General features: G+C 36.4%; 5 protein-coding genes across 12 annotated transcripts in view; 3 read left to right on the top strand and 2 right to left on the bottom strand.

Moving 5' to 3' along the window:
• Window positions 1-7,826, top strand: part of LOC125248766 (rho guanine nucleotide exchange factor 28) — a 26,152-nt gene extending 18,326 nt beyond the window's left edge. For 3 of the 4 annotated variants that reach the window (XM_048160875.1, XM_048160872.1, XM_048160873.1), the window contains exons 23-33: window positions 628-745; window positions 907-1,161; window positions 1,985-2,061; window positions 2,246-2,427; window positions 2,714-2,781; window positions 2,860-3,027; window positions 3,105-3,197; window positions 3,369-3,478; window positions 5,381-5,428; window positions 5,515-5,619; window positions 5,780-7,826. In XM_048160875.1, the coding sequence (XP_048016832.1) occupies window positions 628-745; window positions 907-1,161; window positions 1,985-2,061; window positions 2,246-2,427; window positions 2,714-2,781; window positions 2,860-3,027; window positions 3,105-3,197; window positions 3,369-3,478; window positions 5,381-5,428; window positions 5,515-5,619; window positions 5,780-6,055 (1,500 nt within the window). In that variant the 3' untranslated portion in view covers window positions 6,056-7,826. The remainder of the gene's footprint in view (window positions 1-627; window positions 746-906; window positions 1,162-1,984; window positions 2,062-2,245; window positions 2,428-2,713; window positions 2,782-2,859; window positions 3,028-3,104; window positions 3,198-3,368; window positions 3,479-5,380; window positions 5,429-5,514; window positions 5,620-5,779) is intronic. The other variant, XM_048160874.1, reaches the window with a different exon arrangement.
• On the bottom strand, window positions 7,740-15,238 carry ccdc105 (coiled-coil domain containing 105). 2 transcript variants are annotated; one of them, XM_048160878.1, is made up of 8 exons: window positions 14,852-15,229; window positions 12,102-12,377; window positions 11,866-11,970; window positions 10,607-10,763; window positions 10,314-10,480; window positions 8,638-8,733; window positions 8,301-8,414; window positions 7,740-7,986 (listed from the first exon to the last, which is right to left on the bottom strand). In XM_048160878.1, exons 1-8 carry the CDS (start codon window positions 15,140-15,142, stop codon window positions 7,801-7,803), a joined length of 1,392 nt encoding a protein of 463 aa, XP_048016835.1. In that variant the 5' UTR covers window positions 15,143-15,229; the 3' UTR covers window positions 7,740-7,800. The 2 variants fall into 2 exon arrangements, with proteins under 2 accessions (XP_048016835.1, XP_048016836.1); XM_048160879.1 differs by lacking the exon at window positions 8,301-8,414 and having other exon boundaries at window positions 14,852-15,238.
• A 1,576-nt stretch (window positions 15,239-16,814) lies between these two features.
• Window positions 16,815-36,658, bottom strand: si:ch73-95l15.5. Of its 3 annotated transcripts, XM_048160847.1 has the most exons (13): window positions 28,170-28,293; window positions 27,582-27,618; window positions 27,300-27,439; window positions 25,598-25,788; window positions 24,359-25,377; window positions 24,127-24,279; window positions 22,544-22,618; window positions 22,327-22,443; window positions 19,893-20,042; window positions 19,519-19,686; window positions 19,181-19,372; window positions 18,019-18,210; window positions 16,815-17,913 (listed from the first exon to the last, which is right to left on the bottom strand). In XM_048160847.1, exons 4-13 carry the CDS (start codon window positions 25,770-25,772, stop codon window positions 17,809-17,811), a joined length of 2,346 nt encoding a protein of 781 aa, XP_048016804.1. In that variant the 5' UTR covers window positions 25,773-25,788; window positions 27,300-27,439; window positions 27,582-27,618; window positions 28,170-28,293; the 3' UTR covers window positions 16,815-17,808. The 3 variants fall into 3 exon arrangements, 2 of the variants coding, with proteins under 2 accessions (XP_048016804.1, XP_048016805.1); XM_048160848.1 differs by lacking the exon at window positions 27,582-27,618 and having other exon boundaries at window positions 28,170-28,326; XR_007180359.1 differs by lacking the exons at window positions 16,815-17,913; window positions 18,019-18,210; window positions 19,181-19,372; ... (5 more) ...; window positions 24,359-25,377; window positions 25,598-25,788 and adding exons at window positions 28,998-29,052; window positions 31,909-31,993; window positions 32,116-32,199; ... (2 more) ...; window positions 33,012-33,165; window positions 36,319-36,658 and having other exon boundaries at window positions 27,302-27,439; window positions 28,170-28,876.
• A 1,744-nt stretch (window positions 36,659-38,402) lies between these two features.
• On the top strand, window positions 38,403-60,662 carry dhx16 (DEAH (Asp-Glu-Ala-His) box polypeptide 16). Of its 2 annotated transcripts, none has more exons than XM_048160954.1 (21): window positions 38,403-38,560; window positions 39,014-39,216; window positions 39,307-39,545; window positions 39,695-39,860; window positions 39,985-40,041; window positions 40,184-40,438; window positions 41,099-41,338; window positions 42,431-42,619; window positions 43,433-43,543; window positions 43,696-43,811; window positions 43,927-44,137; window positions 45,255-45,353; window positions 46,678-46,830; window positions 47,155-47,295; window positions 48,273-48,435; window positions 49,509-49,627; window positions 49,887-49,954; window positions 50,110-50,272; window positions 54,760-54,921; window positions 58,989-59,162; window positions 60,299-60,662. In XM_048160954.1, exons 2-21 carry the CDS (start codon window positions 39,019-39,021, stop codon window positions 60,425-60,427), a joined length of 3,153 nt encoding a protein of 1,050 aa, XP_048016911.1. In that variant the 5' UTR covers window positions 38,403-38,560; window positions 39,014-39,018; the 3' UTR covers window positions 60,428-60,662. The 2 variants fall into 2 exon arrangements, with proteins under 2 accessions (XP_048016911.1, XP_048016912.1); XM_048160955.1 differs by lacking the exon at window positions 38,403-38,560 and adding an exon at window positions 38,625-38,643.
• Window positions 60,663-66,664: 6,002 nt separating this feature from the next.
• Window positions 66,665-70,983, top strand: rnf183 (ring finger protein 183). Its single transcript, XM_048161855.1, is given in 4 exon segments — window positions 66,665-66,831; window positions 69,312-69,475; window positions 69,477-70,172; window positions 70,174-70,983. Coding segments are annotated over 3 exon segments (921 nt in total). The 5' UTR covers window positions 66,665-66,831; window positions 69,312-69,355; the 3' UTR covers window positions 70,279-70,983.
• The last annotated feature ends 648 nt before the right edge of the window (window positions 70,984-71,631 follow it).

Genomic DNA, 71,631 nt, shown 5'->3' with positions numbered 1-71,631 from the left:
GATTTATAAAGAATGAAGTTGTGTTTATGAATTATACAGACTGCAAGTGTTTAAAAATGAAAATAGCGACGGCTCTTGTCTCCGTGAATACAGTAAGAAACGATGGTAACTTTAACCACATTTAACAGTACATTAGCAACATGCTAACGAAACATTTAGATAGACAATTTACAAATATCAGTAAAAATATCATGCATCATGTCAGTTATTATTGCTCCATCTGCCATTTTCGCTGTTGTTCTTGCTTGCTTATCTAGTCTGTTGATTCACCTGTGCAGATCCAGACATTACTGGCTGCCCTTGTCTAATGCCTTTCATAATGTTGGGAACATGGGCTGGCATATGCAAATATTGGGGCGTACACCCCGACTGTTACGTAACGTAACGTTATGTTGAGATCCGCGTGTTTTCCGGAAGTCTTTTAAACAAATGAGATTTACATAAGAAAGAGAAAGCAATGGAGTTTGAAACTCACTGTATGTCTTTTCCATGTACTGAACTCTTGTTATTCAACTATGCCAAGGTAAATTCAAATTTTGAATCTAGGGCACCTTTAAACACACACCAACACACTCATATGAAACAATTTGGGTTTTATGTTAATGACCATATGTGTTGCCTCTACAGCAGCTGAGTACCAACTCTGTCATCAAACGTCGTGAAATCCCAGAATTCCTTTTGCTTGTTACCCAGAGAATCACAAAGTACCCTGTTCTGGTAGAGAGACTCCTTCAACACACTGATGGTAAATTTATCTTTGTAGAAGTTCATAAATTGCAATAAATAATCATTGTAAAATCTAAGATACATATGAATAGCCTTATTACATTATACAATAGATTAAAAAAAAACAGTTTGTGTAACCTAATACATGATATCTGAATGCTCACCTTTGCACTTCTGTAGATGGGAGTGCCGAGCGCTATGATGTTGCAGTGTCACTGGAGGGTCTGCGGGGGTTGATAGAGGAGGTGGAGCGGCGTGTGGGAGATTATGAACGTGCAAAGAAACTACAGGACATTATAAGTCGCCTAGACAACAAGAGCTGCACTCGCCTGAAGAATGGAGAGATTTTCGGCAAGCAAGACCTGCAGAAAACACACCGAACTCTCACACACTCTTCAGTGCTGACTTGTAGGACCACCTCTGGCAGACTAAGAGGTCCTACTGCATGTGTGTTTGTATTAGAGATGCACCAATACTAAATTCCTCCGCCGATACCGATAGTTTGATTTTCTTAAGGAAAAAAATCTCACAGCTAATGCAGTAAACTATACAGGGAACCTTCTTATTTGATACATGACTGTAATATTAGAGGTTAAAATGAACTATTTTAACTATTATAATTATATTCAACTGCTGTTTATTTTCAGATATAATAATTACACACACAAAAAACCTGTTGCACATAAGGTAGTTTTCTTAAACACTTGTCTTCATGACAAATATATTCAAGCATACATATATAATTAACAGTAAAAAAGCTCCTCCCTAGTGTTAACATTATTGCTCACAAGTTATTTTATTTGTTTTATATGTTTTATTGACGTATTTCCACGGTTGAAACACTGCTTCGGCGTTTACATGAGAAATTATACATTTCACTAAGGTGTACTGTATGTTTCAACATACCTTTTGATGTTCATGCATGTTTTTTCATGCTAAAACCTTTTTTTTAAGTGGAAGGAAAGACGCTACCGCTTGAAGGCGTTACAGCGATCTGTCATGTCACATTTAAGAGCGTCAAAACGGCATATTATTTCATGATAAAATGGACAGAATTTAAAAGCTGAGACTTCTTATCAAAAATAACAAAGCTCTTTATGATTATTGGATTAGAGGCGCACTACAAATACATTTTTTGCTTCTATTGGTTGATACTAATTATTGGCCGACAACGGTGCATCCCTAGTTTATATATATATTTTTTTTCACTAATATTTAATTTAATTATATTTCCAGTGACTCTTTCTCTCTTTTACAGATGTTCTTGCGCTGCTCCTCACAGACGTTCTGGCTTTCCTACAGGAGAAAGAGCAGAAGTTTGTCTTTGCCGCACTGGTACAGAAATATACACATTATATTGTGTTTTTCTGTGTTTGTGCACTTAGGATCATACATTTAGACCCTATAAGCAATTATATTGCCATTAATATTACATTAAAATCAAAAAGTTTTAAATATAATACTAAAATATGCTTTAAATATAATAGTAAAATCAGTTCTAAATGTATTGTATCTTCAGGAGCAGAAGCCATCTGTGATGCCCTTGCGAAGGCTCATTGTGAGAGAAATAGCCAATCAGGAGAAAGGATTATTTCTCATCAGTGGCGATTGCTCTGTGGGGCCGGAGATGTATGAGATACACACACAGTCTCGTGAGGAGCGTAACACGTGGATGACACTGCTGAGGCAGGCCACTGAGAGGTGTGTTAGACCTCTTTAATTGTCTTCAATGACATTTTTGAAGTCTGTACACTATAGATTTTCATATTAGAATGATTTTATAGAGTAAGTAATGCCTGCTGAAAATTCAGCTTTGCCATCACAGGAATAAATTACATTTCAAAATAAATTAAAATTGGAAATTGTAATAATATTTCACAATTTTACTGTTTTTACTGCATTTTTTATCAAAATTAAATACAAGACTTCCTTCCAATAATTATACCGATCCTAAACTTTGAATGGTATATATTTATATTTGTTTCAGCCTTCCTGATGATCAGACCAAGAAGAATGAGGGGGAAATCAAAGTCAAGAAGATACAGAAATTACAAGGTAAATATCCAAGCATCCATCATTCATCTGCGCATGACTTTATTGTTCCTAATGTCGTGTGTATGTCTGTGCATGTAGAGGCGCTGTTCTCTCTGGATCTGCAGCTGTGCTCTGTTATTGAGGAGAAGTTAAGGATCTGTAGAGGGACTGGTAAATGGAGTCTGGCTACTTGCCGTCTTCTCGTTCAACCCCACCCTGAAAACACTCCTCAGGGTGTCACATTACTGTCTGATGCACAGGAAGAGGGTAATGAATCTGTCTTTTTCTCTAAAGACACACAATCAGGTGCTGCTGATCTTCACCAAAGTCTCTTTCTTTCCCAGTGGTGAAGCTGGCTATCACTTTGCTATCTTGGCTTTTTCCTTGCATATGGGCACCAAGTAACCATGACAGTTTTGACCAGGAAAGAGCAAACTGTGAGTAATCACTTTACCAACACCCAGATTGTTAAATACCAGAAAACAATTTTATTAATGTCAAAATTACTGTAACTATAAGGAACACTGTCAAATGAATCTAAAATTGCGTTATTTACTCATATCCATCCATCCATCCATCCATCCATCCAAATATATATTTCTGTCCAGATAAAGAATGTAATTTGCCAGTTAGGAGCAGGAGGAGTGCTCTGGTAGGAACAGGGGTGGGGCCTCTTGCAATAGCCCCGATAAGCCCTGCCCACCAGACTTTTTTAAAGGTAAACACATTTGCAAGTGTATATATATATATATATATATATATATATATATATATATATATATATATATATATATATATATATATATATATATATATATATATATATATATATATATATATATATATATATATATATATATATATATATGTATGTATTTGACCATATTGCATATAACAGTTTCTGACATTCTATAATATTCTAAAACATTCTTATGCATATCATCCAATTCATGACAACCCTAATCTATAACCGGACTGACACCTGCACATTTTCAGGATTCACAACCGCATTCTCGACAAACCCTCACTGAATAAATGTAACCGCACTGGACAACTTTGTCTGCCACGTCATATGATGTGAGAGCCACAGTGAACTGTATATCATGACGGATTTAGTTTACACACAGAGATGGGGAAATGATTTACGTTCATCAAACATACTCTCTACACTACTTACTAAGCATTTAAAGTCGTCACAAAATCAAAATTGACCCTATTTACTTTGTTAGCGCACATTACTAGTCTTGTGGTGAACAATTAATCTGTGCAAGTTAAAGGGTTAGTTCACCCAAAAATGAAAATAATGTAATTTATTACTCACCCTCATGGTGTTCCACACCCGTAAGACCTTCGTTGATCTTCAGAACGCAAATTAAGATATTTTTGTTGAAATCCGATGACTCAGTGAGGCCTACATAGCCAGCAATGACATTTCCTCTCTCAAGATCCATTAATGTACTAAAAACATATTTAAATCAGTTCATGTGAGTACAGTGGTTCAATATTAATATTATAAAGAGACAAGAATATTTTTGGTGCGGCAAAAAAACAAAATAATGACTTATTTAGTGATGGCCGATTTCAAAACACTGCTTCAGGAAGATTCGGAGCACAAATGAATCAGCGTGTCGAATCATGATTCGGATTGCGTGTCAAACTGCTGAAATCACGTGACTTTGGCACCCCAAACCGCTGATTCGGCACGCTGATTTTTGGGTGAACTAACCCTTTAAGTAGAGCGGTTTAGATAAAGGGGTTTGTTGAGTGATTTAATAATCAGTATCTAACCTAATGAAAAGATATTTATTCAATGTTATCCACATTATAATTCATCTGCAACAGCATTGTGAACTTTTGTAAAGATACATTTGGTCATTATAACTTTTAAATGCATCATTATGCAAATTGCAAACACATGAGGAGAGTTCTCTGCATTAAAGACACATGACACATTTCTCACTGAAATGGTAGAAAATTTAATTAAATTGAATATGGAGGATTTTAACTGTGACAAGATGATTGACAGGGCAGTTTAAACTGTGACAGGATGCACATGATTAAGCAACAGAGCTGTCTGTTAAAGATGCAATTATGATGAAGTAGTATGTCCCAAAGCTTGCATACTCTTCTGCTACACACTCAAAAGTATATACTTTTTCTTCACAAAAACAGTGCATACTTTTAGGGAATAGTATAAGTAGGTGAATTAGGACGCAACACAAAACTCGCAATCGCGAGACAAAAAAAGTGTGTTATAACTTTATAACACACAATTGCGACTTTAAATCACGCAATTCTGTCTTTATTACTCGCAATTATTCAGTGGTGGACACAAGATTACATCATGGTTGTGAGTCCTAAAAGTGTGATGGCTCATATTAAGCGGCGCTGTCATACTAGCCACTAACATCTGCTCTAGAGTTTTGTTTTGTGTGAAACATGACAGGGGATTAGAGATGAACATAAACAGTTGATGTAATCGGTGCTTCGTTCCAGCCCTAAATCATGCATTTAACAGTTATTTATGTAGAAATTCTGCTTGAGGTCCATTTTGTCTGTTTAGTATATATGATTATAATAAATGGCATAATTAGATTTTTTTTTTTTTCTTTGAGTCTAGGTAGCAGAGGGTGTTCACAACTTAATCCATATACTCTACAGTCTGCAGGTGGGAGTTATTGATTAACTTATAATTAATACCAGCAAAATATTTGTGTTTGTATAATGTATAAATATCATACTCTTATTTTGAAGGCTGCTATAATAATCCAAGACAGCTGCTTTGAAGTTCAAAATGTCCTCCTCCTGGAGGGAGAAGCTCCGCCCCCTAGTCGTACTAGTGATTATGATGTCAAAAGGGTTGGTGTGGCTTTTTCTCACAGCATGTTTGTCTAAGATCTTTATCTATAATGTTGATATTATACATTGTAGTAGTAGAAGTATTATTTGAAGCATGTTTTTCCAGTCATTCTGCAGACAATGATTATTTACTCTTTTGCACTTATTACTGTCTCAACAGCAGAGTTTGGATGGCGGGACTGTGGCTGTGCAGCAGAAAGAACTGGAGCAGAGAGAGAGAGAGCATGCTGAACTGATGGACAGACTGGTGAAAGAAGAAGAGCAGTTTGAGGAGGAACTGTGGCTGTTTGAGGAGAATATGAGGAAGCTGAGAGAGGAGGAGAAGAGAGTGAAGGAAGAGAGAGAGAGATTAAAAGAAGAGGGGAAGAAACTGGTGAAAGAGAGGAAGAGTCTGGAGACACAGATAAGACTCATTCAACATGATTCAAATCACTGACAAGGCATTCTGCCTTTTAACATATCACAGGAGAAATGAAGTGCATTTATGTGTCTGTATTAAAGGATTAGTTCACTTTCAAATGAAAATACCCAAGCTTTACTCACCCTCAAGCCATCCTAGGTGTATATGACTTTCTTCTTTCTGATGAACACAATCGGAGAAATATTAATAAATATCCTGACGCATCCAAGCTTTAAAATGGCATTGAGCGGGATCAATGAGAATGAGCTGAAGAAAGTGCCTCCATTCATCCATCATAAACGTACTCCACACAGCTCCGAGGGGTTAATAAAGGCCTTCTGAAGTGAAGCGATGCGTTTGTGTAAAAAGATATCCATATTTAACAAGTTATAAAGTAAAATATATAGCTCCATATAAACTTCCCTCATCCACTTAACGAAGTGGAATGCACTTAAAAATGGTGGCAGGGATTCCCCAAGGGGAAGTGCTTAGGGAAGTTCGCGAGTGCGTCTAAAATTGTGGAACGCAGCCCTGGTTAGTCTTATGGTGTTTTTCGGGAAATGCAGCCCTCTTCCAAAAAGAGTAATATGCTCTGATTGGTCGGCTGTGTTGTGATTGGTCAACCGCTTTTGGAAATGTCACAGCCCTTTTCATAATCATGAGTTTCAACAAACTACTAATGAAACTCAACCAGGCTTCACCCCCTTTTTGTTCCTCTTTACACCTGGGATTAATATGCATTTTGGTCGATCAGATCACAAGAGGATGAGACACATTCCCGTTTACACCTACTGTTTAAATCCATCTCTTTTGTCTACTTTCAACCACTTCTGTCCTGATTTCTTTGAGGGGAGGGTCTATGAGCAGGTAAATGTATGTTTTTTTTTTTTTTTCAGATCTTTTGATCTAATGGATGAATAAGCTTGAGCAGTTTACATACAAACACGACCGGAGAAAACAGAAAAACAGCAGCAGAGCATCAGCTTTCGTTTCTGCTCTGAAAGCCGCAAAACCACGGTGAACACTGTGTTAGAAATCTGGTATGGTGGGAGAACATTGTGCTTGGTAAGTTTTTCTTCTTTAAACCAAACTTGGGTCTACAGCCAAAGTTTAAATCCTGTCTGGCTAGTACGCTTCCCATAATGTTTACACATTAGGTCAGTAGGCGGAGAGTAGGCGCTCTTTTGTGGCTGTTTAAACACATTCGACCACATGATGAGCGTCTACACTACAAAAGCAATCCGGCCGAATGCGTTTGACTACCTCTGGAAGTGGTCGAAAGTGGACAAGCTCCAAACGTTGTAGACCCTATTTACACCTGTATTTAGCGTCGTCCACTTGTGATCCAATCGACCAAAACACATCTTAAAGACCAAGATCCTGAGTCCAATTCTGCTTGGTGGTGAACTGTATCAGAATTGTACCAGACTATAAATCTTTATTTAAGGCTTTGGTGGTGACACAGCAAATCATGAGTCAAAAGGAAATATTATGGCTCCATAAACTCCAGTGTGAAATTAATAGGGTAAGTTTCTAGCGTCATTCTGTTTGTTGACAAAATCTTTAACATTTTCACATGTCTGTGACACATTTTTTCCTTATATTTCCTAACTATAATGATCAAAAAAAAAAATTTAAATGACACAAAAATCACCATACACTCATTTTCAAACAAAAAACACCACATGGTAACTTTGTAAAATATTTAGAAAGACCCCAGATTTCTACCTTTTTATAAAGTGAAGAACCATCTTTATGTTAAAATTGCTGTCAATAGAGTTTTAACTGGTTACAGGCCGGACAGACTGTGGCCGTACGAGTCTTCGTCGCAGCCTGACAACAGCAGAGTCCACACTGGCTGCGGCACGCTTTCCATACATGTCATACTCCAGCTGCTGATGGGCAAACTGCAGCTCTGCAATCTCTTTCCCTGAGGATTCCAGATGTTTCTGGAGCATAGTACTGCCCTGAGAGTACAAGGGAGATGTTTGTGTTAACAGAGCACATGTATTTTTTTGACAAATAAATGCAGTCTTGGTGAGACTGACCCCAAATCTTTATATATTTACATTTAAAAATATGTACTATTTGTGTTCTACATTATCAATAAATTGAATTATAATCAATCATACTGTCATAAAAATTTTATGTATTTTTAACTGCATATACAAAAATATATCTTGAAAATCATTTCAAAATAACTACAATCCATGCAATCAGGTCAGAAACCAAAGATTAGACAGGTCGTAAAGGAATGTCAGATTAGATTCAATGCTCTGACCTGTGTTATGAGGTCGGATTCTGGCAGCCCAGCACTTGAATGCCGCCCATACAGTTGAGTCATAGGCCTGCTTAATCTCTCACGACAGAAAAGATCAGCACTGCAAACTGGGCCCTGCAGGGAGGCAAGGAATTCATCTTCATCAATCAGTGAGTGAAAAAGTCATGAAAAGGATGTTAGGATAGGATAGTTAGGATATTTAGTGGCACTTTTAGGTTCATTTTAGTGAACTATACATGGCTAAGTGTTAAAATAGTTTTCACAACCTCAATATGTGACTTGAAAGTCACTTTGGTAATAAATTAGCTCCAAAGTGACTCTGTGAATAAAGACATACCATAGCTCTGCCAAGACTGTAGCCAGCACACTGCATCTGTCTCTGTTTGCGGTAAATGGCCTGTCTCGTGGCAGCTGAGCTCAGTGTCAGATGTTGCTGATGAGGAAAAAAAGAAGTATGTATACCTGAATACAGTAAGCTACTTAGATCAAAAGTTACATTTAACTCCCCAAAATAGAAGCAGGGCAAATGAATTATGTTGTAATGTCTGCACAACACTTTAGGATGGGTATTTATTTCCAGAGAAAGTTTTGCAGATTTCAATGGGATTTCAATGCCTGTCATTTGGAAAGTTCTACATACACCCCCCCCCCCCCCCCCCCATTTTCAGTAAAATTAATAAAAAAAGCATAGAAATGGAAATGTAATATAAATATCTTTACTGTCACTTTTGATCAATTTAATGCATCAAAGTATTAAAGGGTTAATTCACCCAAAAATGAAAATTCTGTCATTAATTACTCTCCCTCATGCCGTTCCACACCCATAAGACCTTTGTTAATCTTCGGAACACAAATTAAGATATTTTTGTTGAAATCCGATGGCTCAGTGAGGCCTCAATTGCCAGCAATGACATTTTCTCTCTCAAGATTCATTAATGTACTAAAAACATATTTAAATCAGTTCATGTGAGTACAGTGGTTCAATATTAATATTATAAAGCGACGAGAATATTTTTGGTGCGCCAAAAAACAAAATAACGACTTATATAGTGATGGCCGATTTCAAAACACTGCTTCAGGAAGCTTCGGAGCGTTATGAATCTTTTGTGTCGAATCATGATTCGGATCGCGTGTCAAACCTCCAAACTGCCGAAATCATGTGACTTTGGTGCTTCAAACCTCTGATTCGACACAAAAGATTCATAGCGCTCCGAAGCTTCCTGAAGCAGTGTTTTGAAATCGGCCATCACTATATAAGTCGTTATTTTGTTTTTTGGCGCACCAAAAATATTCTCGTCGCTTTATAATATTAATATTGAACCACTGTACTCACATGAACTGATTTAAATACGTTTTAGTACAATAATGGATCTTGAGAGAGGAAATCGGATTCAACAAAAATATCTTAATTTGTGTTCTGAAGATGAATGAAGGTCTTACAGGTGTGGAACGCCATGAGGGTGAGTAATTAATGACAGAATTTTTATTTTTGGGTGAACTAACCCTTTAATTACTTTGTACAAAGTAAAAAATTCTTACTGACCTTAAACTTTTGAACAGTAGTGTAAAAATTATTATTTATTAAGCTTTTTGGGGGGTAACGCATTACAAGTAACTTGAGTTACGTAATCAGATTACTTTTTCAAGTAACTAGTAAAGTAACGCATTACTTTTTCAATTTACAACAAAATACCTAAGTTACTTTTTCAAATAAGTAAAGTTACTTTTTCACATTTATTGACTGACAGCTCTCCTGTCTCCATGTTTGGAGAAATAAAGTGCATGTGTGCTTTTCATAAAATGTAACGCAATTACTTAGTTTTTTAGGGAGTAACGCAATATTGTAATGTATTACTTTTAAAAGTAACTTTTTGTAAATAGTATAGTAAATATCGCCATTAAACACATTTTACCTTATTCAAATTCATTCTACAGAATTCCATTTGGGAATACATAGAATTAGTAAACAATAATCCTAATTATTCCTTTCCACTCTCTACTTTAATCACACACCTCCAGGTTGATAGTTTCAGTGATTTTCTTCTGCAGGGCTTTGCTTGCTGAAAGGTGCATATCTGTTTGCTTTTTGATGACGTCCTTCATGACCTGTGAAATGTTCTCTCTGAGCTGCTGAGATTCACGTAGTACTGCTGATGAAGAATCCAAAGCCTGTTTGCACTCTTAATGATGACGGTAAGAGACAGAGAAAGATTACATACCAACAGTTGCTTTCTGTCTTCAGGCTAGCTTCAATTTGGATAAAAAGGAAGGGTGAGAGACTTTAATATAAAAGTGGCCTGGTGTACCTGGAGTAAATGGTCCAGTGGGGTCAGGCTTCAGTGAGAGAGGTGAAGGATAGGTTTTCACACCTGCTGAGAGTGAGCCATGCTGGGGAAGCAGATCTGTTGCCCTGGATCTCTCAAAGGCACAATCCAACAACTGCTTACTGCTCTCAGCCAAAACCTCAAAGTAAAAAAAAATTAAAGAACACACCATGTTCTTTTTTTCAGTCCTGATGAAACAATTTAAGTTCAACTTGAGACTGTTCATTTGCTAATGCAAATTTATAATTATAGGATTATCATACGCTACCGCTCTGTTATTACAAACTAAAATAACTGTTTTCTATATTATAATCTCATTTATTCCTGTGATGCAAAGCTGAATTTTCAGCATCATTACTCCAGTCTTCAGTGTCATATGATCCTTCAGAAATCATTCTAATATGATGATTTGATGTTCAAGAAACATTATCAGCGTTGAAAACAGTTGCGCTGCTTAACATTTATGCGGAAATCATTTACATTTCATTGTAGTTTCTGTACTGTGATGAATAAAAAGTTCAAAGAAAAGCATTTATTTGCATTAATGCATATTTGATAAATAAAAGTATTAATTTCTAAAAAAAAAAAAAAATTACAAACCCCAAATGTTTGAATGGTAGTGCACATAAAAGAAACCTTATTAGATGGTATCTTATAAATTAAACTGTCAAAACCAGTGTTGGGGAAAGTTACTTTTAAAAGTAATGTGTTACTCCCTAAAAAGTAACTAATTGCATTACATAGTTACTTTTTTATGGAAAGTAATGTGTTATGTTACTTTTTCTCATCTGGGCTGGGCTTGCTTGTTTGTTTTTTAATAACAAAAAATTATTCTATTTTTGACAAATGTAAAGGCCCTTTCACACCAAAAGTGAAATGAATAAACCTCAGGCTGAAGAAAATGCTAATTCACACCTGTACAGTAGAGGGTGCAACTCAGACAAACTTCAGCACTCCTGAAGTAAGTTACTCCTGATTTCTCTCAACATGGAGACAGGAAAGCTGTCAGTCAATACATGGGAAATCAAAGTAACTTGAAAACTTTGAAAACTCAGATATTTTGTTGTAAATTTAAACGTAATGTGTTACTTTACCAGTTACTTGAAAAAAGTAATCTGATTACTGATTACTTGTAATGCATTACACCCGACACTGGTTAAAACAGTGGTGTTTTGTGTGAAAACATTTGTAGGCATCAGACATATCAACATCTTAAATATCCAGCAAGGCCTATTTTTCACCTGTTGTTGAGTTAAAGTCTTTCTCAACATGCTCTCCAGTTCTTGTTTTAGCACATTCAGGCCTCTTCGTTCATTTTGTAGAAGATCATCGGCTCCATCCCTTATCTTGACAAAAACATTTAGTGGAAGCTAAATTTAGTGAATATTGGTGATTTTGCACTCTTTATTTTTCTCTCTTCAAAACAATGATATTTAAGATTTTTTGTAGATTCATTATATATACTATAGCCACTCACTGTCTCTGTCGTGGCTGGTCGAAATGTCCTGCCATCAGCACTTTGCTGATTGACCAGCAATGCTTTCCTCAGACTGCGGAGTAATTTCTCCAGTCGTTCCCTTTGATGCTCCACCCTGGTGTCCTCCTGTGTGACCCTGCCTGCTTGTCTGCGCAGGTGAGCCTCCACCTCTCTCACAGCCCGCATATATTCGCCCACCATACCTGTGCTGACCACTGCACTCTGATCACGCAGGACCGGCGGGGGAAAGGGGCCACTAATGATTCCAGAAGTGAGCTGAATGAATAACAAAGCAGTTATCACATGCAATATTAGAATTTGTAATACAATTCTACTGAAAATGTACAGTAAATTTACCTTGAGACAATTCTAGTGTTTTCATGTACTACCTTTAAGTATGGGGTCAGTTTTTTTTTTCCTCTCTCTCTCTTATGTTCACCAAGGCTGCATTTATTTGATTAATAATGCAGTGAAAACAGTAATATTGTGAAATATTATTACAATTTAAAATAACTTTTCTATTGTAATAGGCCTATAGGCTATTTTAAAATATACTAGTGGTTGATTGAAATAGTTTCTAGGTCAGTCTAGAGTATGGAGGCTAATAGTGCTGTAGTACTCGAGTCCGGTCTCGAGACATGTTTCTGTTGTCTCAGACCTGGTCATTGGTCTCTCGCCAAAAGTTCTAGTTGGTCTCGACCGAGTCCAGCATGTCAGTCTCACCAAAGTCCCTTTAAGACAAGTCATTTTACTCGGCGGCCATCTTTGAAACGCCTCTCGGGCATTCATTGATTTAAGTGCAGCTCCTGTCTCTTTGAATGGGGAAACATCAAATTCTCCAAAGCTGTATGCCAAGCTTTCGATTAAATTTCATATTTGTAATCACCAAAGAAATCTGACAACAACTGTCTCATAATTTTTTTCCCAAACGCTCGAATCATGACAGAAAAACTGCATTTTTTTTTAGGCTGGATCAAGCTAATGCGCATGCGCAGTCCTAAATGCACGTCTCTTGTGCCTCATTTCGGAGGCGCGCTTCTGACCGTTTAGAAACCGGTAATTCTAACGGCCGCTGCAATGACACGATGACCAATTTTATGGTATATTAAGGGCAAATACATACAAAATTATGTCAAAATGCCTGTCTTGGCGCAACCCGTCGATCGACTGGTCGATCTTTATCACTACTGTTCCAGTAGCTCCCGAAATTAACAGAAATATGAGTACAAAAATACATTACATTTCTCCAGTGTCTGCACTGCATTATTGTATTTATTTTTCTGTTATTTTCGGGAGCTACTGGGACAGTGATAAAGGTAAATAGCCCACATTATGTCTGATGGCCGTTAACAAGAGGCCAGAGAGACGCTGAAGATGGATGCAGGCAGAGCAGCTCACTGTTCACGATGCTCGAAATATAGGAAGAAAATATAGATATTGAATTAGGGGTGAGGGGTTATATGAATGTATCTCTGAAAGGAACTTACTGTCTTCAGAAAAGTTTCGATGGCAGTGGCACTTTATTTTCGTCTTAACTCCGAATAAAGTAGCTATTTATAAGCAGTGCTGCTTTGTTTACAGCGGTAACCAAGGAAACGCTTCATCATCACTGCTCTTCCATAAGCGCCACCTGCTGTCAGAGAGTGAATCTGCGTCGCATTCAGCCTGTTTTTGTTTCATGCTTTTTGTGTGTGTGTAGCATTTCACAAAAATAAAGTCAGACCTTTGTTTTTTCATTTAAACCTTGAAATTAAATTAATTCAAATAAAAAACAACTGCTCATACATGTGTAGCATCTTTGTTTGGATCGAGATTAAAATGCAGTGGTTAGCCTACCTCTAATTTAAAATAGCTAGATATTTTTGTTTATAATTATAATATCTGCAACCAGTGTTGGAATCGACCAATTTGCTTGTAAAAATAAATAGGCCAAAATAAATCAGAATCTGAATTGGCCATGAAAAAATACTCAATACAATCTGGGCTGTCTTTTTCTATCAATTCTTCAATAGGTAGATCTTGTCTTTCATAAAGGCGCATCTCTAGTTCCAATGAAAGCCACAGCAGTACTGCAGCTCACAGCGATGTTTTGTGAACGAATCTGTGGCTGTGAAAAAACTATGAAAGTCAATGATTCAATTACACTTTCAAAAATACCGCCACTTACTGAATGAAGGAATGACTCGACGACTCACTCATTAAGACAGTGACTTACTGCCACCTACTGGTGGTTTTAGTTTAATATTTAAAAGTATCACTCGTTTAACATCATTGCTTATAACAATTATATAGGCTAATGCTTTAGCGTTCTCTCATAAAAGTATTGGAATATTTTTTCTGGCCATCTATTTTCATCACCATGGCCAGTATAGGAATAAAAAGCAGAAAATGTGCGTTTAGAAATTCAGAGCGCCACATTACCTACTACTCGATATGAAAACTACTCAATATAAAATATTACGGATACAAACTTTAATATGTTGTTTGATTAAGAAAATGTACATGAAATGTAAGGTATATTCATAATAACATAATATTCCTACAACAAAATTAACGATACGCAAACGTCGTAAAAACGTCATGACGACGCAACGCTGTATTGACCAATCAGAAACTAACTGTCACAAAATGGTTAATTATGTTATTATTGTATATTTTCATATTGTTGTTCGCTACTTGAGTTTGTAAATTGATATTGTTCAGTTAAACAAAATAAAAATAATATTAAGGCTACTTCTGATGTACTTTACCATACTTCCAGTGGATTTGGGTCGGAATTCTTCCCTCTTTTCCGAGTCAGTCTCACTGCGGTCCTTTTCGACACTGCTGTTCACACTGCAAGCCATTAGGTGAGGAAGTCTGTGAGTAAATGTGCCAACACTGTGGCTGCGGTAGCGTGTGGATGAGTGCAGCTGATCTACGTGAGTTTGACGCTTCAGATCATCGGCGTGCAGAATCGAGCGCACAGTCGCGTCCCTCCAGCCTTTAGATCCCACAGCCACAGCCTGAGGAGCGGACTGGACGGACCGCTTCATGATCATGGTACTTAACTACACCAGCTTTACCATCAGTGGAGCAATCCGGATAACTCCAAATTGTTTGGGTTTAAAAGTGTTGGTTGTCTCCAACGCAACAGTTCCTCAAGTGACCGGGGACGCGCACAGAGCTTTGATTGGGTAACGCGAGACACAGCAGTGAACGAGCGTCAATGGGGGCAGTTCATTCAGCTCCATCCATTCACACTGACACTCAATCAGTGGAGATCCGGTTACATGATGAGAACGGATCGCATGCTGTGATGTAGAACAGACACCCTTAATTAGTCTGTCACACCATATGAATTATTAAAATAAAATAATAGCATTAATCTCTACTGAAGAATTTCTGATGAAAACCCATCATAATTCAATAGTACACCAGTGGCATTGTTAATCTTTTTATTTTAATATTAAATAAATGTATTTAAAAGTATTTTACATTCAAATAAATACCTCATACTTTGATCAAAGTATTTTAACTGTAACTTTATATATATATATATATATATATATTATATATAATTTAAATATATTTTTTATATATTAAAAGTGTAAAAAAAAAAACATAATGGAGATATAATTAATTTTAAAGTTTTATTAAGTGTTAACAATGAGATTGTGGTTTTTATAATCAATTAACACTGCTTTTGTCATTTTTTACTAGATGGACAAAATTTGTCACCAAAAAAGTCATTCGGTTTAACCAAAATTTCAGTTTTACCGAATGACACTTTTGGTTATAGCGAATGACGATATTTTCAAACGATGCTAACAGGCTGATATCTAACTAGCTAACAAAAGAACAATCAAACATTTTATATTTAGTACAAGTTTTTAAAATATTACAACATTTTCCATGTTTATAGCGGTTGTACCGAATGACCTGATGTTTCAGGACATGCGTATGAACAAGTGAAAACATTAATTTTTCATGTACTTAAAAGAGAGTTAGTTACTTTGCTTCACAACCATGTGGTCCTTTGCAGGTGTCTGAATGATATCAGATCCTGTCACATGATATTGACCACATGACTTGATCCAAAATGGTCCCTTTATATTGGTTACTCCGAATGACATCAATGAAATTCATTTTTCCGGACATTATTTCTCATAACAAAGCAACGACTTCTACACATAATTTTAATCCCATTTTGCACTATGTTGAAATATGATGTTATAAAATCATGCCAGAATAAAAAATATATACATTTATTACATTAAGATATTTTAATCACAAATGAAATGGCTGTATTGGTCTTTGGATGGTTAAACCGAATGACCTTTTGACACTTCAGAATCTTTAAAATACCTTTATATGTAGCAAAATATGATGAAAACCTTTTGGATTGAATAAAAGAGATCTAGTTGTACTACCTTACATACTTTGGATGTCATATCTTTGTTTTTTTTATTATTATTATTAAGGCCTTTGGACAAAAAAAAAAAAAAAAAATGACTCGTCATATCATTGACCCATATTTATATATATATATATATATATATATATGATATGGGTCAATGATGTGACGTGTCATATATATATATATATATATATATATATATATATATATATATATATATATATATAAAAAAAAGAAACATGCAATATGAAGTCCTCCATAAATAAGAGTCCAGATGCTCTCCAGAGACATAATGATCACACAAAGTCCACTAATTTAGATATTTGAGGCTTTATTGTCAATTAAACCCCTGAGTTCTCAAGAAAGAACCTTTAATATTTCAGACATAAAAAGAAAACCTCCAACAAAACCTTTCAAACTGCAAAACCCACACAAACTTGAGGCTTCATTTTAAATGTGATTTATGAGGTATGCATCAAGTTGTGGGGATTCCAGCTTACCCAAATAAAATAAGCAAATTAAAAAACATGTCCTTTTCGGACAGTCTGTAAATCCTTCTACTGATGATTTCCCTACACTGGAACAAAGATGGCACATCCCAGTTGGGACTATAACTGCATCTCACAAACAAATCGACATGAGAAAACATTTATAAACACAAGACAAACATATGATCACATGAAAAAGAACATGAAAAGATGGATCAAACAATAAGAGAAAAGCAGCATTCAACATATTCAGCAGCCATATCAATAAAACACAATTTAAACATTTAATAATAATAATAACAACAATTAAAGGCTGCAGGGACTGTGGGATATGGAAAAATAATTATTAATAAGCAAAGCATGTATGAGTGCTGAAAAGGCACATGTGTGCAACTATGTAAATCTTGCAACCACAATCTGACGGTGTGGGAAGTAATCAGAACATTTATAGCTGCATTCAATCAAAATGACTAAATCAACCTGTAATGGTCCAGTCATAAATTCATATGAACTAAAATAACATTTCATAATATACCCTCAATCTCTTCAAAAGTTCAGTTGAGAGCAATCTGGCAGAACAATTGGCACTATTCACAACTTACTATACACATTAGCCTGTCTCAATTAACTTGATTAAACTAGAGAATTACCATAAGAATTTAACAGAATAAATATTTATCCGAAGCTGAACCAGATCTGCAGATCCTCATTTCTGTTGGTTTAGTGCAGCAAAATGAAAGACATCGGAGATGTCAATTAACATTATATTGTGCAGTTCATTGTATACAAGAGCACTCACAGTATGCGTTTAATCACACACTCACAGTGTGTGTTTGAGGGCTGTTTTGGGTCCAAGTCTGCTAGAGATGTTTTGCTGTAGCTCTGTTAACACGCCATCCCGTTCCTCTAACTCCAGAAGAACTTGCTATGAAGGGCAAACCAAAAAAATATCATGTCAATAATGGGTTACATTTGTAACAACCAGTAGTTTCTAACATCAAACACACCTACAGTAAGGAGAGATATTTACCTCTATAAGTTTATCCCTCTTCTGAAGATTGTCTCTCAGTTTTCCTTCCTCGAAAGCTCTCTCTTTATTTTCCTTCTTCCACCCTAGTTCAGCCTCCTTCTTCTCCTTGGTTTTCTCTCTCAGCTCCTTCAGTGTGTCTTTGAGTTGCTGTGACAGGGCAGTGATGGCACGTTTGTGATTTTCTCTTTGGTCCTGAAAGAACATGGATGCATGTTGATGAAAACGTACAAACCAGATCTTGAGCGTGCACTGGTTTGGACTCTCAGATTGTTCTCTGAAGTCAAGCTTTTTAAATAATGGTCAGAAAATGGTTACTGATAGTGAAATTTCAGCATCATTATTTTGAACCAGGATGTTTTAGTCTATGCTGTTTTCAGTTGATGTGTGAACAAAACTTCACTAAACATTATTTATAGAGCGCCTACCATCCAATAATCACAATAACAAAAAGTCGGAGCCTTCAGATTTCTTCAATTTTATAATAAAATTCAAACAATAAATACAGTTTTGATAGTTGATACCCTTTATGGTGGCATGACAGATCACGGTTTGGTGCCTTTGTTCAAGCGGCAGTGAAAGCCATTCAATGTTCAGAGCTTGTTAGATAGCCAGAAAAAAATAACTCTATAAAAGGCGCATTTTGATAAATATATGAACTATATTACATGTTTATTTAATGTATGTTTGAACAAATCTGTCATGAAAATATGTTTTTATTACAGCCACTGTTTAAACATTTATATTTCAACAATGAATTGGAATAGATGCACAGTTATATAATTAAAAAAAAAAAAAAAAAGTATATAAAAACTGCCCTATGTGCAATTTAAAATGTCTATATACAACTAAGGTTTTGAGTGTTGATTTAATAAATGTGATTAATTAATTTATTATTAAAGAAATGTTATTTATTGTTTTCGGCTAAATGAAAATTATATTGGTTTTAGGGGTTTCAGTAAAAAAAAAAGATTTCAATACATCACTAGTTACTGGTATTAGCCAGAACAATGTTTGTACAGACCACCAGGTGGCACAATTGCTTTTCTGTTGTATTACGAAATAAATAAGTTAAAGGTTTTGGAGACATTCGGCACACTAAAAATGATAGGCAATGAGTTGAACTTTTTGAAAAGCCATGAAACATGCTTTTATCAGACATTACCAGTATGAGGTTTTCAGTGTCGGTTAAGGCAGAGGAGAGTCTCGAGATCTCCTGCAACATGGTGGAGCTGAGCTCCTCTCTATCTCTGAAGCTTGCCGCCAGCAGAGCTTCTTTCTCTCGCAGTTGATTGACCAATCCAGCCTCAGCTCCTCCCCCATCCAACCCCCGTCCAATCAGAGAGTCTGAGAGAGCCTATGGGGGAAAAAGTTAATAGCTGACTACTGGAAATTATACATTAACTAATCATCAACATCAACTAATCAATCATTAACATCCACTGCTTTTTGCCAGAGAAGTCAAATCAGACAGCAGGGAGAGGGAGATAACGTCACATCTACCTGCACATCTTTGCGTGAACTCTCGAGCGCCTCCTTTAGCTGAGAAATATAGTCTTTGTTATCCTTCACCAGTGCAGTCAGGGCTGAATCTCTCTCTTTCCACACTTCCCATTCTTTCATCATCTCCTGTTGGGCTCGATCTCGCTCTGCAAGCTCTACACGCAGGTGCTATTTGAAGATAAAAAAAATTGTTTTTTTCTACAGTAAAGTTGAAAAGTTCACCATTTAATGCATTTTGAGAGCTCCATTTACCATGCTTTACTTACTAACAAATGTATAGCAGTCATGTATAATAGCAGCAGCAGGCACTAACTGAGTGATTAAGTAAACATATGTGTGTACTGTTGAATTAGAGCACTGTTTGTTTGACTCACGTTAATAACATCCTGGTTACACTGGAGCACAGTGTTGAGTGTGATGAGGTCTCTGTCTCGCTCTCTGCCAGCGTCCCTAACGGCCTGCAGCTGTTTCTCTAGGGCTTTCTCCCTCTCGCTTGCATCTGACAGCTGAGCCTCCAAGACTTCCTGATTAAAACATGAATGTAGAAATAAAGAATAAGAACTATGAAATGCACGTGCATCCAGCATTTCCTGACCCTCAACTGAAGCAAACATGAAGTGCTCATTTACAAGTTATTTACCCCACACAGTGACCCAGCCAAAACTGGGTGTGTTAGCCAGAGCTTCACTGTATGCTCAGTCTGTGTACTTTTGCTATATTTGCAAGGGTCAAATCGCCAGAGAATATGGTAAAACTGCTTAAAATTATGGTCTTCACAAGTTACTGAAAAAAAAAAAAAAAAAAAAAAAATAGTACCATTCAAAAGTTTGGGGTTGGTAAGAGTTTAAAAAAGTTCTCTCATGCTTACCTAGGCTGAATTTATTTGATCAAAAATATAGTAAAAACATTAATGTTGTGAAATATTATTACAAGTTTAAAGGGGTCCTTGATTATGATTTCACTTCTTTAAAAGGTGCTCTAAGCGATCCTGGGTGGAGTAACTTCCTGTTGACCTTCGAAGTGTTGTCAAACAAAACAGAGGCTAGCTAGACGCTAGACCCTTCCTCCCCCTCCCCTCCGTGCTTCCTGAAACAGTCATGAACGCGCATTTAAAATCATTCTTGTCGGTTATTGGCTGGAGCATGTTTATTATGTTTTGTGGTCCAGGCTGCACCAGTTTGTTTTCATTGCCGTTTTCGGAGCTTGTGGCGACTACAGAGACCGCGTTTTTTTACAGTGTGTTCAGGGGACAGGCAGCTAGCGCATAGTGAGGAGATGTTTGCTGTATGTGACAAAAAATGTTTTGGCCTAAAAACGTGTGACATCGCTTAGAGCACCTTTAAACTAAAACCGCCAGTAGGTGGCAGCAAGTCACGTGTCATGTTTTTATGAGTGAGTCATCGAGTCATTCACTCAGTAATGAAGCAAGTGGCTGTGAATGAATCATTGAATCACTGACTCACGATTCGCTCAAAGCCGCAGAATTGTTCGCGAAACAGACGTGTGTTGTAGTTCTGCTGTGGTTTTCATTAAAACTATTATTTCATTGCAAAATAGAGTAAATACTGACAGTACTGCGTTTAAAATGTACGTTTTATTTTTTTGACCTGTTGTATAATAATGTCACGTTTGCAGTCATGTGGATATTTGGGAACAATTGCATTCTTGCTCGTTATCATCATTAAATACAAGAACTCACACAAGGTATGTTTATGTATCAAAGAAAGTTTGAATCTTAAATCGATATCAATCCACTATCTGTGACTATATTTGTTCTTCATGCGAGTAAGTGCTAAATCTCTACTTTTACAAAGGTGCATTGTCGAGAATGACATAATTTAGCGCGATTTAAGGCAGCAGACTGCACGCAATCTATCATATGCATGCTGCTTGTGTGGATACAGTCATTTTTGACTGCAAATGATGAGGTAATTTCATTAAATGTACTGGATTTACGACATTTTGGCAGTTAGAAATACATGCTCGATTTAATATTATTTTAAGGTAGAATTAAATGAACTACTCAGCATTTTGTTCACGTACCCCCTTTTGTCACCTCACGTACCCCCAGTTTGGGAACCACTGACCTATATAATAGTGAAGAAATAATAAATGAACAAACATCTTGTGAAAAGGGGCATAATAGGTCCCCTTTAAGTAACGATGTTCTGTTTTATAATATTTTAAAATGCAATTTATTCCTGTGATCAAAGCTGAATTTTCAGCATCATTACTCCAGTCTTCAGTGTCACATGATCCTTCAGAATTCATTCTAATATGATGATTTGATGCTCAAGAAACATTTCTAATTTTTATAAATGTTGAAAACAGTTGTGCTGCTTAATATTTTTGTGGAAACCTTTTTTCAAGATAATTTGATCAACAGAAAGTTTAAAAGAACAGTATTTATATGAAATAGACATTTGTGTGTTTACTGTCACTTTTAGTCAAATTAATGCATCCTAGCATTAATTTTTTGGGGGGGTTTTTTTGTTTGTTTTTAAATCATATTAACCCCAAAAGTTTGAACAGTAGTGCAAATACAACTGAAATTAAAATAAATAATAATAATAAATAAATGCATTTTTATTTTTTTATAATATTTATTATTACCATTTTTTATAGGATGCAGTCAAGGACACTTGGCTCATAAAGTGACTAAATAACGATTTCATTCACTTTTAAATAATGCCACAAATTGTATTATATGATTAGGGTTAGTCTATAGTGATTATAATTGGCTTAATTTAGGAACAACAGAAGTCTGAGCAGTCTTCATTTACAAAACCCACATCAGTCAGACCTCACCTCACGTTCACTGCGTGTATCAGTCACTGCACTGGCCAGTTTTTTGATGAGTTTGTCAGAGTCCTCCGATTCCACTCCCTGCTCAGCACACAGCTTCTGGATCAAAGTCACACATTCCTGAAGAGAGGAGAGCACACAGTTCACTGACATATCTGTGTCCTCCACACAATCTGTTTTTATCCTGAATCTATGAGGAGTTCATCAATACAGGACTCACTTGGATTACGTTCTCTCTGCTGTGTAGTGATTGGCTGAGACTCTCTATGAGGTCATTTTTATTCTTCAAACTGGCCTGTAAGGCAAAAACAATCAGATAGGTATTAGTCTCACAAACAGGCATCATTCCCAGGCAAAATGACTCAATGTCATGCCTGAGGGACAGTTCATGGCATTGTGACTTCTTGTGACTGCATTCCAGTAGAGTTATATAACTGCTATCACCTCGCACTACAGAGCAACAGTTCAATAGTCTCAACCCAGAATGCACCAGTGCTATGAAATTACAGCTCTCTGTAAAATCCCAAATTAAAGTAGATCAAAAGAGAGCGGTTAAAGTATTTGGACACTGAAGTCACACTTAATTCATTGCATTATATAACATCAAATTTATGATGCTAGAGTGTTTCTTAGAGGTCATTTCTTTTGTGAGGCATTTTTGCAATGATTTTTAAACAACTGGTGTTAAGATGACTTTTAGTTGATGTATGAAGTCAGGGGCAATTTACATGTCACCGTTTTCAACTAAAAAGGGAAAAATGCATGCGTTTTTTTTTCTTTTTTTTCATTTACATGACAACAGCATTTTGGGGGCCTTAAAACAAAAAACAAAAACGTGAAATTGTGAAAACGGTGACGTCATGCACATGTTCAGTCTGTAGGTGCTTAATCTTTACAAAGTGACATTGCCAACTGCTGGCCTGGCATGAATAATACACCATTTTTAGTTGTTTTCGTGGATCTGTGTGAAGTTGAACAGGGACTGTTTTGACAACGTTGTTGTCTGTATGGAAAAAAAAAAAAAAAAAAAAAAAAAAACTGTTCTGTTTTTAGTACATCATTGTCATGTAAACGTACCCTGACTTCTCCTCAAGTTGTCCTAACAGAACAGGTGTAGTTCATCACATTAACTATGAATATTTTCTACTAAAATTTGGCTTTCACAAAGTGTCCAAATACTTCTATGCCATGTTATTTTGATATTATTTACATAATAATAAACTATTTATTAATATTTTTAGTTAGCTTTTGTTTTTTTTATATTTTTAGTTTTCATTTTTTAAATTTCAGTAATTTTGCTATGTGTTTTTTGTAATTTTTATTAGTTTTATTTTATTTTGTTTTAGTCATTTTAGTATTTAAACTCATTTCTAATTGTTGTGTATTTCTCATTTACTTCTAAATGAATTCATTCTTGATGATTATTTAGTTGAAAATATAAAATATTTTAATACATGATGAATACTGAAAGAGAAAAAAAAAGAAGCAGCAGCTGAAAAGCCTGTTATGAAAGAAACGGCAACCACAGCCCAGGGCAAACTCCTCTGGTTTGGGAAGATTCTTGGAGGAGGTGTGTGTGCGTGGGCAAACCCAAACCCTATCTTTTTAAAAACATCCACACACACCTTCTGTAATATGCACTATATAAAGGCATCATTTGAAAATAACAAAAATCAACAAAAAGATTAGGAGAGGGTGTGTCTCAGGCATGCTGTGCTAAGTCTCTAAAACACAATGCACACAGCACACACTTCAGTGCACACATGCCATTAAACTTAATTATCCCATCCTCGTCTCACTCACCACTTGCGGAGACTTCAACTGCTTGGCAGGAGCGTCGGTTGGTGGTTTGTCGGTCCCCCTGAGCTGAGCCTCAAGAGTTCTGATGCGAGCCTGAGCTTGAACAAGTTGTTCACGCAACTGCTTCACAGCAAGATGCACCTTACCTGCAGACGACTAAAACAAAAAAAAAAAGAGATAAAAATGAGATACGGTATTAAAAAGAGGTCAAACATTTTTATAAAACAGCCCTCACCTCTCTTTGTAATGGCATAAAGTCATCTTTTAGCTCGGTCAGGATGTCGTTCTCTTCTTCAAACTCATCTTCCGTCCCATTGTCTCCTCCAAAATTCAGGACCCTCACTAACCCCGCTTTGGGTCCTACCTCATCCTTCCCGTTCTGCACGTCCCCTCTGTCCAACACGGGAATACGACTTCCAGCAGGTGACCTTACTGGCTTTCCTTCAATTCCCCTCAACTCTTTGAAAACGGCGTCAATAATGGCCGAATGCTCCTCTGGCCAATCAAACGGATCAGCGCCGTCTATCGAGTCCAGCGATTGGATGGAGGTAGTGCGGGATCGAGATCGCAAGGAATGACAGGAACCGGACAGCGAGGCGGGGCTTGATCTGACAGATGGCACTCTCGACCAATGAAGAGGCATGCTGCAGGATTTGTCTCGAGAGAGGCCCAATGGCATGAAGGCTTGATCGGGCAAGTGACGCGGAATCCCACAGACGGACTCATAGTCCGAGTCGGACACCCTCAAGGAGTCGCAACCCTCACACTTCTTGCCTTGTTGACACCGTTTCCCTGTTTTCCTATAATACGGACATGACTCTGCTTTCTCAGACCACCATTCGTACTCGGAGAGGGCCATGTTGTCCCTCAGCAGTTCTCTGTATCCTTCCCCTACGGAATCCTTCCTCTCCCCTTCATCCTCACTGGAGCTTCCTTTTCTCTTTGAACTAGAAGGGTGGCGCTGATCGTACATGCTTCGCACCCATCGCCTAATCTTGTCCCTTTCCTGACTGAGTTTCTGGAGTCTCTCGTTCGACAGCATTCGTACTCGGGCGATAACGGTGTCAAACTTGAAAACTCGCTCCAGAACCGACACACACTTGCCACACAAAAACTCGCCCTGACCGGCTCCACGTGGCACAGGCTGCTCTAATATGTGTGTCAGCACACAGAGCAGGTCGATTCCTTTCGTAGGGGTGAGCAGGCCGCGAGACTTCGAGAGCGAACGAGAGGAGCTGAGAGATAAAGTGCTGCCTAGAAATAAAAACAAAAGAAGGTACATAATTATAATCAGGTACATAATTTATAATATTCTGATTATCTAAAACCTAAACAACACTTTAATAGCTATTAAAATTAATTATGCAGCAATACACATTTTCCCCTTCGGTTTCATTTTAATAGCATTTTAAAAGTGATCCAGTAATAACACACAAATGTAAGTTGTTAGAAAACGGTGCTCTGCAGTTCATACCCCATGGGCTGCTTTGTGCCGATCTGGGCAAGCTTCCCTTGCTCGAAAAGTCTGTCGGGGTCTGAGGTTGTGCCCCCTTTCTGTTCTGACCCGCATACAACCATCGCCGCTGGTTACCCTGCAGGTCACTCCCACAGATGCGGCATCCTTCACTTTTACCTCGTGTAGTCATCATAAATACAGCAGGTGCCCTATAACAACAACAACAACAACAACAATAAACAAACAATAAATATATATTACGATTTCGGCTCAAGCATACCAAATAAAAGAAATGCACAACAGGTGCTGGATGAAGCCAAGGCAGTGATATCTGCTATAAAATAATTAAGTTAAATAATAAAGGAATAGTTCAGCCCAAAATAATAATCATAATAAATAAGCCCCTGAAATGCCATCACAATTCTTCTTGAGTGTCCCATGGGAATAAAATATTAATTAAAAAAAAAAAGATACTTCCAGCATGATACAGCATGATACTTCCATCTGAGTAATAACTTAGCCATCTAGTATATTATATTATATTATATTATATATATACTATCAGTAGTTGAGTCATTCCACGAAACCAGTATGATTTGAGTCCCTCTGACCTTTTTCAGTGTATTTTATCTATTGGGTCACCAAAATATATTTTTAAAAGCTTTTGAAATGTCTCCTTTAATAATGTTTAAAAACATGACATACATTTTATCTTTATATTAGAAATTATTATGTTTTTTTCAGTTGACACCACCTATTTTGTCATGTCCCTCAAGGCCTTCTATGAAAGTGTACTTCGGATATGAGTAATAAAATGAGAAAAAGTCCATTCATTTTGCCATTCCTATAAATATGCATCTGTGCTTTTTTTGCTGGTAATGTTTTTTTTTAAAGTAAATTCATGATTTTTCATTAAAATCACATCATTTAGTTCCATTCTCCCCCTATAAAAATAATGAACCGATACTTATGTGACATCATTAATAGGAAGTGACATCATAGAAGTCTTCTGAACAACATTGTGAGCAGACACAGGCGAGTTACCACCTTCTTTAATAATTATAACTAAATTATGTTGTGAACTTAACGACTCAATCCCAGTACATCAATTAAAGATAGAAACTATTACATGTGAAAATTATCTTTGTTAATTCAACATTATTCATGATTTCTTAATATCACGCATGCCATGTGCTCTCCATTTATTCACTAGATTTAGAGCAGTGGCCAATTTGGGCAAAAAAAAAAAAAAAAAAAAAATCACAACCCTGTCACACCTTATTATTATTACCTACATTATTATTATTATTTTACGTTTATGAAAAAGTAATTTAAAATTAGTTGAATTCTGTCTGAAATGTCCAGAGCAATTATAAGAATACTGAAGTTAAAAATGATGAGGTTGCGGTCACAAAAAGTGTCCATTTCAGGCTTTAGTATAGCAAAAGTGTGAGATTTTATGTCATTTTTATATTTGCAGTTACTGAATTAGTGTGAGGGACATCTGATTAATAGGAAAATGTTGATTTTATCACAAATACATTTTATAATAATATTCAGAGAGCTCCCATAGTGTCCATAACTTAAAACAATGACCAACAATAATAGGGATTTGATGCCTGAGACAGGAAAATATGCTTTTCTGGAAGTTAAATATGTCATTAATGTTGTGGGGTGTTCAGAAAAGTAACACATTTGGGTAAAAAAGTTCAAATCGTACCAATTTCGTGGAAAGACTCAGTTGTATTGTGTGGTTTTGTTCACTGTTGTCCTTTGGCTGGGTGGATCCAGTGAATGACAGCCCACTCTCTTCTACTGACAGTCAATGTTTACATGGGCTGGACACACTGGCCTTGAGCACTAAACACACACACACATTGCAAAATCAGATTATTTACATAAAGAATTTTTTCCCCCATAAAACCATCTTGAAGGATTTAAGTCGATGCCACACCAGCTTAGTTCACCCAAAATTAAAAATACGTCTAAATAATTTACTCACATCATGTTTGTACAAGCCTGAGTGATTTGCTCCTTTCCTTGGAACCCAAAAGAAAATGTCAGACTCAATGTTAGGGACTGACAGTCACTTTTGACCTTTTTATTTTCTTCTATCCATACAATGAAAGTGAACGGTGACTGGCGGTCAGTCTGAAGAAAGCTGTACCAGTTTGGAACAACATCAGGTGAATAAACGCTGACAGTAATTCTATTTTGGGTGAACTATTACTTTAAATCACATCTATGAAAGACTAGCTCGAGCGCTTTAAATCATGCGCTGATTGAAAACGCAAATAAATTATGTAAAAAGTGACGCGTTGGCAGAGAGCGATGACCAACCTCAGCAACTCTCTGTGCGTTACTCTCGTGTGTTCATTCAAAAATCACCTCCGTCATAACGCTTAAACCGCCGCTGATAACGTGTAAACCCCCGCAAAACTGACTTTTGATTCCCGGAATGTCAGAATGACCCAGCAGAGGACAAAACATGATATGATAGACCAAACAACTCGTCAACACAGTCGTCAACTGGCCTGATAAGTTGCGAGAATCGAAAATATCCCATTACAGTCGCAAACAAGTCGCTTACCGGAGCTCGGGAAGTGTTTCCTCGGTCTCGAGCAGTAGGTCTCGCGCGTCCGAACCGGAGTGGCAGCCGCCGCGCGCCCGCTCTACCTTGCTGACGTCATCATAAATACCTGTTTGAGCACGCGGCTGCGTGGCGCGCTCCAGCTGTTTGCACAACCACGCGCATTACAGACAAGTCACAATATTTATTTGTTTATTTATTTGTGTATGTATACACACACATTTTCTTGCGATCACAAGTTTTTTTTAATAATATTTATAAAATAGCATTTATTTTTATTAAAACAAAACATTAGTCCTGCATTATCTCCTAACTAGAAATAGAAATAATCTGCTCACAGTATTTAAACTGATTTTACATAAATAGAAAATAGCTAAACAACTACTGCACATAACAGAAAATCATTCATTGTCTACACAGATAATAAATTATCACAGTCTGTTGTAGCAAAGAAAATATGTGATTGATAAGAGCACAGTCATAATCTGCACAAAACATGATTGCATTCAGGATTGTGTGTAAGCATGTGAGAACATCAGTTTCTTTCTTTCCGTCTCTGTCGATTAGGTGAGCCACTTGTCGATGCAGTTCTGGTAGACTGTGAGGTTTGAATGCCAGGACGTATGGTGAACACCAGGGAAAACACACTTGACCACGGCTCCGTTTGCGTTTAATGTTTTCAGGCCAAACGCATCTCTTAGATACCACTGGGGAGAGTGGAAAAATGTTAGGATAACAAAACTGCACCAGCAAATATAAAAACCATGAACAAACTAAACTAATATGTGTTGCTTTGAAATTGACCAGAATATGAATGCTTCCACTCACATCCTGCTTTTCCATCTCAACCACCGTTTCATTACTGTCGTAAAACCCGAAAATACTGTGGGGGAAAAAGAGATTAACAGTAAAAAGGTTTGAAACGACCGAGTATGTTTTATACAGGACCTAATTTTTTTTAGAAATGCTTTAAATAGGCACCACATAATCCTATAAAACCTTTTAAAGTTCAAACGCCACGCTACATATTTCTCACATTCATTCCAGTCCGCTGAACTGCCACAGATTAACCCTTTAGCAGCATGTAAGACAGTCAAACTCTGATAAATGTTAGATGTTCTGTATCATGTGATAAAATACAGCATATGCAGAGCAGGGTTATTATCGTTAACTACTAAAACATATTTATGTTAATTGAAATGAAGCTGAAATATAAATATTAGCTGAAAAACTTAAACTAAATGAAAATTAGAAATGTTGCCTTGGCAATAAACTGAAGTAAGTTTAAAGCACTAAGGCCTGGTTTCACAGACAGGGCTTAGATTAAGCCAGGATTAGACCTTAGTTCAGTTAGGACATTTAAGTAGCTTTTATAAACATTTTTAAACATTATAAACAACTTTCTGTCATGAATTACTCACCCTCATGTCGTTCCAAACCTGTAAGACTTCGTTCATCTTCGGAACACAAATTAAGATATTTTTGATGAAATCTGAGAGTTTTTTGGCCTCCCTATACACAGCAATGTCATAACAAATTCAAGGTCCAGAAAGGTAGTAAAGACATTGTTAAAATAGTCCACATGACTGCATGGTTCAACCTTAAAGGTGCCCAAGAATGCTTTTTCACAAGATGTAATATAAGTCTAAGGTGTCCCCTGAATGTGTCTGTGAAGTTTCAGCTCAAAATACCCATAGATTTTTTTAAATTAATTTTTTTAACTGCCTATTTTGGGGCATCATTAACTATGCACTGATTTTTTCAGCGCGCCTCCCCTTTAATTCGAGTGCTCCCTGCCACACAAGCTCTTGATTATATTACAGCACATTTACAAAGTTCACACAGCTAATATAACCCTCAAATGGATCTTTACAAGATGTTCGTCATGCATGCTGTATGCATGCTTCGAATCATGTGAGTAAAGTATTTATTTTGATGTTTATATTTGATTCTCTATGAGTTTGAGGCTATGCTCTGTGGCTAACAGCTAATGCTACACTGTTGGAGAGATTTATAAAGAATGAAGTTATGTTTATGCATTAACGATGGTAACTTTAACCACATTTAACAGTACATTAGCAACATGCTAACGAAACATTTAGATAGACAATTTACAAATATCACTAAAAAGATATCCTTGAGATCCGCGTGTTTTCCGGAAGTCTTTTAAACAAATGAGATTTACATAAGAAAGAGAAAGCAATGGAGTTTGAAACTCAATGTATGTCATTTCCATGTACTGAACTCTTGTTATTCAGCTATGCCAAGGTAAATTCAAATTTTGAATCTAGGGAACCTTTAATGTTATGAAGCGACAAGAATACTTTTTGTGTGCAAAAAAACAAAACAAAAATAACGAGTTTATTTAACAATTTCTTCTCTTCCCTGTCAGTCTCTTACGCTGTTTACGTAGTGAACACAGTGCAGCGCTTCCAGGTTCTACGACTCATTATTGGCTGACACTGTTCACATGAGCAGCACAACACGTGTGTGAAGTAGAGCTGCACGATTCTGGATAAAATGAGAATTACGATTTTTTTGGTTAGATCACGATTCTGCCATGATTCTGAATATAAAACTAAACAAAATTACATAACATAATTTACAAGAGGTTCTAACAAAATATTAATTAGCTGAAAAACAGTTTAACTAATTTGAATGAATCATTTTTTTTAAAAATGGACTCATTAATAAATACTTGTTTTATTACTGGATGAATCAGTGTTTTTGAACAAATCTTTTGAATGAATGATTCAATGACTATTACATTTCTAACACTCACTTGTTGCTCCTAGTGGCATAAGATGTAATTGATACAACAGTTTTTTAACCCTAAAAGCGGAGATGTGACCTGGGTGATACAAACATTTGAGACTGAGAGGCTGTGGGGTGAGGCAGGGAAAGTTTCACTTGGTTTCAAAAAGGGTGTTTGTTGCGAACATTTAGATCTGCTGACTTTGTTCATAATTTTTTTGTTTAACTCACGGGCATCATTTAAAACAACATGACCACCTGTTGTGGGAAATCTACTCACCTTCTGATAAAAGCTGATACATTTAACATATTTACAATATTTGGAGGGGACTTACATGTTTAAAAAGTTGTTGTTCAGTGTTAGCTTATTTTGTTTATGTTGAAATTTTATGAATTTAATTTTTACATTTTTCATTATTCGTCTGTAAATCTTTGTATGTGTTTACTACGTCAACAGCGTAGGAGACTGACAGGGAAGAGAAGAAACTTGAAATATTTTGAGCACAAAAGGTATTCTCGACGCTTCATAAAATTAAGGTTGAACCACTGCAGTCATGTGGACTATTTTAACAATGTCTTTACTACCTTTAGGAGTACTACCTTTTTGGACCTTAAAAGTGGTTATGACATTGCTGTTTATAGGGAGGTCAAAAAAACTCTCAGATTTCATCAAAAATATCTTAATTTGTGTTCTGAAGATGAACAAAGGTCTTGCGGGGGGGGGGGGGGTAAAACTATTAACTGGAAATAAATGAAAACTAAAACTAACACTGAAATTACAACCGAAACAGCAATATTTAAAATAAATAAATAAATAAAATAACAAATGCATGATGAAATAACTAAAAATAAACTAAAATTAACATGAAAACTAAAAATATAAAAATAAAAGCTCATTCCAAATAATATAAAACAATCACTGATAATAAAATAATAAAATAATAAAATAAAACTGATAATAATAAAATAACACTGATGCAGAGACCTTGATTGCCAAGGTGTAATGACGCCGTCATCTGGTCCACCGATCAGCACCAGCGTCTCTATGCGCAGGAAGCTGTCTCGCCACGCTGCGAGGGAACCGAAGCATACAACACAACATGACTCAAGGCCACTGAACTGAAAGTGCACAAACAACCATCTGAGCTGCACATAAACACAGGTTACCAAAATTCATGTAATCTTAAACTACCTGTTGAGTTGGCATGCTCTATCTCTCCATTTAGTGGGGCGAGATAGTTGCTGCTCTTTAAGTATCTCTCTCTTTGGTGTGGATCTGCAGAGAAAAAAAAGAGACGTGCTGTAAACCAAATGAAATGCAGAACAGTGAACAAACTGTTGCACGAAAGTGACATTTCTGCTTACCATTCCAGTAGTTGCAGATAGATATTTTTTGTCCACATGTAGTGTAACAAAAATGGTACAGTCTTGACTTGATAAATTTAGGGAAAAAGTATTTCAAATAACATGAATCTGTAGAAGCATGGACAAAGTACTTTATTAATGTGTTGATGTTTCCTTAGAGAAAAGAGATGTTGTGTAATTTAGGGAGGATTGGACTGACCTCCATACTGGCCAGCTAGTGGTGAAGACAGGATTATCAGAGAGTGAACATTGTGTGTAGGAAGGGTAGCAAGAACTCCTCGACATATCAAACCACCTGAGAAAATGATAGACATTTTAGGGTTTGGGGTTAGTAAGATTTTTTTTTTTAAAGAAATTAATACTTTTATTCAGCTAGCCTAGGACACATTCAATGTATTAAAAGTGAGAGTAAAGATTTATATTGTTACAAAAATATATATGTTTGAAATAATTGCTGTTCTTTTTTAGAATCCTGAAAAAAAATCTATCATGGTTTCCACAAAAATATTAAGAGTAATGGAGTAATTGCTGTCACAGGAATAAATTACACTCTCAAATGTATTCAAATAGAAAATAGTTACTTTAAATTATAATATTTCACAATATTACTGTTTTTATTGTATTTTTAATCAAATGAATGCAGACTTGGTGAGCATAAGAGCCTTAAAGTATCTTTTGAATGATAACAAACATCTTATGATTTGAGTTATGAGTTTAGGTGACCTTGTGAGAAGCAGATGAGATGGACACCATCTTCAGCGCTCTTCATGATGGGTCTGATGGCCTCTCTGAAGCCATCTACCTGTTGCCACAGTGGCTTCATACTGGCAATGTAGTCATACAGGGCTAGTGTGGTCACATTTGTACCTGGATGAGACTAAGACGACAGTGAAAAGAGAAGTTAGTGAGTTTCATCTTACATAAAAAGGAGAAATATGTGCCAAATGTGGTGATGTGAAACCGAAACAACTTAAAAACGGTTATATAACGGTTATCTCACAGAGTGATTTTAATAAGATGTTTTTTACTGCATGATCCAAAATTGACCTATTCAAAAATGTTATGCAAGTTTTATGTAGTCTTATTGTATGTAGTTATATAGGCTTGAGGAATTTGTTTGGAAATGAGAAACACTTAATTTAAATTAATTAAAATAAATTTAACACACACACACACACACACACACACACACACACACACACACACTCATATATACAGGTGCTGGTCATATAATTAGAATATCATCAAAAAGTTGATTTATTTCACTAATTCCATTCAAAAAGTGAAACTTGTATATTATATTCATTCATTACACACAGACTGATATATTTCAAATGTTTATTTCTTTTAATTTTGATGATTATAACTGACAACTAAGGAAAATCCCCAATTCAGTATCTCAGAAAATTAGAATATTGTGAAAAGGTTCAATACTGAAGACACCTGGTGCCACACTGTAATCAGCTAATTAACTCAAAACACCTGCAAAGGCCTTTAAATGGTCTCTCAGTCTAGTTCTGTAGGCTACACAATCATGGGGAAGATTGCTGACTTGACAGTTGTCCAAAAGACGACCATTGACACCTTGCGCAAGGAGGGCAAGACACAAAAGGTCATTGCAAAAGAGGCTGGCTGTTCACAGAGCTCTTGTGTCCAAGCACATTAATAGAAAGGCGAAGGGAAGGAAAAGATGTGGTAGAAAAAAAGTGTACAAGCAATAGGGATAACTGCACCCTGGAGAGGATTGTGAAACAAAACCCATTCAAAAATGTGGGGGAGATTCACAAAGAGTGGACTGCAGCTGGAGTCAGTGCTTCAAGAACCACTACGCACAGACGTATGCAAGACATGGGTTTCAGCTGTCGCATTCCTTGTCAAGCCACTCTTGAACAACAGACAGCGTCAGAAGCGGCTAAAGACAAAAAGGACTGGACTGCTGCTGAGTGGTCCAAAGTTATGTTCTCTGATGAAAGTAAATTTTGCATTTCCTTTGGAAATCAGGGTCCCAGAGTCTGGAGGAAGAGAGGAGAGGCACACAGTCCACGTTGCTTGAGGTCCAGTGTAAAGTTTCTACAGTCAGTGATGGTTTGGGGTGCCATGTCATCTGCTGGTGTTGGTCCACTGTGTTTTCTGAGGTCCAAGGTCAACGCAGCCGTATACCAGGAAGTTTTAGAGCACTTCATGCTTCCTGCTGCTGACAAACTTTATGGAGATGCAGATTTCATTTTCCAACAGGACTTGGAACCTGTACACAGTGCCAAAGCTACCAGTACCTGGTTTAAGGACCATAGTATCCCTGTTCTTAATTGGCCAGCAAACTCGCCTGACCTTAACCCCATAGAAAATCTATGGGGTATTGTGAAGAGGAAGATGCAATATGCCAGACCCAACAATGCAGAAGAGCTGAAGGCCACTATCAGAGCAACCTGGGCTCTCATAACACCTGAGCAGTGCCACAGACTGATCGACTCCATGCCACGCCGCATTGCTGCAGTAATTCAGGCAAAAGGAGCCCCAACTAAGTATTGAGTGCTGTACATGCTCATACTTTTCATATTCATACTTTTCAGTTGGCCAAGATTTCTAAAAATCCTTTCTTTGTATTGGTCTTAAGTAATATTCTAATTTTCTGAGATACTGAATTTGGGATTTTCCTTAGTTGTAGGGTTTAATATGGAGTTGGCCCACCCTTTGCAGCTATAACAGCTTCATCTCTTCTGGGAAGGCTTTCCATAAGGTTTAGGAGTGTGTTTATGGCAATTTTTGACCATTCTTCAAGAAGTGGATTCGTGAGGTCAGGCACTGATGTTGGACAAGAAGGTCTGGCTCACAGTCTCCGCTCTAATTCATCCCAAAGGTGTTCTATCGCACAATGAAGTCAGGCAAGCACCGTTCTCCTGGCAAACACCAACCCAGACTCGTCCATCGGATTACCAGACGGAGAAGCATGATTCGTCACTCCAGAGAACACGTCTCCACTGCTCTAGAGTCCAGTGGCGGCATGCTTTACACCACTGCATCTGACGCTTTGCATTGCCCTTGGTGATGTAAGGCTTGGATGCAGCTGTTCTTGAGCTAATCTGAAGGCCACATGAAGTTTGGAGGTCTGTAGCTATTGACTGCAGAAAGTTGGCGACATCTTAGCACTGTGAGCCTCAGGATGCGCTGACCCCGTTCTGTGATTTTACGTGGCCTACCACTTTGTGGCTGAGTTGCTGTTGTTCCCAATTGCTTCCACTTTGTTATGATACTATAACAGTTGACTATGGAATATTTAGTAGTGAGGAAATTTCACGAATGGACTTATTGCACAGGTGGCAACCTATCACGGTACCACTCTTGAATTCACTGAGCGACCCATTCTTTCACAAATGTTAATAGAAGCAGTCTGCATGCCTAGGTGCTTGATTTTATACACCTGTGACCATGGAAGTGATTTGAACACCTGAATTCAATGATTTGGAGGGGTGTCCCAATACTTTTGGCAATATAGTGTTGATGTCAGGCCAAAAATTATTCAGACATTTTTGATATATTTTTACTAGTGGGTGCAGGACACTATAGTTCATTTATGTAAGTGAGGATAGAAAAATAAAGTAAACTGTGACATATTATACCCAAAAATTCTCCATACAGTGGACTAGCAGTAAAATTGATAAAAAAAATTTGGGACCAAAAATTATTCAGACACTTTGACCTGACCATGTTTTGCTTAAGTGTTATCTGACACAATTAAGATTTTTTTTTTTTAAACTGACACAGTTTAACTCTGAGATGTTGTCATATTTTATTACCATTTTTTAAACTATTACGAATAAACTGTATTAATGAATGAAATGTTCAAGGTGTCTGAATAAATTTTGGTTTGACTGTATATATATATATATATATATATATATATATATATATATATATATATATATATATATATATACACATTTAATTTGATATTATATGTATACATTTAATAGGCTACTACAGTATATTCGAGACAGTAAACGAGATAACATTACTTAACTGAACATCTTACCTGATTGATAAATTTCACTAACATCTCGAACTGTCTGGGTCCATCTAATATCCCGTGAACAATAATTACAGGTCTGTATCCCACGACGGAGGACAGCAGTAATACAGCACATATAATAACACATGGTCTGCAGCTATCACTCATCAATCCCCCCATAGAGGTACTTCAACGATGTCTCACAATAATCTATAAACTGAAATCAAATACTTATTTTAATTTACCAAAATTATATTAGGTATCCACGTGGACTACACGGTGGCCAGACGTTCTGCTTTAGAAAAGATCTGAGCCTCAATCTCATAGGTTGGTAACGTTGTTCCGCATGTGATGTTTTGTCAGAGTTGAGGTGATGCTTTTATAGACCGCTTCCTCTATCTCACTACTTGATGTGGTTTATCGGAAGAAATGAAAACAAAACGCAAACATTTCTTATTATTACAATATATTATGTCACATTGTTTACATATTTACCTTTTTCTTGAATGCTATCAAGTAATGATAGAGTGTCTACAAAGACCTCCAGCAGTTTTTCAAACTTTATTGAGCGCTACATTATTATTATTGAAAGCCACTCGCCATTTATTTGACTGAAATAAATATATATGTAAATATATAGAACATTCTTTACAAAATATACATAAAAATTAAACAAAGTTATATATATATATATATATATATATATATATATATATATATATATATATATACACATATATACACACACACACACACACACACACACACGCATGAATTATGTCATATTTAGGTGCACATTAATATCAAGCGCATGTTTTATGGTTATCCGTGTAAACACGTCCACTGGAAAATATGATGATTCGTATTGTAAGCAGAACACATCTGGTGCTCTTCATGCTTTAAAGGATTAGTTCGCTTTCAAATTAAAATTTCCTGATAATTTACTCACCCCCATGTCATCCAAGATGTTCATATCTTTCTTTCTTCAGTCGAAAAGAAATTAAGGTTTTTGATGAAAAATTCCAGGATTATTCTCCTTATAGTGGACTTCAATGGCCTCCAAACAGTTGAAGGTGAAAATTACAGTTTCAGTACAGCTTCAAAGGGCTTTAAACAATACCAGACGAGGAATAAGGGTCTTATCTAGAGAAACCATCACTAATTTTCTAAAAAAAATAAATACAATTTTTAATACATTTTAACCATAAATGTTCATCTTGAACTCTCTTCTTCTTCTCTATTAGAATTCCAGCAGTGTAGACACTGCTAAGTGTTTTACTGCCCTCCACAGGTCAAAGTTTGAACTAAATTGTTATATACTTGCACTAACATATTGAATATGACAATTTAGTTCAAACTTTGACCTGTGGAGGGCAGTAATACACTTAGCAGTGTCTACACTGCTGGAATTCTAATAGAGAAGAAGAAGAAGAAGAAGAAGAAGAAGAGAGCTAGTTCAAGATAAGCATTTATGGTTAAAACGTATATATTTTAAAAATTTTTTTTTTTTAGAAAATTAGTGGTTTCTCTAGATAAGACCCTTATTTCTCGTCTGGGATCTTGTAGAACGCTTTGAAGCTGCACTGAAACTGTAATTTTGACCTTCAACTGTTTGGAGTCCATTGAAGTCTACTATATAGAGAATCATCCTGGAATGTTTTCATCAAAAACCTTAATTTCTTTTTGACTGAAGACAGAAGGACATGAACATCTTGGATGACATGGGGGTGAGTAAATTATTATGAAATTTTTAATTTGACAGTGAACTAATCCTTTAAACTGGACTTGTATTTTGACATGAACTCTCAAACGATTCAAATCTCAGGACTCGGTGGAATCAGTTCACACTAAAACAAAACACTAAAATATATAAACTTTACAATCTACTGTATCCAAGCATTTGGGAACCTGAAATAAACACACAGAAACATCTATAAAAACTATTTTAAACGTGCTTTATCACATAATCACAAATAATTCCGACTTGCGCTGAGAAAAGTAACTGGAACCACGTGACCACGCCATCAGTTCAGTTATTCTGACGTATTATTCAGATCCATCATACCAGGCAAGTTTTAGCGACAACTACAACGTTTGAACTATTTCACGCCAATTACCTTTCTACACGCTTATTTTGTGTCTATGGTCAGGTCACGACTGAAGGTTTTACTCAGACTTTTACTTTGACAGGTCGCGTTGAGAAAACGTTAAACCGGAAGTAGCGTTAATGTTTTCATAGGAGAAAGCGTGTAGAGACACTGCTAACGTAAGTCTGAAGTTTCTTATTAATTATGACTCAGTCGTGTTTTTATTGTATATGTGCATAAACCACAATACTGCATGTACACGGTACGTTTGATTTCATGGGTACAGATGCTCGAAATACTAGTCAATAAATTAAAAAAGTGTCTTTTGTTGACTGTTCATTTCCACGGAATAAAACAATCCTAGCCTTTCCTTTGATTTTTTTCTTGTGGTCATAATTTTCTTTTGAAATAAGATCTGACGGCTTAGTTTTATCAAATATTGAATTCAAGTTGGTCACCTACAGTTGTGAACGTGTTGACATTCTCATATATTTATATTCATTTGCTCATATGGCTGTTATCTAATCAATCTTTGCTGTTACTGCGCACATACTGTTGATGGATGTATTGTGATTCACGTTGAAGAACATGTTAACCTGTATAAAATAGATGTGTTATGTTTTCGTGTACAGTCACAATGGCCAGTCTGGAACAGTGGGTTAGTGACCAGCTCCATGACATCCTGGGTTTGAGTGACAGATATGTGGCCCAGTTCATGATCGGTCTGGTGCAGAAGTCTTCTGGACCTCAGGACTTTGTGGCTCGGCTTCAGGAAACCGGAACCATCGACATTGATCAAAGAATCACAGCGTTTGCGCATGAGCTGTACAACAAAGTATGTTTTTATAATCAGACAGTATGTTTAATGGAATTTAATACACAATACATTTACTGTACATGTCTATGTAATGACCTTTAATTTCAGGCTCCCAAAAAACATGTGGTGGAAAAACCCGCCCGAGCGATAGAACGACAAGTCATAGAAATGGAGAGAAAGAACAGAACCTACACTCTTCTGGAGGACAGTGAGAGCGATGGAGAGACAGTCAAAGAAAGAGGAAAAGAGAAGAAAACAAAAGACCGGGACAAAGGAAAGAAGAGGAAACACCTCAGACAGAAACGAGAGGAAAGTCCATCGTCCAGTGAAGAGGACAAGAAAAAGAGGTGATTATGATACTCTAAAACAGGGGTTTTCAATCCTTTAGACTTTAGACAAATATGATCCTCGTGCGAATCTGAAAGTGAGATCTATCAGTTTTTATTATTGTGCTTTTGTTCTCAATGATTTCTCGTTTGATTTTTGCCTCCTTCAGCTCTAAGGTCACTGATGAGCCAAAAAAAGAAGAGGAGGAGGAAGAATGGGAGCGGGAAGAGAGAGAAAGACTTCAAGATCTGGAGGAGAGGGATGCATTTGCTGAACGAGTAAAACAGAAAGACAAAGACAAGACAAGACATGTACTTGAAAGAAATGACAAGAAGGTAATGCAAAATACATTCTTACTCCAACAAAATAAAGTCTGCTAGTTTGTTATTGATGGATCTCGGTATGATTTGGTAAAATATGAGGGCTGATGATCTGCGCTCTATGTTTTCAACATCTCAGGCTTATGAGGAAGCTCAGAAAAGGCTTAAAATGGCTGAAGAGGATCAAAGGAAAATGGTGAGAATGTCTTTGATTGTATTTACATGCACAAGTATGATCTGTTGCTAACTGTAAATTTGGTCATTTTAACCTGATTGCCATAACCCTTTTAATAACCCTTGTGATTGACTTCTGTTGGCATTCAATGCGGTCTCTTCAGCTTCCAGAGTTAAGGAAGGAGTCACGTCGGCAGTATCTGAGCAAAAGAGAGCAGGAGAAGCTGGAAGACCTTGAGGCTGAAATTGCGGACGAGGAATACCTCTTCTCCACTCAGAAACTCACCGATAAGGAAAGGAAAGATCTAGAGTACAAGCGGCAGATCAGAGACCTGGCCCGAGACTACAAGAAAGCAGGAGCCAAAGAACAAGAGGAGAGAAAGAACAGATACTACATGCCAGAAGAGAAAAGAAACAAGGTTAGGTCTAAGAGATGAGCTACAGGGGGATTATGGGATACTTTAATTCAAAATGGCAAACCTATTCATCAATGTTGCATTAAATTGATTAAAGTGACAGTAAAGACTTTTATTATGTTACCAAAGATTTCTATTTGAAATGAATGCTGTTCTTTTAAATTCATCAAAGTATTCTAAAAAAATGTACAAATTTCATAAATATTAAGCAGCACAACTGTTTTCAACATTGATAATAATAATAAATGTTTCTTGAGCAGCAAATCAGCATATTAGAATGATTTCTGAAGGATCATGTGACACTGAAGACTGGAATAATGATGCTGAAAATTCTGCTTTGCATCACAGGAATAAATTATACTTTACAATATATTCAAATAGAAACCAGTTATTTTAAATTGTAATAAATTTAACAATATTACTGTTTTACTATTTTTAATTTGATCAAAAAAATGCAGCCTTGGTGAGGATAAAAGACTTTCAAAAACATTAAAAAAAAATTATACTGACCCCAAACTTTTAAATGGTAGTGTATATTGCAAATATAGTGGACATTTCAACAAAATGATTTTTATTCTAAATAACCTTGAGGAGATTTAATTTACATATGTAACTTTAAATAAATAATTAATTTTTTCTCTTGTATTTTTCCATTCTTTTCAGTCCATTCCTCAAAAAGACATGGAGCTGGAGTTTGAGGAGACTCCCAGAGAGGGAGGCGGGGAGCAGGGCCGCTGGGAGGAGGCGAGAGTGGCCACTGCCACCCTGCAGTTTGGGGCCAGAGAAGAGCGGGAACGGCGGATAAAGGAGGAGCAGGAGAAGTATCAGCTCATTTTAGAGGAAGAGGAGATGATCAACTTCGTCAGCACGGCCATTACCATGAAGGGAACGCTGTCAGAGAAGGTTAACAACACTCAAGAATGAGATACTGTGTATTCATTATATTTCTGTGTAGAGGTGTGAATCTTCACTTGCCTCACGATTTGATTTCGAATCAGAGGGTAACAATTAGATTATGAAGCGAATCTCGATGCATCACAATGCATCTTTTCCTCCAATTCTTTTATTAATAATAATTATCACAATTAGGGTTGTCAAAAGCACCGACTTTGGTACCAAGTCGGTACTGAAATTTAGAAAATGTGACGATACCAGCATTTTGAGTGCTGTTGAGCAGATTCTTAAACACCTCTTATTGGCCATTGTGTTCATGTGCTCAACAGATATGTCTGTGATTGGCTACAGTGATCAACGCTTCAAAAACATGTTATAAATAGACATCTTTGATGCTCTTCACGGAGCGTTTGAGATCGTTTTGTTGTGCGCATTTTCCTCATTTATGCATTTATGTTATTTTTGTGAAAACCAAAACAGACACAAGTGCTTTGCTTACAAAGGACATAGACAACTATTTTATTAATATAGCCTATAGTAACGCTGCATTCACATGGGGCGTCAGCATCAACGCTTCTCATTTACTTTGAATGGGTGACGTCATGCCTTGCCGAACTGAATTGTGGGTGCCGTTGCGTTGCTTCACTCGCATTGCTCATGGCAGAAGTTGAAGATTTCTCAACTTTTCAAGCGCCAATGCAGGCGTCAGCCAATCAGATCGCCTTATGCAAACACCCTAGAGCAGTCGCTAGACAATTGCGTTCATGCAACACCGGAAAGTAATGTGATTGGCTGTTATCACTATAATGGTCACGTCAACACAAGCTTCAGACATGTCCTCTGTCGAGTGTTGAGGCTGACGCCCCGTGTGAATGCGGCGTTAAGAGTACTTTATTTACCATAAAACAGTACATTAATATGTATATAAGCCTATTTAATTACTTATTTTTTTCTAAAAATCGATTCTTTGGTTTTTATGCATAGATGCATTCACATGATCAGCATCGAAAAAACAACAGCATAGATTCCACAGCTTTATTTCTGTATGTCTTAATAGAAAAAGTAACTACAATCTTGTATCTTCATGTTTTTGAACTGCAGGAAAGTGAACCTGAGTTATCACAAGTTGAGAAAGACAAGCTGTCCATTCAGGAAGTGAGACGTAGCCTGCCCATCTTTCCTTACAGAGAAGACCTTCTAGCTGCCATCAAAGACCACCAGATCTTGGTCATAGAGGGAGAAACCGGATCTGGCAAGACCACCCAGATCCCTCAGTATCTCCTGGAAGATGTACGTGCTTATTATAAAACATTTATTTGCAAATGGCTTTTAATTTCGGGGTTTGCGTGGATCCAGTGGAGATCCATGTGTGCATTTCTAGGTTTCACGTGAGAATATAAAGTAATCAGGAACATGTAGATCCTTTCAATTTCATCTGTGACAAAAAAAAAAACATAAAAGCAACAAATAAATATTTTTAAAGATGCGTTGTGTCAGAGTTCACTTTTTGGATGGAACCCGACTTGCGTACGGCCGTTGAAGCCAGTGATTGTAGTTTATAAAGTTATACTTCACTTCAGAAGGCCTTTATTAACCACCTGGAGCCATATGGAGTACTTTTATGGGCTTCAAAAAAAAAAAGGAAAAAAGTACCATTTACTCCCATTATAAAGCTTGAAAGAGCCAGGATATTTTTTTTAATATAACTCCAATTATGTTCGTCTGAAAGAAGTCATATACACCTAGCAAAGCTTGAGGGCGAGTAAATCATATGATAATTTTCATTTTTGGGTGAACTAACCCTTTAACATTATACTAATGGTTAGTTCACCCAAAAATTTGATTTCAGTCATCATTTACTCACTTGGGATATTGTTCCAAACCTGTAAGACTTTTCTTCATCTTTAAAACACAAATGATGATATTTTGAATGAAATCTGAGATTTCTGTCCCTCCATTAAAAGTTTATTCACCCAAAACTCTGATGCATCTAAAAGTTCATAAAGAGATCATAAAATAAATCCACATGGATTAATGTTTAATTCATAATTAAGTCAAGGCATGAAAGTTGCATTTTTAATTTTCTTATCTTTTGTCTTTCAGGGTTACACTGAAGGAGGAATGAAGATCGGCTGCACTCAACCTCGAAGAGTGGCGGCCATGTCTGTAGCAGCTAGAGTTGCACAGGAGATGAATGTCAAACTAGGAAATGAGGTAATAATCCATCTGCTTATTAAGTGTGCGATTTATAAATGATAAGCCTGCAGACTTGCCCGTTGTGTTTGTGTACATAAGAGAAATTCAAGTGTTTAGCATTATGTTTTTAATTGTGACAAATTTCAGCAGTGTTGTCTTACTTTCCACAGGTGGGCTACAGCATCCGTTTTGAGGACTGTACGTCAGAGAGGACCATCCTGAAGTACATGACTGATGGCATGTTGCTCAGAGAGTTTCTTACAGAGCCTGACCTCGCCAGCTACAGGTAAAAACGTACCATACAGAATTAATATTTTTTACTTTTTTTTTTTTTTTAAATATAGGTCTGCTCTTCATTATTGCATTCTCTGTTCTGATTGGCTGTCATTCTCTGTGTTCAGTGTGATCATCATCGATGAGGCCCACGAGAGAACGTTACACACAGACATCCTCTTCGGTCTAATTAAAGACATTGCACGTTTCCGCCCTGATCTGAAGGTTCTGGTGGCCAGTGCCACTCTGGACACTGAGCGTTTCTCCAGCTTCTTTGACGATGCACCTGTGTTTAGGATTCCAGGTCGTAGGTTCCCTGTGGACATCTACTACACAAAGGTAATGGACCGTAATTAAAGCATTGATTCGTTTTGTCGTACACAGTGTAGTGTAGTGTTTTCTTTTCTTACGCCATGATATATATATATATATATATATATATATATATATATATGTGTATGTGTGACCCTTGACCACAAAACCAGTCATAAGTAGCCAAAAATACATTGTATGGGTCAAAATTATTGATTTTCTTTTTTGTCACAAATATATTTTTGTGAGTGGATATGCATTGCTAAGGACGATTTTCTCAATATTTAGATTTTTTTGCACCCTCACATTCCAGATTTTCAAATAGTTGTATCTCAGCCAAATATTGTCCTATCCTAACAAACTTATTTATTCAGCTTTCAGATGATGTGTAAATCTCAAATAAAAAAATGTACCCCTAATGACTGGTTTTGTGGTCCAGGGTCAGATAAATGAATAAATATATAAATAGAAATTAATACTTTTATTTTATTATTTTTAATTTACAAAAGATTTCTATTTCTAATAAATTCTGTTCTTTTGAGCTATATTCATCAAAGAATTACTGAAAAAAAAAATTCCATGAAAATATTAAGCCTCATACTGTTTTCAACATTGATAACAATAAGAATCATTATTAATAATTGAGCACCAATAATAATTTAGAATAATTAAGCATCAAGTCAGCATATTAGAGTGATTTCTGAAGGATCATGTGACACTGAAGACTGGAGCAATGATGATGAAAATTCAGCTTTGATCACAGGAATACATTTAATTTAAAATATATTCAAATAGGAAATGGTTATTTTAAAATGCAAACATATTTTACAATATTACTGTTTGTACTATATTTTTTATCAAATAAATTCACTCTTTTTTAGAATGTAATTTTTATGAAAATAAATATTTTCATACTGAGCAGTATAATGTTGTGATGTGTAAATTCACTTTTAGCATTTATAATGATTAATTTTAGATGCATTATTAATTTTATTATTCATTTATTTAGACTTATGTTATAGAATTGTAATTTCAGCCATTCTTGACATGGTGTAAGAATCCAGTTAGTGATTTCTCTGATCTGTTTTTTCCCTAATTTGTACATTGTTTGCACATTGTTAATATGAATTGTCTTTCGTTTCAGGCTCCAGAGGCTGACTATCTGGAAGCATGTGTGGTGTCAGTGCTACAGATCCATGTCACTCAGCCGACTGGAGACATACTGGTCTTCCTCACAGGACAGGTCAGTCCTTGATGCTCAGCCTGTTTATAGTTCATATTTCCCTTGTGGGTGGACATGACTGTATCCATAGATCTGTTAAGATTATAAATAAATAAATGCATCTATTACATCTGAGTCACAGTATAGCAATACTCCATGGGCTAATATGTTTTTCCCATTAACTTGTAACTAATACATTCACCTCTGTCACAATCACCTTGATTGTAACATTTAAATTATGCATTTTCTTTAATATATATTGCACAAGTTATTTAGGTTGTAACATTTTATTTCTAAGCTGTAATAATAATGATCTGGTTTTATAATATATAATTTAATTGGCTCCAAAACAATGGACCCTTTTCACATTTCCTGGGCTTTCAGAAGCGGAAATCGCCATAATTGGGTAAACTTCTAAATTGGGGAATGGGAGATGACAGCAAATATAATCTTTGCATCCCCATTTGCTCCAATAGGAAAATAAAAAAATCCATAATAGTGTTTCCACGACTTTCTAAAAGTGGGGAAATGTAGAGAGATTGATTATGGAAGTCAGAAGAAAGAAAGATAACACTCACACAGCAGTGTTAATTCCTTTTTTTTTGTAACTTACAAGATAATATAATACCAAGTATAGTGTTATAAATGTATATTTTCAATTGTTCTTCCAAAACATGTTTTTGTCTGATTCACTATGGTAAGCCTGTTATAAGTGTTTATATTTCAGACCTGTCGGGATGTTTTTCATTGGAAATTGTGTACATACATTACTTGCCCGTGTGTGTCTTGCCATAGGCATAAATAGAGAAAAGTTGATGCATGTATGTTGCGGGAGTGGCAGAGGTTACTGAGAAAGTTTGACATGGAGCAGCTAAATCTCCAATCGCCCATTTAAAAAACAGAGGAGAGTCTGCTGGCAAAAAGAGAAAGCAACAGAGCTCGTAATAAAACAAGAAGAGGGCCAAAATTGTGTAAATCTTTAGATTTGCAATGTTGCTAAATGTGGAAATACGTCATGACAGTCTGTGAAGAGGTTTTTGGATGAATGAATCTTGATTAGATGACATACATTTACACTAAATACAAGCCTGCATCACCCTGCTTCCCCTTCCTGTCTCTTTCCACTCTCTTTTCAAAAAAGCTTTAAAAAAAAAAAGTATGAAGAAAAAAACATAATAAAAAAAACTTTGCTTTTTGAGATGGGAAAGCTGCATGATAAGGCAGAAAGACTTAATCTGTATTATTATATCGGGAAAGTTTATTCCAAAAAGTGGATCATTACTGTATTAATAGACTATATTTATATTGGTAATATTGACATTTACTGTGTCCTCTGGTGTTGCAGGAGGAGATCGAGACTTGCTGTGAACTTCTACAGGAGAGATGTAGGAGACTGGGCTCTAAGATTTCTGAGCTCCTTGTTCTGCCCATCTATGCCAACTTGCCCTCAGACATGCAGGCAAAAATCTTCAATCCCACTCCGCCTGGAGCGCGCAAAGTAAGAGTGCCATTCCCTTTGTCGGCCAGAAGGGGGGCAGCATGTCTGTTGAAGTCTATGGAAGGCTACACATATTTACTTGTTTATTCATTCTAGCAGATTATAGCTTTTTATAGCTTTATAGCTTTATAGCTTTTTTTTTATAGCCTTATAGCTTTTATCTAAAATAAAGCAAAAAAACCCCACACAAACAAACAAAATGCAAACTCTTATGTAAATGTTCTTCTGTAGAAGCTTTATTTTATTTTATAGGTCATGTTGATAAATACCCAAAACTCTGAATATGAATTTCTTGGGTAATGGTTTGTGGTTTTTGTGCTGCAGGTTGTGGTGGCCACAAATATCGCAGAGACATCTCTCACCATTGACGGCATCATCTACGTTATTGATCCAGGTTTCTGCAAACAAAAGAGCTACAATGCAAGAACAGGAATGGAATCTCTCATTGTCACACCCTGTTCACGGGTAACAGAACAACAAAAACATTTTCTCACATTTATCTGTATAGAGGGCAGTGGACACAAAAGTATTCAGACAAGATTTACTAATGACAAGTGGCATTTTGTATAAGGAAAGATAACACAAGCAAACTTTTCAAGTAAAAACAAAAACACTTTTACTTATATTTATATAATTTTTAAACATAAAAAGGCCATATTAAAGGTCCCGTTTTCGTGTTTTTTAAAGCTTTGATTGTGTTTATAGTGTGCAATATAACATGTGTTCATGTTTCGCGTGTAAAAAAACACAGTATTTTTCACATAATTTACTTATCTGTATACCGCTGTTTCCACTGTCATAAAAACGGGCTGATGACTTCCTTGTTCTATGAAGTCCCTCCTTCAGAAATACATAATGAGTTCTGATTGTGCCAGCGGTTCCTGTGTTGTGATTCAACAGCAGTTTAGCGCTCCTTGCCCGGAAAGGTCACGCCTCTTACCATAACGTGGAGATGCACGCGCTCAGTGTTATTGTAAACATGTCTTTAATTTTACCCTATCAATTTGAGCCGGAATCAGACCCGGTGATTGGACTGCGGGATGAAAATAACAGCGTTTCGACGACATGGCGACAAACACACTCTACAAACGCAACTCTTGTGTATTCCTGTGGGCGGAGGTTAGTCAAAAAACTGTTTTAGTGACGTCATTAAAGAAGGAAGTAGAGGGATGTAGTCCAAACTGGCCGTTCGATGTAGGCGACTTCTGTTAAATAAAATATCTCGCTTGGCATTGAACTTTGAGCTTTAAAATTTTACAGATTTTATTTATACTCTAACAACAACATTACACACTAACTAAAGTTTGAAACATGGGATCACGAAGAACGGGACCTTTAAAATAGGTTTGCATTACTATCTCAGGTTCAGTTAATATGTTTCATTGAAGGTTAAAATTGATGTGTGGCATTAGAGGTTGATAATGTGTTATATTATCATGCAGGCCTCTGCCAATCAGAGAGCAGGTCGTGCAGGAAGAGTGGCTGCTGGGAAATGTTTTAGGCTGTACACTGCCTGGGCCTTTAAACATGAGATGGAGGAGACCACTGTCCCTGAGATTCAGAGAACAAACCTGGGAAATGTGGTTCTGCTGCTCAAAAGTCTTGGTAAGTATTAATGAATTAGTTTGTCTTGATGACTTTACCATGACAAATCTACATGTCAGCTTGATTGGTATGCACTGCAGTCAGTAAAAAGATCAGTGAAGAATCCATTGGCATGTTTCCGTTTAAGCCTGTAGAGGTGGCTGTAAAGTATGTGGAATGTAAAATATTTGGAAACGTTACTTAAAAATGTGTGGATATCATTGAATTTGTTGCAAAATATCAAACCAAGAGGAATTATTTTAAAGATAAACAGCACAAACACACTTTCCTAACTAAACATATGACAAAAATACATTTCCTAAGGTTTTAAAATATAAAACAGTAGATGTACTGTTCAAAATGAAGAAAATTATTTGAACACTTTGTGACTGACAAATGTTAGTAAATCATGGAATTAATAAATGTGATGAACTACAACAATAAGAGAATATTGTGAAATATTATTACAATTTAAAATTACATTTTTTTTTTAAAAATTTGATATATTTAAAAATGTACTTTTTTCCTGTGATCAAAGCTGAATTATCAGCGTCATTACTCTAGTCTTCAGTGTCACATGATCCTTCAGAAATCATTTTAATATGATGATTTTCTGCTCAAGAAACATTTATGATTAAATGTGCTGCTTATTTTTCTGGAAAACGTGATGCAGTTTTTCAGGATTCTTTGATGAATCGAAATTTGAAATAGAAATCATTTGTAACTTTATCTTTACTGCCACTTTTGATCTTTTTAATGCATGCTTGCTGAATATTAATACGTCCGTTCACCCATTAAATTCACCTGGCATTAGTTGGTTAAAATGACTCAGAAAGTGAAATTAGTTCAGAGAAATATGGCTTAAACGGCCAAATACTTTTTAGGGCATTCTAATAAGGTTAGTAGTGTTGAGTGTCATCATAATTATTTTTGTCATGAAGGACAGTGGCAGTTTTGGGGGTGTGGTACGTAAAAAATTGGAACGTTAATGCATACATAAACCTAACACACTTATTCACTCCCTGTAATCAAACATGAAATGTCTTTTAATATGTGCTTAATGTCTAACATGTTTTTCCTGATCTGTGCATTAGGCATAAATGACCTGATTCATTTCGACTTCATGGATCCTCCTCCTCACGAAACGCTGGTGTTGGCTCTGGAGCAGCTCTACGCTTTGGGCGCCCTCAACCACCTCGGTGAACTCACTAAGGTGCGAAAAAAATGAATTAAAATGCCTTTATTACCCTACAGTTTTGCTACATTTGCTTTTCTAAACCCTTTAATGAATTGTGTTCACATTCACAACACGTATACAAGAAGGCTTTTCAACAAAAAGACTGTCAATAAGGGTTCTGGACATGGAAATTAAGTATAAATATTAAATAAATGACTCTAAAGCTGCACATTTACAAATATCTCATGGAAATATGCCAATGATTTGACTTGCTTTTGTTCCTCTTGCGCTGTAGCTCGGCCGAAGGATGGCTGAACTTCCTGTGGACCCCATGCTGAGTAAAATGATTCTGGCTTCTGAACAGTGAGTCTAATTTGCAAAAAAATCACCTGAGTTTCCCTGTGAAACCATTATTTTCAAGCTTATATGCTAATTTTTTTTACATTTAATCATCATTACTCTTTTCCTGGAGTCGTTATTGTAATGTTCTGAACATTGTTCTTTGGTCTCTCCTGAAGTTATAAGTGCTCTGAGGAGGTTCTGACCATCGCAGCCATGCTGTCAGTGAACAACTCCATTTTCTACCGCCCCAAGGACAAAGTGGTCCATGCTGACAACGCTAGGATGAACTTCGTGGTACCAGGAGGAGATCACATGGTGCTTCTCAATGTATATACACAGGTGTGTTTATGTGTGTGTGTGGAAACACAGCTCAAAGTGGCAATCAAGCACTTTTATGACCCGGTAGTTGCGGTAACTGAGATGTTTTGTTATTGTCAGAATACTTGTCTCATCTAGCGTGACTTCCTTATGAGAGATGTGCGGCAATTATATTGCTGAACAGGTTATGCAGGCCTGTGTAGGCGTACGTGCATATGTAGATGCTGAAGCAGGAAGTTTTTGTCTTGTGCAATTATAACTTTGGTATGAACAAAGTTTTGTAAGAATGACTGTTCAAACGGCAGAAACAAAACCCATATGCATTAAAAATAAGACATTCTAGGCACCTAAAATCAAGCATTTAGGAGTCCTTTTTGGTAATTAAATGACAGAATTGCTCGATAATTTAAGTTATAGATGAGGTTGTGTTTAGTAAACGTTCATTGCAGTTTAATTCTTTCACACTGTTGATCGTAATAGATTTTGTACCATATAAATATCACTGCTTTGCAAGAATACTTCTGCCTTTTCTGGGAAAAAAAAGTCAAATGTTGTTGACCTCACAGTCCCAAACAAAGTTTTTCTAACAATTTATTCAACCTTTCAACTGGACCTCACTATGCTTATGCATGATTTGATCACTATGCTTGATTTATTACAACATTCTTTAATTACATATTGTCATATGAACAACCATTTAGAAAATGGCCTCACAAACCTAAAGTATAAATCACATATAATGGTCATAGTCATTGGTTCATAAAGTAATCTGGTCGTGCATGCACAAAACATGCAATTATTGTCGCCAGAAAAGAAAATGTATACCATAGACTCTGATTCTCAGTCAGTGGGTAGAAAGCGGTTCCCTGTTCAATTCAAATTGGACATAATCCTATAAAGACTCACAAATCAGTGAGGGAGTCTGTTGTGAACTCAATAACTCCTCTGAACGATTCACTGTCTGAGTGATTCTCATTCAAAGCACAAGTGAATCTATATGACTGACTGGTTCACAAGAGTAATTTTTTTATCACAAATTGGACTTAACTGCTTGCGCTGTTTGCCATTGCATGTACAAAACAGCATTTTTTTTATTGTCAGAAAGTAAAATGTTTTCAGTAGTCTCTCTTTTTTCTTTCGTTGGGTAGAGAGTGGTTTCATGTTCAGACATAACCAAATAGAGTGGTGCAGGTATGACTAATGACTAACCTGGAAGACTCATTTGTCCCTGCATCCTTTAAGATTTTCCTATTGGTTTTATAATGTTTTTTTTTTTTTCAGTTTATGAGTAAAATAAAGCCTGTATTAAACATAACTTGACGATACTTTGACGTTTTGTTCTACAACGTAATTTACAGCCATATCAAAAATGTGAATTTTGAAGCAGTTATGTTATTTTTTTAAAACATACCTGCAAACTAGTCGCTTTTTGGCGAAACTCACCGTTTTGAATCAAAATATATCATTTATGTGCATCGTGTAGATCCGAAGAGTTTTTTTTTCGGGGGTGGGGACTGTGGGGCGTGTCAGGGTGAGTTTGCAGGCACAATAAATCGAAAATGGGCTACTTTCCCATAGTCTGGAGTGAGACCATAGACGTCTCTTGAGCTGTCGTGATCTATTTTGGCGTTCTGTGGTGTGACACATCGCTATAGCGCTTCAGTTCAAACAGAGGCAGAGCACACGTGAACCAATCATCTCTTTCGCTTTACAACACGAAATAAACATGAATGGATGTAGGATGAATGAATACTGAAGGTATGTTGAAAGATACAGTACAACTTACTGAAATCCGTATCATGTCATATGTAACATTAATTGATCATTCATTGTTTCAAGAGCGGAAAAGCGCCAATAAAATAGCTTGTAAAAATGTCACATTTACCGTAAAATTTACCTCAGAAAAGCCGTTCAATGTCCATAAACTTATAAAAATGAACTTGGAGAGGAGCATTTTGATATATATCCACTGTGACTATATAAAGGCCATTGCATATTCATGTACTTAACATGTGCTTCAATATTGAATATAAAACCGTTTTATGATGGAAACCATTTAAATGTTAAGGCCGATATTAAAAACGAATAGAAACATGGTATTAAAAAACGAGTAGAAACATAATTGTCGTTAATAATTTGTTATAACGTTATTAAAAAAACTTTTATGTGTAATTTATATGTAAGTACAAATCGATTAATTTTAACCTTTAATATTATAATGATGTACCAGCTGCGGTTCCCTTTATAGTTTACAGCAATAGTTGAGAGAGATTTTTTTCTTTGAGGAAAGGTGATCAAATTAAAGGTGCCATAGAATGTCTTTTTAAAAGATGTAATATAAGTCTGAGGTGTCCCCTGAATGTGTCTGTGAAGTTTCTGCTCAAAATACCCCATAGATTTTTTTATTACAAATTTTTTAACTGCCTACTTTGGGGCATCATTAAATATGCGCCGATTCAGGCTGCGGCCCCTTTAAATGCTCACACTCCCCACCCCCGGAGCTCGCGCTTGCCTTTAACAGCATAAACAAAGTTCACACAACTAATATAACCCTCAAATGGATCTTTACAAAGTGTTCGTTATGCAGCATGTCTAATCGCGTAAGTATAGTATTTATTTGGATGTTTACATTTGATTCTGAATGAGTTTGATAGTGCCTCTGTGGCTAAAGCTAACATTACACACTGTTGGAGAGATTTATAAAGAATGAAGTTGTGTTTATGAATTATACAGACTGCAAGTGTTTAATAATGAAAATAACGACAGTCTTGTCTCTGTGAATACAGTAAGAAACGATGGTAACTTTAACCACATTTAACAGTACATTAGCAACATGAAACATTTAGAAAGACAATTTACAAATATCACTAAAAATATCATGTTATCATGGATCATGTCAGTTATTATTGCTCCATCTGCCATTTTTCGCTGTTGCTCTTGCTTGCTTACCTAGTCTGATGATTCAGCTGTGCACATCCAGACGTTAAAGGATTAGTCCACTTTTAAATCCACTTTTCCTGATAAATTTACTCACCCCCATGTCATCCAAGATGTTCATGTCTTTCTTTCGTCAGTCGAAAAGAAATGAAGGTTTTTGAGGAAAACATTCCAGGATTTTTCTTCTAACAGTGGATTTCAATGACTACCAACAGGTTGAAGGTCAAAATTACAGTTTCAGTGCAGCTTCAAGGGCTTTAAACGATCCCAGACGAGGAATAAGGGTCTTATCTAGTGAAACGATTGGTCATTTTCGACAAAAATACAACCGTTTATGCTTTATAAACAAAATATCGCCTTGAACGTACTTTCCGCTTCCGCATTCTTCATAACACTTACGCTGAATGTCCTACGCCTATAAAGCATAAACGGTTGTATTTTTGTCGAAAATGACCGATCGTTTCGCTAGATAAGACCCTTATTACTCATCTGGTATCGTTTAAAGCCCTTTGAAGCTGCACTGAAACTGCAGTTTGGACCTTCAATCTGTTGGTAGCCATTGAAGTCCACTATAAGGAGAATAATCCTGGAATGTTTTCATCAAAAACCTTCATTTCTTTTCGACTGACGAAAGAAAGACATGAACATCTTGGATGACATGGGGGTGAGTAAATTTATCAGGAAAAGTGGATTTAAAAGTATGGGCTGGCATATGCAAATATTGGGGGCCTACATATTAATGATCCCGACTGTTACGTAACAGTCGGTGTTATGTTGAGATTCGCCTGTTCGTCGGAGGTCTTTTAAACAAATGAGATCTATATAAGAAGGAGGAAACAATGGAGTTTGAGACTCTGTGTGTCTTTTCCATGTACTGAACTCTTGTTATTCAACTATGCCGAGGTAAATTCAATTTTTAATTCTAGGGCACCTTTAAAATCAAATCGCAAGACTCTGAATCAAAATCGAATTCAATTGTGAAATTTGTGTTCGTGTCCAGCCCTAGTGTCAATAAATGTTCTTTTTTATTTTTTTACTTGAAGAAAATATTTTTTCCATTTATTTCCTTGTCAGAGTGCACCAGAATGCTTAGTTTACATGTTAAAATGTTCTCCTGGGGGGAGATGCCCCCAGACCACCCTATTACTATTTACTTTGCAAACATGTCACCTTTTTCACCACTTTGGAGTTTGCAGGTATGTTTTAAAAACATATGTTTCTAATAAGTAACTAAATTTGGAGTTTGAGTGTGTGTAGTTTACATTGTAGAATAAAACTTCAATGTATCATCAAGTTATGTTTACCACAGGCTTTATTTTAAGCCCATTATAAAAACCCATAGGAAAATCTCGAAGGAACCAATCTATAAACGGTTATGTTCTTTCATTCAGGTTAAAAAAAACACTAACTCAAGTGAGTTTTGTGAATATTCTATGACTGAATCAGTAAAAAGAATGTCATTTGTTCATGAGAGTCAGTTGTTTGCAAATCAGACTTCATTGCTCACACTGTTGGTTGTTGTGTGCACAGAAAAGAAAATGTATTAAATAGTCTCTCTGTTTCTCTGTCAGTGGGTAGAGAGCGGTTACTCCACTCAGTGGTGCTTCGAGAACTTCATCCAGTTCCGCTCTATGAAGAGAGCCCGAGATGTGCGTGATCAGCTGGAGGGGTTGATGGACCGGATCGAGGTGGAACTGTGCAGCTCCAATGGTGACAGTGTGCCCATCCGCAAGGTGATTTCCTCATTTCCTCCCACATCTCTTCCTTTCTCACATTTCCTCCAGTGATATTGTGTTTGGGCAGAAGCCTGCTGTTTTGCATGTGATCGTTATCTTAACTTTATGAACCTAAATTTAGCTTTATAGACTGCATTCCCTTAAGTTTCGAGACACTCTTACTTGTGGCCCTTGTTCGCTAAAAAGATTGAAGTAGAATTTGTGGTGCAATTTCCATTGTCAAATATTTCTCTTTAGGCCTTTTCACATTGCACTTAACCCGAGGTTAACATTTTTATTTAGTCGGGGGGTATTCCAAAAAACAAGGTTAACTTACCCTGAACTCTCTGTTGATTAACCCAAACCTTGCTTATTCAAGGTATGCTGGTTCCAAAAATGCATCCGGAAGTAAGTTCAGCCAACACAGAGTTTGTTAACACAAGACATTCTCAACAGAGCGACGAATTGATGATTCACCATGGAAACTATTGCTAAGAAAAATCGTACCATTCTACTTCCTCCTCCTTTTGTTTAAAGGCAATTTACATAACCTAATCAGTGCACATCGCCACCTGTTTGGTGGTTGTACAATCTTTTTTTTTAATCTTTTCATTCAGTAAGTAAACTTTATTCATTGAGAACAAGAATTATATTGTTTGTTTGATGCTAATTATTTAATAAGATAACACACGCATTTTATTATAGAAATTAGAGCATAGAAAACATCCTGTTATAAAAAGGATAAAAAAGCAGATCCATGTGTGAGATGACAATAAAATAAATATATATATTAGAAATGAATAAACATTTGAACATTACTGCTTTATAATAGTGATATATATATATACACATATACAGTTGTGCTCAAAACTTTACATACCCCTTGCAGAATCTGCAAAATATTAATTATTTTAACAAAATAAGAGAGATCATGCAAAATGTGTGTTCTTTTTTATTTAGTACTGTCCTGAATAAGATATTTTGCATAAAAGATGTTTACATATAGTCAAAAAATAGCTGAATTTATAAAAATGACCATACAAAAATTTACATACCCTTGATTCTTAATACTGTGTGTTGTTACCTGGATGATCCACGACTGTTTGTTTGTTTTGTGATGGTTGTTCATGAGTCTCTTGTTTGTTCTGAGCAGTTAAACTGAGCTCTGTTCTTCAGAAAAATCCTCCAGGTCCTGCAGATTCTTCAGTTTTCCAGCATCTTCTGCATATTTGAACCCTTTCCAACAATGATTGTGTGATTTTGAGATCCATCTTTTCACACTGAGGACAACTGAGGGACTCAAACTCAACTATTAAAAAAGGTTCAAACATTCACTGATGCTCCAGAAGGACTTCTGTAGCTTTCTATAGGCAGTACTAAATAAAAAAAATAAATATTTAAACAAAATAAGACAAATTTGAACATCTTCATCTTGTTCAAAAGTTTTCACCCCCTGGTTCTTAATGCATCGTGTTTTCTTCTTAAGCATCAGTGAATGTTTGAACCTTTTTTATAGTTGTGTTTGAGTCCCTCAGTTGTCCTCAGTGTGAAATGATGGATCTTAAAATCATACAGTCACTGCTGGAAAGGGTTCAAATATGCAGAAGATGCTGGAAAACTGAAGAATCTGCAGGACCTGGAAGGATTTTTCTGAAGAACAGAGCTCAGTTTAACTGCTCAGAACAAACAAGAGACTCATGAGCAACCATCACAAAACAAAAAAACAGTCGTGGATCATCAGGTAACCACACAGTATTGAGAATCAAGGGTATGTAAATTTTTGAACGGGTCATTTTTATAAATTCAGCTATTTTTTGACTATATGTAAACATCTTTTATGCAAAATATCTTAATCATGACAGTACTAAATAAAAAAGAACACACATTTTGCATGATCTCTCATATTTTGTTAAAATAATTAACATTTTGCAGATTCTGCAATGGGTATGTAAACTTTTGAGTACAACTGTGTTATATATAATATATATATATATATATATATATATATATATATATATATATATAAACACAATATTATATTATAATACAATATTGTATACACACCGATCAGGCATAACATTATGAGCACTGACAGGTGAAGTGAATAACACTGATTATCTCTGTTAGTGGGTGGGATATATTAGGCAGCAAGTGAACATTTTGTCCTCAAACTTTGTGTTAGAAGCAGGAAAAATGGGCAAGCGTATTTGAGTTTGACAAGGGCCAAATTGTGATGGCTAGACGACTGGGTCAGAGCATCTCCAAAACTGCAGCTCTTGTGGGATGTTCTCAGTCTGCAGTGGTCAGTATCTATTAAAAGTGGTCAAAGGAAGGAACAGTGGTGAACCGGCGACAGGGTCATGGGCGGCCAAGGCTCATTGATGCATGTGGGGAGCGAAGGCTGGCCTGTGTGGTCCGATCCAACAGACGAGCTACTGTAGCTCAAATTGCTCAAGAAGTTAATGCTGGTTCTGATAGAAAGGTGTCAGAATACACAGTGCATCAGTTTGTTGTGTTTGAGGCTACATAGCTGCAGACCAGTCAGGGTGCCCATGCTGACCCCTGTCCACCGCTGAAAGCACCAACAGTGGGCATGTGAGCATCAGAAGTGGACCACGGAGCAAGAGAAGAAGGTGGCCTGGTCTGATGAATCACATTTTCTTTTACATCACATGGATGGCCGGGTGTTTGTGCGTCACTTACTTGGGGAACACATGGTACCAGGATGCACTATGGGAAGAAAGCAAGCCGGCGGAGGCAGTGTGATGCTTTGGGCAATGTTCTGCTGGGAAACCTTGGGTCCTGCCATCCATGTGGAAGTTACTTTGACACGTACCACCTACCTAAGCATGGTTGCAGACCATGTACACCCTTTCATAGAAACGCTATTCCCTGGTGGCTGTGGCTTCTTTCAGCAGGATAATGCTCCTGCCACAAAGCAAAAATGGTTCAGGAATGGTTTGAGGAGCACAACAATGAGTTTGAGATGATGACTTGGCCTCCAAATTCCCCAGATCTCAATCCAATCAAGCATCTGTGGGATGTGCTGAACAAACAAGTCCGATCCATGGAGGCTCCACCTCACAACTTACAGGACTTAAAGGATCTGCTGCTAACATCTTGGTGCAGATACCACAGCACACCTTCAGGGGTCTAGTGGAGTCCATGCCTCAATGGGTCAGGGCTGTTTTGGCAGCAAAAGGGGGACCAACACAATATTAGGAAGGTGGTCATAATGTTATGCCTGATCGGTGTATAACTGTAACTATAACAAATTTAGTTACATTAATATAACTATATTAGATATATAACATGCATCTGAATGCCTCTTAAGCAAACTAACCCTGGAACATGACCTTCTCTGGAGCAGGTTATGTTCAAAGAGTAAGTTGCTATGGCTACTTACATACCCTGAAAGTTACCTCCGTTTTTTAACCGAAAGTTGAGGTTATGTGCTTACTTACCCTTAAACATACCCAGGTATGTCACATAACCTGCTTTCTTAAAATGTTAAACAGGGAACTTCAATCAAACTTTACTTAAATAACATTTCAAGAGCAAATTTGTGTCTCATGTCTTTGTTTTTCAGAACTTCCTGTTCTGTGAGAGACTTTTGTCACTATGAATCATCGGTATTTAAAAAAGATGCTCTGAAATGTCAGAGCATTTCAAGAGGCACACTTAACACAATAGCTGAATGCATGTATACTTGCTGACTGTGTGTTGCTATGTTTAATAGATGCTTTTGTATATTTAAAAGAGTTTGGCATTGATGAATGCAGGTTAGGTGACTAAGAATCATTTGTGGCATGAGTAACAATGAGTGCACAAATCCTATTATCTTTCAGCCACAATAGAAGAAAATGTTTGAACATCCAAATAATTTTTTCTGCAACGCTGCTCATTATTGCAAAATGAAATCAGTCATTTGTACAGTTTAGAGGTGATTATATGAAAATTATTTGGCTTTAAAATGTCACGATTGATCAGAATTATATATTCCGGAGAGCCGTGTAATAAGAATTAATAAGACTTTGTAGTGCAACTTCACCACGTTATCTAAATGTGCTTTCTTTTTCTTCCAGGCAGTGACTGCGGGATATTTCTACCACACGGCACGCTTGAGTAAAGGGGGTTATAAAACAGTCAAACACCAGCAGACTGTTTACGTCCATCCCAACAGCTCACTCTTTGAGGAACAGCCACGCTGGATGATCTACCACGAGCTGGTCTTTACCACCAAAGAGTTCATGAGACAGGTGTGGAATTGTCCTTCACATTCTTTGTATTTTTAGTCAGATTTGACTAATATTATTGAAGCCAAGCCTCATGGGATTTGAACAGACTGGTTCTTTTTGACATGAGCCTGTAAGCAACCGCAAAGCAACACACTAAAATCCACTCCTAACTCCTAAAGGGTGTGTTCACACACGGCTTCACATTTGATAGGTTTGGATTGATTAAACCGAATTCTGGTCTGATTGCTGGGATGCCGCATGGGCTAAAGCAAAGAAATCAAATAATCCGTCAGATTGGCTTGTCTATAGAACATTACGTAATTAAATGCACAAAAATTTGTAAAAAAAAATAAATCCTCATATTATCTTTCTATGTTAAATGATAATTTTAATAATTCAGTTAAATTCTGGAAATTAACAAAACTAACAAATTCATATTCTAATTTACCTTAATTCTTAAACGTAAATAAACGTAAATCAGAATGTAATTAGTAACTCTATATATATATATATATATATATATATATATATATATATATATATATAATAAATAATATATAAATAATGACTTGAATGTAAATAAAATAAATGAAAATGTTGATGTTGTTTCTCTTTGCCCTTCACTTCTTACCTATTTTATAAGTTATTGAAATTAGATTGTAAAAAAAAATTACCTGGTCCTGATAGAATTGAAACTTATTTTTTAAAATAATTAGAATTAATTCCTGGTACTATGTTTTTACTCCTTTTTACACATTTTATAAGTTCTTAAGCTGATAAAAAATAGCATCATATGTTCACACATACAACAAGTGCATTTAGCCCAACAAACAGCATTGTCCTTCGCAAAATATACATCACAAAAGTTTTTTTTTTTTTTTTTTTAATCTTTAGGTTCGGTGTTAAAAATGACAGTGTAAAAATAACGCTAAGTGAACCAGGACAATAATGTATAATTTTCTTTTTTGGTCTGGATCAAGAGAACTGAACTACAAGTGTGAACACACCATTAGAAACCACATTATAATGCTTTAGCAACCACCGTAAATACCCTAAAGTCTTGCCAGCAGGTTTTGAATGGGCAAGCACTTAATTATTTTTCAGAAAATGCAAAAAAAAAAATATGCTTTATTTAAATCCTTTCATCTGTCTTTCAGGTGATAGAGATCGAAAACGGCTGGCTGCTGGAAGTGGCTCCTCATTATTATAAGAACAAAGAACTAGAGGACAGCAGCAGTAAAAAGATGCCCCGCAAACAAGGCAAAGCCCGTGAAGAACTGGGCTGATCCTGAGATGAGACGAGCAAGAGACTCTTCCACCCAATATTACACCGAATCTGCACAGACAGACCGGAGATCAGCAATGTGAGAATCTCCAGCAGTGTTCAGTTGGAAATTGTTGGACGTTTCGTTTGGTAATTTGCTGATCTGTGTAAAATATTTTGGTGACTCGTAATTTTATGTTTGAGCTAAAGTTGTTTTCATGTGTTTGAATGAGGAAATATATTTTTGATTACAAGTATACACGTGTTTTTTATTATTATTATTCAGATATGCTGATATAGGATATGACCTCTGAAGCTATTTAAAGAGATATGCCTGGATGTGAACCAAGAGATGAGTGTTATCAAAGGTCATGTTTTTAAGGTTATTAAGACAACAGTGTTTTCCTGAATATACACAGAGATGATGTTTTCAGCGGTATCTGTTACGCTGAACTTCCTGCACGTGTCTGTGAAGGCTTTTGACCTCAGGTGATTCTCTAAAATACATGAAGATATTAGGGAAAAGAACCAGGAAGAAATTTCCATAATCCAAAATTGAGATATTAATATGGATAAAATGAGATGGACAGATGCAGTGTTTAACCATGGACATAACAAAAGAAAAGGAGAGGGTTGTGCAACAAAATGTATTTATTAATGTGTTACAACAGGCTCACCTTGCAGTTTCTTGGAATATTTCAGTATGGATATATAACCTAATCCAAGAGCAGGTTTTTCTACATGCAAAATGCGATTTTTAACTTTTAAATTCATTTATTTACATTTGCCAAAGAAAAGCTCATTCTGCCCCCTGAAAAGTTCTTGTGCCAGAATGTTTAATATATAGCCAACAGTCAATGATTGATATTTCCCTGTCATTTGTAGTTTTCCCCTAAAGCTCACAGATAAACAGAAAGAAAAGACGAAATTAGCCATTAGTCAATGAGTAGCTAAAGTAGTAAAATAAACAGAAATGTTTTTTCCTTCACCAGAAATCCATTTAAAGGTAAGGTGGGTAATTTCAGAGAGGCTAGCAATAGCAAGCTAGCTTTGAAAGCATGAGCTCCCATCCTCCCTTCAGAGCTATGCCTTCTTCAAAACACATGAATGCAAACAGCAGAGTCTGCAAAGAATCACGAAGACATCTACATGCCAATATTCAGTTAGTCATAGCGCCACCTGCGGGCAACAGGAAATGGCATGCTTTGCACTGTAATTCACTCCCAGAAACACATTTAAATATGCCATGAAGTACCAGAACACGTTAAATCATGCACCACTTGGCTAAGTGCTAATGTATGTGATTAACGTCACAAAAAGGAATTTGTTGTAACTCAATTATGCAATGGGTGCGTTCACGCAGCCTCGTAATTCATGTAGTTACGAAATTCTAGCTTGTAAAAAGCGTTCATGTCCTCCTAGAGCTCGTAATAACAGCTTGTAAGATGCACCATGTGGCCGCTGTAGATTCATAGGCGTTGATAGTGGTACCATGGAAATGCATAATTCCCAGTCCAATGACGTGAACAGCTCCGAATATAACGTCATGTGTTGTCATCTCAAGATTCCGGTAAATACCAGGTGGCGTGAACGCAGCAAAAGTCCGATCTGCTCCAAACTTCATGTTTGATAATAGTCCTGGCCTGAAGACATCTTCATGGCAATATTCAGTTGTGGTCAAAGTGAACGCAGACATGTTCTGACAATAAAGTATCATATCATATCATATCATCATATCAAAGTGGCGCCTGTTGGTAGAATGAAGTCGAAATGACTTTGCCATATTTCTCCTATATTTACCCACTTAAATGCATGTCGCCCACTGTTCACTGTTCCTAAAGCCACAGGGTGGTGGTGACTCCAGGTGTGAGGGCCCTTTCAACGCTGCTTGCAGCTTTAATTTTTTGTTCGTTTTTTTGCTGTCCAGACTTTAAAAAACCCATCTGGATGATATTTGGATTTTTTCTGAACATAGCCTAAATATTCTCCACAAATGACTGCAAACTGGCATTAAAATCTGCGTCCATACACTTTGTATGATCCAATCAATTCCCGAAGGACAAATGAATACCCTGCCTTATTTTTTCTCATCATAGAAGCCATTTCACTCAGATATACAGTACAGTCCAAAAGTTTGGAACCACTAAGATTTTTAATGTTTTTAAAAGAAGTTTCGTCTGCTCACCAAGGCTACATTTATTTAATTAAAAATACAGTAAAAAACAGTAATATTGTGAAATATTATTACAATTTAAAATAACTGTTTTCTATTTTAATATATTTCACAAAGTAATTTATTCCTGTGATGCAAAGCTGAATTTTCAGCATCATTACTCCAGTCTTCAGTGTCACATGATCCTTCAGAAATCATTCTAATATGCTGATCTGCTGCTCAAGAAACATTTAATGTGTACAATTGTACAAAATATTTGTGTACAATATTTTTTTTCAGGATTATTTGATGAATAGAAAGTTCAAAAGAACAGTGTTTATCTGAAATCTAATCTTTTGTAACATTATAAATGTCTTTACTGCCACTTTTGATTGATTTAATGCATCCTTGCTGAATAAAAGTATTCATTTCTTTAATTTCTTTTCAAAAAAATAAAAATAAAAATTCTTACTGACCCCAAACTTTTGAACGGTAGTGTATAATGCTACAGAAGCTTTGTATTTCAGATAAATGCTGTTCTTTTGAACTTTCTATTCATCAAGGAATCCTGAAAAAAAAAGTACACAACTGTTTTCAACATTGAAAATAATCATAAATGTTTATTGAGCAGCAAATCAGCATATTCAAAATGATTTCTGAAGGATCATGTGACACTGAAGACTGGAGTAACGATGCTGAAAATTCAGCTTTGCATCACAGGAATAAATTACTTTGTCAAATATATTTAAATAGTACACAGTTATTTTAAATTGTAATAATATTTCACAATATTACTGTTTTTTTACTGTATTTTTAATTAAATAAATGTAGCCTTGGTGAGCAGACGAAACTTCTTTTAAAAACATTAAAAATCTTAGTGGTTCCAAACTTTTGGACTGTACTGTACATCATAAAGACTATCGCAACTTCTGTTTCATAGCGACTTTAGGGGGTCATTCACACTGAACGTATTTTTGCATTAAAACCGAAATGCAGGCAGTGAAATAAAAAATGGGCATAATCATATCATATGAAAAATGTACTAATGAGATATGTACAAAATCATATGAATTAGCTACCAATTCGCCAAAACGTAAGATACTAATGAATTGCCATGAGAGTGTATTGTGTGAACGGCCCCTTATTGAAGTTCATCTGCCCTTAATGAATTTCAGTCAGGTTGTAGAGCAGGCTACAGTACAACAGCAGCAGCACTTGTTACTGACAATATCATAAGAGCTATATAGTAGACAACATTGTGCAGCTCTTGTTGTAGACTTAGCTAAAGCATATGACTCGCTTGATCATAATTTGTTACTACAGAGATTAACATCTATAGGTTTAAAGGTGCTAAAGAGGATCTTTTCATCGACTGAGAAACCAAAGACTGTTAGTGAGTTTTTGAAATGAGCGCATGCGTAAGAACACCCCCCTCCTTCACAGCTCATTTCGAGGGAACGCCTCCCAAAACTCGTGCACGAATATTGGAACACGAGTGTTTACCACCGGCATTCGCTGTGTCGTGTTAGTGGGTTCATTATGTCGGACTCACCGCAGGTAACTCATAATCTGCAGTTGTTGCTCCTGTCTCCTGACAAAAACATTGTATGCGGCGCCTGTAGAGTGTGGAAAGTTACTGGAGCGCGCAGCCGCGCACGTCTCTCACAAGGAACGTCACGGCAGTGATTGACAAGCCAGAGGGCCAATCGTTTACGCGATGATCGCGTAAACGATTGGCTGATGTTTTTAAGGCCCTACCTCGTGCACAGATTATGTATATTAATATTATTCCTTTCAGTGCACCTAATAAATCGTCTTTTATCAGTTAGTAAAGACAGTTTCAAGTAATATTGCAAAAATGTATAAAACAAAACATCATCTTTAGCACCTTTAAGTGAAATGGTGCTAAATTGATTTAAAAATTATTTATCTACCTTACTTATAATAAATAAAGGTGTACCACAAGGTTTGATTTTAGTTCCTATGAAAAATCATATGAATTAGCTACCAATTTGCCAAAACATAACATACGTATGAATTGCCATGAGAGTGTATTGATTGAACGGCCTCTTATTAAAGGTGCCCTAGAATCAGAATTTGAATTTACCTTCGGCATAGTTGAATAACAAGAGTTCAGTACATGGAAAAGACATACATTGAGTTTCAAACCCCATTGTTTCCTCCTTCTTATGTAAATCTCATTTGTTTAAAAGACTTCCGGAAAACACTCAGATCTCAACATAACACCGACTGTTACGTAACAGTCGGGATCATTAATATGTATGACCCCAATACTTGCATAATGCCAGCCCATTCGACGCATTAGACAAGGAAAGGCAGTATTAACGGCTGGATCTGTGCACAGACAAGGTAAGCAAGCAAGAACAACAGCGAAAAATGGCAGATGGAGCAATAATAACTGACATGATCCATGATATCATGATATTTTTAGTGATATTTGTAAATTGTCTTTCTAAAAGTTTCATTAGCATGTTGCTAATGTACTGTTAAATGTGGTTAAAGTTACCATCGTTTCTTACTGTATTCGCGGAGACACGAGAGTCGTTCGCTATTTTCATTTTTTAAACACGTGCAGTCTGTATAATTCATAAACACAACTTCATTCTTTATAAATCTCTCCAACAGTGTGTAATGTTAGCTTTAGCCACAGAGCATAGCCTCAAACTCACACAGAATCAAACGTAACCATCGAAATAAATACTTTACTCACATAATTCGAAGCATGCATACAGCATGCATGACGAACATCTTGTAAAGATCCATTTGAGGGTTATATTAGCTGTGTGAACTTTGTTTATGCGATGTATATATAGTCGAGAGCTCGTGGGGCAGAGGGAGCGCATCTCTTAAAGGGGCCGTGCTGAAAAAATCAGTGCATAGTTAATGATGCCCCAAAATAGGCAGTTAAAAAAATTAATTAAAAAAAAAAAACCTATGGGGTATTTTGAGCTGAAACTTCACAGACACATTCAGGAGACACCTTAGACTAATATTACATCTTGTGAAAAAACAATCTAGGGCACCTTTAAGGTTCCTCAGAATTTCAAGTTTTTCAAACCAAACCATCAAACAGTTCTACATCGTAAACACCAGACCGGATAAGCTGGTTTTCCTTAATTTACAAACTAGTAACTTAATTGATGCTCTTTTCTGAGGTGATCACATGCATTGTTCAAACCTACAATGAACTACCATTTACTGCTATCTGTCCTCTAATCTAAAAACAGTCTGGAAATCTGATCCTCCAAGCACAGCCATGTGTATTTTGCATACGGCTTATATCCAGTCATCTAGAAGTTGCTCTTCTGGGCTTCTTTCTCAGCGTGAATCAATAGCGTGTTGACAACAAGCCAAGATAAAAATACAGGTATGACGGCTATGTCTGATAAAGTGAAGTGATTCACGCCACTGCAAACCGGATCAACCTTTATAACATTAAATTTCTACATGCTGGGCCGGGAATGGAATAGTGCTTCCCTATCCCTTATCCCTTATCAGGGAGTGTGTGTGTGTATGTCTGTATCATTAACCTATTTAATTTATCAGCGACTTCCTGGGATCTTAATAAACTTACCTATGTTCCCATGCATCTAAATGGTGTGTATTTCTTGTTTTATGTCCTGGAGTAGGAAAAACTAGTTTTTTTTAAATGGAATCTGTGTCCATTACAATGGAAATTTCCTCAAACCCTCATCTTAAGTGCACTTTTGATAAGGAAACCATCACTATTAAGTGTTGAGGGTTTTTCGATGAGACTTTAGTGGGCTCTTTTAACTTGGACTTGTATGTAACCACCCAGAACACCCTACCAACTGCATAGCAACATCCTGGCAGTGTTTGCATCATGGCTGTGAGTTTTGCATGAACAAACATGACATTTTGATATTTAGAGCATGGAGAATCACATTCAGTATCATTTAAGGTCAGAAAAATAAAGCATTAGTATTAGTCAGTGGATTCCTCACATTCAAGCTGGAGTAACTGGACAAGTTCAACAGGTATGACAGGGTAAAAAAGGAGGGAGGGAGAGAGAGAGATAAACATGCAGAAGAGGTGGAGATACCTTGCTTACGTTAACTAACAGATTATGAAAACCATAGTGATAGGTTTGAGGAAGACAGAACGGACTGGATTGCACACCTTTCACATTGTATTGTTGGATGCACACCTAGACTGGAATATGTGCTTCTGGAGCCAGGCAAACTTCACAGGCACCTAAACACCAGGGGGTTCAACCGCTCTTCAGCTCATAGGTAGTTGGCATGCTTTTAGAAACTCTCTTTGTGATTTTAACTAAATGCAGGTAAAACATGTAGACCTAGTTGTCACATGGCTATTAAAACTATAAGGTTTTGAGTGTACAATCCAATTACACGTATATATTCTCTCTGATAGTGGTTTTGTATATTGACCAATGGTCATTCTTAACTCCATAAAGCCTACTGTAACATATTTGATACATTTCTAAGGCCTCTAAATTATCATCATGTTCAAAACTTTGCTGAAAAACATGTACACAATCATGCCTTTTGTCGTCTGATGGATCATTTTTAGAATGTAAAAGACTAAAAATAAAAACTACTTGAATTTGAATCTTTTTTTTTTTTTGGTGAATTCTGTCCTAACTAAAATTCATAATTTTGCAAATACTTTTGCTAAAATTTTGTATACTTTATCATGTTGTATGTTTTATTTTGCAATTTTTTACTTGTTAAAAGCTACTTAACTCTATTATTCCAATGTGACAACATGCCCCACTATTGGCAAATCAAGTCTTCTCTTAAGTAAAAAAGTGTGACAACTAGCCCCGGTCTCTCCTTCAAATGTAGGTGTGTTATTGTCATAGTGACACAGGTCTTAACTGACTTGATCTGGTTTGTGCTCAACCTGTGGGTGTGTGCCATCCATTTGGGAAGTTGTTTAGTCAAAATATATGTTCTGAAAAGAACTAGTTCTGCTTTCGGCTCAAATGCACCAAAAAATAAATGTTTTATTGTGTTTTATATAGCCAGTTTGTATCACCTTTATAGCACTGAGTATGCAAAAACATAGGCTATTTTGATTCCTGAACAATTCAATTCAACCTGGATTTGTTCATATCACATTCAATAATCATTTTCAGACTATGGAATTGTTTGCTATTTAAAATTCCTTTTCTTAATCTGATTCATAGAGTTAAAGCTTAACTATAAGCATACAAAATGAAACTGGGATCTGCACCCTGATGTAAAAACTTGATATTCTGGTTTGCATTCCTGTACACTCAGACTTTTGAGTTTAGGTAAACACTGTTATGAGATTTTCAGACTAATTCTGGTGTTAATTTGAAAACCTTTGTCAAAAGGTGGTTAGAACTTTATCCCTAGGTTATACCTTTAATTGTGTTGCCACTAGTATGTGATACAATTATGGCTACAATACAACAGGCGACAGGCAGCCATAAATTACCTCAGTAAACAATATTCACGCACTTCGCACAGTAACAAACTTTCACATGCATGTGGTTTCAGCATGTGAGCAGTTTAAATTCTGATATCAATCACATTTACTGGGATGATGTGTATTATTTTATGAATATATTCATTTACGAACAGATTGACCTAGCCGTATTCGCACAGATGTTATCAACCTCATAAAAATGCAAATAAGAATAGTAGCCTGAGGTTTACAATTGTACATTGTGTTAATTACTAACCCAAGATCACATCTGAGCATTGTGAAACATGGAACAAGATAACTCAGAATTGAATTGATCTGGATTTTTTTTTTTTATTGAACCTTTAGACAAAATATTATAGTGTTTTTTTCTGTTGAGTATCATATTTTGATAGATTATGCTTTAATGGCTCATATAATGAGAATATGGAGCTCACACTTGCCATTATTGTCGATTTAGCATTAGGTGCAGTTTCTGATATTTATATGACCTAAAAGTCAAATGAATTGAGGGATGAAATGAAAGATGTACAAATAAATGTCAAAAAGCCTGATGCATCATATTCGATACTCACATTTTAACATGATTTTTCTAAAAAAAAATATGTACGGATAATAACGTAAACCTAAGTTGCTTTGGTCCAGTAAATGTTCATCTTGAAATATTACAACAATAAAATTTAGTAAGTTATTCTTACGATTAATTCATAAAAATCATTAAAGATTTCAAAGCAAAAAGACACGTGAACCATAACCTGAAGGGGATACTAAAAGGATTTCTGCTAAAAAACTATAAAATATCAATTGTATTACATGGAGGCATGTTTACAATTTTTCCAGCAAAGGTTTGATCATGTTGGTCATTTAGAGGCCTTAGAATTTTGCATATCAAATATGAAAAAGTAGGCTTTATATGGGTAAAAATGACCCTTGGTTAACCATTTCAAATACAGAAGACCACTGAGGGAAACTCAAGGCCATTCAAGGCCTATAATAGAATACGAAGAAAAACAAGCAATAACCTGTAACAAGCAATGTTCTCATCACACTTGACTGCTAATGGTACATTTTAGTTTACGATCTCCACCTTTCTTTGAGTTGCATAGCTGTACACTTTGGTGACACAAGTTCGTTCTTGTGCAACCTCCTTGTACAAGCAAGAGCCTTAAAGGTCATACAGCACTTTTACATCTCAGAATTTCCAGATCCTAAATGAAATCGTGCCTGTTGAATGTGAATTCCATCGACTGTATTTGTAATCTAGACTGATAGTGCATTGCTTCATCTTTCCTCGCAGGCTTTTCTTCCATTTTGTCTTAACCTGCTCTAAGGCTCTACACGATGAGTGACGGCAAAGAGAAACCCCATGGCAGCAAAAAAGGGCCCAATGTCAAGCCGAAAAGCAAGGGCAGCTTCAACCTGGAAACTTCAGAGGGACGACGGAAGGCCGACAAGCCTCTTCAGGAGAAGCCGCAGCAACGAGGAGGAAAACCGGCGTCGTGAAGGTAGCCGAGGTAGAGAACGGGACCGGAAGGAGGGCGGAAAGCAACAACGGGGTCGCAGCGAGGAGGGAAGGAGGCGAGACCGAGACCACGAGGCTGGACACCACAAGACGGAGCAACCCAGAGACGAACTGCAAGACACCGAGTGCATCGTGTGCTTCTGCAGCTTCGACAACGTCTTCAAGGCTCCCAAGTTACTTTCCTGCGGACACACGTTTTGCCTGGAATGCCTGGCACGCATCAACGTCAATTCTCCAGAGCTCAAGACGCTGACTTGCCCCATCTGTCGGGAGCTGACGGAAATCCGACACGGCCGAGATCTGCCTCAGCTAGGAAATAACGAAGACATCTTCCGGAAACTTCCGGCCGAGATGCAAAGGGCGCTTTCTGTGCGTTTTCAACGCAGCAAAGGCAAACTCGTCCTCAAGAATCCTCCATCAAACAGCTCCATTAAGACCAGCTTAAGCCTGCCGGTGTTAAAGAAGAAAGAGGAGCAGGCCGGTAATAACCCACTTGGAGTCATGGAGGAAGGTCTCGGCCAGGCGACTATGATTGATGTTGGAAGACCTCCCAGCAGGATGAGGGGTCGCATGAGAAGGCTATTATATTCCAATCAGTGCTATTATGCCGTACTTGCAGCCATTATCATAATCACCAGTGGCTCTGATGCTGGTAGGCATCTTCACCTTTGTGGTGATGCCCTTTATTCATAAACCAATTAATCCATTCCCGAACCAAACTTCTCCAGACCCAACGCCTTAAGGGATCACTCAAGAAGAACAACTGGCAAAGCAAAACAAGCTAGATTCTTAGTGGAGCCTGTTGCATTGTTCACAACACTGCATTTTTGTTTGCTTTTGTGTAAGAAGCTTCAGACAGGCTCTATGGGAATGAACTGGATAAAACTTGAAGATATGATACACTGGAGGCTGTTGTGCATGGACATATTTTACACAGACTGACACATTATTATGCAAAGGTCTGTAAGAACAAGAGGCAACGATGACGTCTATTTGACGAGTCATGACTTGTGTTTTTCAGACTATGAATCAATTTAGGTATATATAAAAAGGGCTGGATAATATTAAATAATAATATTATTGTACAATATTACTGTATGCCATTTGATTTAAAGAAGAAGTATGTTTTTACATGTACTGTAATGTATTTCTTATGGTTTGTGGTATTGACGCGTGGGAAGGACAAAACTGTGACAACTCACCAATGCAAATAATCTCAGTCTAAAAATGTGTATGACAACACAAATGAAGCTCATAAATGTTCTTTCTCATGCTGGAAAGACATTTATTAGAAATATACAAGAAGTATAATTCTTTGACTTATGCTGCACATAATGTAAATAATATACTCTGATATGTATAATTATAATGTATATTCATAGTTTTTTGTTCTTTTGCACAAATGGGGAGACGCAAAAAAGTGGAAAATAATAAACGTTTTAGACCATTTTCTGGTTGGGTGAATATATACACTCTAAAAACAAATTTTATATACTCAAAAATTATGTCTCAACCAACAAACTACACTGAGTTAGAGGAACTTAATTTTGTAGCATATAAGCACTGATTCAAATATGATTACTTCTAAATGTTCCAAATAGTTTCAACATAATACAACAATTTCAGTTTAAATTTCACACAATATTAAGTTGATGTAATGATTAGTATATGTCAATAGAACTAATTACAATAAATGTTGCAACTTAAAAGGTTTAATTAAGTCAATAAATTTGAATTTTTATCTTGAAACCATACATTTAATCCAGTTGTGGTCCCCTGGCTTACTTTTTAGAGTGTATCTACAATTATAAATTCACCAATGATAAAAAAAAAAAAAAGGAAAATGACCAGAAGTACACTGATGGAGCAATCAGAAAACATTTGCAGCGGCTATTTTCACAGCTATAGCAATGTATTCTATTTACACTAAGTGACAATGGCAGCATTTTCTTAGCGATATGGTATTTACACTAGATTCTATTTACACCATGCAAAATTATCAGTAAGAAATGCAAGAAATGTAAATTAGATGCTATCTGTAGCCTACTTTATGTTGGCAGATACTATTTGTAGCTTAGTATTTTTGTACATTAAC

Source organism: Megalobrama amblycephala, linkage group LG16 (assembly GCF_018812025.1).
Source record: "Megalobrama amblycephala isolate DHTTF-2021 linkage group LG16, ASM1881202v1, whole genome shotgun sequence".
In the NCBI taxonomy this organism is placed as follows: Eukaryota; Metazoa; Chordata; class Actinopteri; order Cypriniformes; family Xenocyprididae; genus Megalobrama; species Megalobrama amblycephala.
Note: the sequence above shows the minus strand (reverse complement) of the source record. Positions and strands in the feature narration are given on the sequence as shown.

What these genes read in the sequence shown, in the direction of transcription:
- ccdc105 (XM_048160878.1), bottom strand. Translation starts at nt 15,142, where the DNA reads ATGATCATGAAGCGGTCCGTCCAGTCCGCTCCTCAGGCTGTGGCTGTG. An exon ending in CCAAATCCACTGGAAGTATG is followed by an intron (nt 12,378 to 14,851) that starts GTAAAGTACATC and finishes TTATTCATTCAG; the next exon opens with CTCACTTCTGGAATCATTAG. An exon ending in CACTGGACCATTTACTCCAG is followed by an intron (nt 10,481 to 10,606) that starts GTACACCAGGCC and finishes GTCATCATTAAG; the next exon opens with AGTGCAAACAGGCTTTGGAT.
- si:ch73-95l15.5 (XM_048160848.1), bottom strand. Translation starts at nt 25,772, where the DNA reads ATGATGACTACACGAGGTAAAAGTGAAGGATGCCGCATCTGTGGGAGT. An exon ending in GTTCACGCAAAGATGTGCAG is followed by an intron (nt 19,373 to 19,518) that starts GTAGATGTGACG and finishes TTTCCCCCATAG; the next exon opens with GCTCTCTCAGACTCTCTGAT. An exon ending in AGAGGGATAAACTTATAGAG is followed by an intron (nt 17,914 to 18,018) that starts GTAAATATCTCT and finishes TGCCCTTCATAG; the next exon opens with CAAGTTCTTCTGGAGTTAGA.
- dhx16 (XM_048160954.1), top strand. Translation starts at nt 39,019, where the DNA reads ATGGCCAGTCTGGAACAGTGGGTTAGTGACCAGCTCCATGACATCCTG. An exon ending in CGCATGAGCTGTACAACAAA is followed by an intron (nt 39,217 to 39,306) that starts GTATGTTTTTAT and finishes CTTTAATTTCAG; the next exon opens with GCTCCCAAAAAACATGTGGT. An exon ending in CTCCGCCTGGAGCGCGCAAA is followed by an intron (nt 46,831 to 47,154) that starts GTAAGAGTGCCA and finishes TTTGTGCTGCAG; the next exon opens with GTTGTGGTGGCCACAAATAT.